Raw genomic sequence first — 72089 nt, forward strand, 5'->3', positions numbered from 1 at the left:
TGACCAAGAATAATGGGTGCAATATATATGGTATTGGTAATGATGATTTTGATAACATAAGAAATAATATTGGTGATATAGATTTATTTTTCTTTCAAATATACAAAATATGCTAACTCTTTCTGCTTAAGAAGATGAACTTGCTTTCCACTATGTTACCATTAATAACTTCCTTATTTTCCAAGCTGTCATTGGAATCACCACAAACACCTTCCTCCTTCTGCTCCACATTGTCACACTCCTGGTTCATGCACCTACGCTCACCAACCTGATCCCGAGTCACTTGGCCCTCGTCCACATACTGACGCTCCTCAGTGTTCTGTTCTTGGTGACTCCAGGTCTTCTTGAATCACCGGATTTTGGGGATGACTTCAAATGTCAGGCCTTGGTCTACATGAGCAGGGTCATGAGGGGCCTTTCCATCTGCACCACCTGCCTCCTGCGCACCTCCAGGCCATCACCATCAGCCCCAGCACCTCCTGGTTGGCCAGGTTTAAATAGAAATCCACTAGTTTTGTTTTCCATTCCTTCTTCTTCTTATGGATTCTCAGTTTGTCTTTTAGTCATCACCTTATCTACACTGTGGCTTCTTCAAATGTGACGATTATCAAACATCTGGGGCTCAGTAAATACTGCTCACTTTCACCCGTTAGCTACATCTTTAAGGGCTTGTTTTTCATGCTATCATTATTTAGAGATGTCTTCTTTGTAGGAATCATACTGCTTTCCAGTGCCTACATAGTGATTCTCTTGTCCAGCCATTGGAGGCAATCCCAGTACCTTCACAGCACCAGCCTCTCCACAAGAACCTCCCCAGAGAAAAGGGCCACCCAGACCATCCTGCTGCTGGTGAGCTTCTTTGTGCTCATGTACTGGGTGGACTTCATCCTCTCTTTCTCCTTAATCCTGTTGTGGGCCTATGACCCACTCATCGGAGCTGTCCACAGGCTTGTACTCAGTGTCTATGCCACTGTCAGTCCTTTGGTAGTAATCAGATCTGATAAAAAGGTAATCTATATTCGGTAAAATATGTGGCAAAAGGCCTATTAAATTATATCAAATTATTGATTAATATAATTGCCTTAATAATAGATTCTTCTGCCATCAGTCAAATTATGCAAGTAGCACAGGCTCTCCTGATTTAGGTAAAATGTATAAACTCATATGTTTTAATATATTTAAATATTGTTGAATCCTTGTGCTGCAATTATGGTTTCTTTATTTCAATTATACACCATAATTCAAACATGGTTAAAAGTCCCTCACCATTCATTTTTTCTTTTCAGATCTTACACAGAATAACTTTTCCTCCTGAATTGTATATTTTAGAACACCTTATTGGGTATGAACTTGAATTTTAATATCTCTCAGCACTGTTAATTGTGTATTTCTCTGATTTCTCATTTCTAATGAGAACATGGATATTTTGTTATCACCTTTGTAAGATACCAGTCTTTTCTTTTTCATTGCTTTAAGTTTTCTTCATCTTTGGTTTTACACCACTTTGACTATTGTATTTTTTAATTTATCTATTGTGTGACATTATGAATTTTGCAATTAAAGAATTGACTTCTGGATTTCAATTTTAGACACTTATAAATCATTATTTCCTTGATTTATTTACATTGTTCTTACATGTTCTCATTTGAGTAATACAAGTTATATGTTTTATTTCTACTTCTAGTCTTCATACATCTACAACATACATCTATATTTATATTTTGTATCATATTGTTTCTCTCTAACACACCTGGTATCTCAATCTACCAGATTCCAAATTCTCTTCATATTTGTCTAATTTAAAGTTAAACTCCCATATTGTATACTCACTTTGTTCACTCCTGAGTATCCATCCAAAGAAATCCAAAACACTAATTTGAAAAAATATATGAAACCTTACGTTTATTGCAGCACTATTTACAACAGCCAACATATAGAAACAATTGAAATGCCCATCAATAGATAATTTGATAAAGAAACTGTGGTACGTTTATATAATGGAGTATTACTCGGCAATAAAAAAGAATGAAATCTTACCATTTGCAATGGCATGGGTGGACCTAGAAAATATTATGCTAAGTGAAATAAGTCAGACAGAGAAACACAAATACCATATGATCTCACTTATGTGTGGAATCTAAAGAACAGAATAAATGAGCAAACAAAACAGAAATAGACTCAGAGATATAGAGAAAAAATAGTGATGGTTGCTAGATGGGAGGGGGTGGGGATGGAGGAAAAGGTGAAGGGATTGGACAATACAAATTAGTCATCGAAATATAGTCACAGGGATCTGAAATACAGTACAGGAAATATAATCAATAATGTTGTAAAGATTATGTAGGGTACCAGATAAGCACTAGATTTATCAGGGGATTCACTTTGTGGACTGTGTAGATGCCTGACCACTGTGCTATACACCTGAGGCTGAAATAGAATAGTATTGAATGTCAACTATAGTTATATATATATATATACATATATATACATATATATGTGCATATATATGTATATACATGTATATATATGTATATACACATATATATGTATATATATGTGTGTGTATATATATGTATATATATATTCACAGGATGTAAAATACAGCATGGGGAATGTAGTCAATAGTACTGTAACAGCTATATACAATGTCAGAGAGGCAGTAGATTGGGCGGGGGGGTTATCCCTTTGTGGGGGGTGTAAATGTCTAACTATTACATTGCTTTGTATGCCAGAAACTAATAAAAAATAAAAGAAAAATACTCATTATATTTTAATTGATTACTTTCCAAATGATTATTTTGAAAATATGGTTTACCAAAATTATAATTTCTTGCTATTTCACATTATTTTGATTTCTTAATATTCTCCAGTATTTATTAAAACATTTTAAACATGATTCCATATCTGATGTTTTTGTAATGTCTAAAGTGCTCGGACCCTTCGTCCTTACATCTTATTTCCTGTGTGCTTCATAATTTCTAATTTGTTGTTCACATTTGGAAGATATTAATCAAGGGTGTCTCAAGTAAGTATATTTCTTTGTTTATTCTGTGATTTTGGGGAAAATTTGCCAATCCACAAGTGTTTAGGATTCTTGTAAACAGCCCACACACTAAGGAGTACTTTCTCCTTTATTTGGTTATACCTTGTTCTCTTGATTTACTCTTTTCCTGAAAAGATCCATATTTTCCTTTCAAATTTATTTGAAGTTCTAAGAATTATTGTAACTTCTTGATTTTTGTTGACCAAATTAGAAGAATTTGTGAATATATAATATTTTTACCCAAAGCATAAATTCTACATTATATATATGAGGAAATTAATTAACACAGATATTTGTGGCAGATATCAGTGTCTGCTAAAATATCCCAATTTCCAGGATTTTAATTACTCCCCATCCTGCAATATATTATGTGGTAATATACTATATGTAGGTTGGGATGTTTTTTAATTGAAATGCAATTTAATGTTTTGCACAAATCTATGACCTGATAATTCTCCACTTTGGTGAAGAGTATAATATAATGATGCAGAATTCCTGGTGTTCTGGAACAGTAAGCTAAGACTGGCAGAATTAGTGATCTGTACTAAGTCCTTTGACTCCAGTCACCATTCTTCCTACTTAGCATTTTCCTGAATGCTTAAAAGTAATTTCAGTTTGGGTTTTACATATAATCCAAAAGTTTTTAAAGTAATTTAAATTAAATATATATATATATGTAATAAGTAATTATATTCATTATATAATAATTTATTATATAATAAGTAATTTATTACTTAAATACTTAAGTAAGTATTTTACTTAGTAAGTATTTACTTACTTAAGTAAGTATTTACTTACTTAAGTAAGTATTTAAGTAATAAATAAGTTATATATATACATATATATATATTTATATATATATATATATATATTACTTATTGGTTACAGAAACTTATTAGTGTCTTGTTATTTCAGTCTCTAGAAAATATGACCTGTTGAATTGCGCTTTCATAGGATTAAGGACAAATTTTGAGGTGTAAAATGTTTCCATTAAAAATTTTTTGGTATTTGAAAGTAATGTGCTTAACCTGTTTATTTGTTAAACATGTTGTCCATTTAACTATGTATATAACTATCCAATCTAAATAGTCAGTAAAGTTTATTTAACACTATTTAAGTTCATTTATTTGTTGTATACTAAAACAACTGATTTCTGTGATTGTTTTAATGTTATGTCATAAGATTGTGTGTCATTATTATTCTCTTCCATTAATTTTTGTGTTATGTATTATAAATTATTTCATGTTATGGTATAAGTGTAAATAGCTTAGAATTGTGACTAATACATTTTGTGTGCTATACTAACTGTAAATTAAGCACTGTATTTATCAAATTTTCATGTTGATACCATTCTTTATTCAAACATGATTTTGTATGTGCTCTTATTAAAATTTATCTTACTTTTCTTTTTTTTTAAATTAAAGTTTATTGGGGTGACAATTGTTAGTAAAGTTCCATAGATTTCAGGTATACAATTTTGTATTACATCATTTATAAATCACATTGTGTGTTCACCACCCAGAGTCAGTTCTCCTTCCATCACCATATATTTGATCCTCTTTACCCTCTGGTAACCAGTAAAATATTGTCTGTGTCTGTGAGTTTTTGTTTCTCATTTGTTTGTCCTGTTCTTTTGTTGTTTTTGGTTCATATACCACAAATTAGTGAAATCATATGGTTCTCTGCTTTTTCTGTCTAACTTATTTCGCTTAGCATTATAATCTCAAGATCCATCCATGTTGTCACAAATGCTCCTATTTCATCTTTTCTTACTGCCAAATAGTATTCCATTGTGTATATATACCACAACTTCTTTATCCATTCATCTATCGAAGGACATTTTGGTTGTTTCCATGTCTTGGCCACTGTAAACAAAGCTGCAATGAACATTGGAGCACACTTGTCTTTATGCGTAAATGTTTCCAGATTTTTTTAGTAGATACCCAGGAAAGGGATTGCTGGGTCATATGATAATTCTATTCGTAAATTTTTGAGGAACCTCCACACTGCCTTCCATAACGGCTGCAGCAGTCTGCATTCCCACCAGCAGTGTATGAGGGTTCCTTTTTCTCCATAGCCTCTCCAATACTTGTTATTATTTGTCTTGTGGATGATAGCCATTCTAACTGGGGTGAGATGATATCTCATTGTGGTTTTTATTTGCATTTCTCTGATGATTAGTGATGTTGAGCATTTTTTCATATGTCTATTTGCCATTTGTATGAACTCTTTGTAGAAATGTCTCTTCAGGTCCTCTACCTATTTTTCAATTGGGTTGTTTGTTTTTTGGTTGTTGAGTTGTATGAGTTCAATTGTATATTTTGGATATTAGTCCCTTATCCTAGGCACTGTTTGCAAAAATCTTCTCCGATTCAGTTGGTTGTCTCTTTATTATGTCGATGGTTCCTTTTGCTGTGCAGAAGCTTTTAAGTTTGATACAGCCCCATTCATTTCTTTCAGCTTTTACTTCCCTTGCCTTTGGAGTCAAATTCATGAAATGCTTTTTGAACCCAAGGTCCACAAGTTCAGCATCTATGTTTTCTTCTATGCAATTTATTGTTTCAGGTCTTATGCTTAAGTCTTTGATCCATTTTGAATTAATTTTGATACATGGTGACAGATAGCAGTCCAATTTCATTCTTTTGCACGTGGCTTTCCAATTCTGCCAGCACCATTTATTGAAGAGGCTGTCTTTTCTCCATTGTATGTTTTGTGCTTCTTTGTCAAAAATTATCTGTCCAGACACATGCAAAAAAATGAAGCTGGACCACCTTCTTACACCATATACAAAAATAAATTCAAAATGGCTTAAAGACTTAAATGTAAGATCTGAAACCATAAAATATCTAGAAGAAAATATAGGAAGAAACTTCACAGACGTTACCCGGAGTAAGATTTTTACAGATGTATTCCCTCACGCGAGGGAAGTAAGAGAAAAAATAAACATGTGGGATTACATCAAACTAAAAAGTTTTTTCACAGCAAAGGAAACCATCAATAAAACAAAAAGGGATCCTACTGAATGTGAAAAGATACTTGACAATGATATATCTGATAAGGGGTTAATATCACAAATTTATAAAAAAACTCACTCAACTCAACTCCAAAAAAACAAACGACCCAATTAAAAAATGGGCAGAGGACTTGAAGAGACATTTTTCTAAAAAGGACATACAGATGACAAACAGACATATGAAGAAATGCTCAACCTCACTAACCATGAGAGAAATGCAAATAAAAACCACAATGAGATACCACCTCACCCCAGTCAAAATGGCTATCATCAATAAATCAACAAACAACAAGTGCTGGCGAGGATGTGGAGAAAAGGGAACCCTTGTGCACTGTTGGTGGGATTGCAAAACCAACATAGTGCAGCAACTATGGAAAACAGTATGGAGGTATCTCAAAAATCTGAAAATGGAACTACCCTATGACCCAGTAATTCCACTCCTAGGTATCTATCCGGAGAAATCCAAAACTCCAATTCAAAAATCTTTATGCACTCCTATGTTTATTGCAGCACTATACACAACAGCTAAGACATGGAAACAACCAAAATGCCCATCAGTAGATGACTGGATTAAGAAACTGTGGTACATTTATACAATGGAGTACTACGCAGCCATAAAGAAGAAAGAAATCTTACCATTTGCAACAACATGGATGGACCTAGAGAACATTATGTTAAGTGAAATAAGTCAGACAGAGAAAACAAATACCACATGATCTCACTTATATGCGGAATCTAAAGAAAAGAATAAGTGAATGAACTAATCAGAAACAGTTTTGGAGACAAAGAGGAAAAACTGAGGGTTGCTAGATGGGCGGGGGGGTGGGAGTAAGGGAGAAGGTGAGGGGATTAGAAAACAATCAGTAGCCACAAGATGGCCACGGGGTTTTGAAAATTAATCTGGGGAACGTAATTTAGTGGTTACCAGAGGGTAAGGGGGTTAGGGGGTGGGAGATGAGGGTAAGGGGGATCAAATATATGGTGGTGGAAGGAGAACTGACTCTGGGTGGTGAACACATAATGTAATTTATAGATGATGTAATACAGAATTGTACACCTGAAATCTATGTAATTTTACTAACAATTGTCACCCCAATAAATTAAAAAAAAATTATCTGTCCATATTTTTGTGGTTTTATTTCTGGGTTCTCAATTCTATTCCATTGGTCTATGTGTCTGTTTTTCTGGCAATACCATGCTGTTTTGATTATTGTTGCCCTGTAGTACAAGCTAAAGTCAGGGAGTATGATACCTCCACCATGGTTCTTTTTTCTTGATTGCTTAGGCTATTCGGGGTCTTTTGTGGTTCCAAACAAATATGATGATTTTTTGTTCTATTTCTTTAAAAAGTACCATTGGGATTTTGATGGGGATTGCATTAAATCTGTATATTGCTTGGGTAATATGGCCATTTTAACTATGTTGATTCTTCCAATCCATGAGCACAGAATGTCTTTCCATTTCTTTGTGTCTTCTTCAATTTCTTTTTAAAAAGTCTTGTAGTTTTTAGTATATAGGTCTTTCACATCCTTGGTTAAGTTTATTCGTAGGTATTTTGTTCTTTTTCATGTAATTTCAGAAAGAATTTTTTTTTATTTCTTTTTCTGAAATTTCATTGTTAGAATATAGGAATGCAATGGACTTTTGTATGTTGATTTTGTAGCCGGCAACTTTACTGTATTCGTTGATTGTTTCTAATAGCTTTTTGGTGGAGTCTTTAGGGTTTTCTATATATAACATCATGTCATCTGCAAAGAGTGACAATTCAACTTCTTCATTCTCAATTTGGATGCCTTTTATTTCTTTGTCTTGCCTGATTGCTCTGGTGAGGACTTCCAACACTATGTTGAAAAGCAGAGTCCTGTTCCCCTTCCCCAATAAAAATCTAAAAAAAAAAAAAAAGAAGAAGAAGAAGAAAAGCAAAGCAGAGGTGATAGGGGACAGCCCTGTCGTGTTCCTAAATGTAGAGCAAAGGGCTTTAGTTTTTCACCGTTAATTATGAGATTAGCTGAAGGTTTGTCATATATGGCCTTTATTATGTTAAGGTATTTTTCTTCTATACCTATTTTATTAAGTGTTTTAATCATAAATGGATGTTGTATCCTGTCAAATGCTTTTTCTGCATCAATTGATACAATCATACGGTTTTTGTCCTTTATTTTGTTTATGTGATATATCACATTGATGGATTTGGGTATGTTGAACAATCCTTGTGTCCCTTGGTAGGATGTATTTTCATTCTCATTTGTTTCTATGTATCTTTTGATCTCTCCTCTAAATTCTTCTTTGACACTGTCGTTCTTTAAAAGTATGTTGTTTAATCTCCATGTATTTGTGGTTTTTCCCGCTTTCTTTTTGCAGTTGATATCCAATTTCAAAGCCTTGTGATCAGAGAATATGCTTGGTATGATTTCAATCTTTTTAAATTTGCTGAGGCTAGTTTTATGTCCCAATATATGGTCTATTCTTGAAAATGTTCCATGTACACTAGAAAAAAATGTATAGTCTGATGTTTTAGGATGAATTGCTATTTAAATGTCAATTATGTCCATTTCATCTAATGTGTCATTTAGGGCTGCTATTTCGTTATTTATTTTCTGTTTGGATGATCCATCCATAGCTGTCAATGATGTATTTAGGTCCCCTAGTATAATTGTGTTTTGGTCAATTTCTCCCTTTAGTTCTGTTAGTAGTTGGTTGGTATATTTTGGTGCTCTAATTGGGGGCATAAATATTGATGACTGCTATGTCTTCTTATTGTATAGTCCCCTTTACCATTATGAAATGTCCATCTTTGTCTCTTGTTACCTTTTTCACCCTGAAGTCTGTTTCATCTGATATCATTATGGCTACACCTGATTTTCTCTGGATATCATTTGCTTGGAGTGTCAATTTACACTCTTTCACTTTGAGTCTATGCTTGTCCTTGTAGCTGAGATGTGTCTCTTGGAGACAGCATATGGTTGGGCTTAGTTTTTTTATCCAATCTGCTACTCTGTGCCTTTTTATAGGTGAGTTCAGTCCATTTACATTTAGGGTGATTATTGATATGTGAGGATTTCCTATCATTCTATCTTTAGTTTTCTGTAAGACTGTGTCTCCATTGTTTCTTTGCCTTTTGGTTGTTGTATTACTTCTGTGTGGTGGTAGTCTATGATTTTCCCCTCTGTTAATTCTTTTATTACAGTATATATTTCAGTTCTGGATTTTTTTTTTTGAGTGGTTACCATTATGTTTATGTAAAAGAAAGTTTGATATTTAGAATATTCCATTTTCATCAGCATGTTTACTTTCTCCATTCCATATTCCGGTTCAGGCCTTTACTCTCCCCCTTTTTATGTTTTGGTTTCCACAAATTGTCCCTGTTGATGGTGGTCGAATAGCCTCCTTTAGTATTTCTTGTAGTGCAGGTCGTGTATTAGACAATTCCCTCAGCTTCTGTATGCCTGAAAAAGTCTTTATTCCTCAATAAACTTTAATTTAAAACAAAAGAAAAGTTGAAATAGGAAAATAGGAGCATATGTGACAACATGGATGGATCTTGAGAGTATAATGCTAAACGAAATTAGTCAGACAGACAAAGCAGAGAACCATATGATTTCACTGATATGTGGTATATAAACCAAAAACAACAAAAGAACAAGACAAACAAATGAGAAACAAAAACTCATAGACACAGACAATAGTTTAGTGGTTACCAGAGGGTAACGGGAGTGGGGGGGTGGGAGATGAGGGTAAGGGGGATCCAATATATGGTGACAGAAGGAGAACTGACTCTGGGTGGTGAACACGCAATGTGATTTATAGATGATGTAATACAGAATTATACACCTGAAATCTGTGTAACTTTACTAACAATTGTCACCTCAATAAACTTTAATTAAAAATAAATAAATAAAAATAAATGAAAAAAGAAAATCAATTATCTATGTGATTTAAAATAGTGTTGTATATTTATTATTATTTAAAAAGTGTGTGACTCACATCCTTTATATCAGTAAAATTTATAATAAACTAATGTTAAATAAAAAAACATATATTCACAAACAGTGAAAAGTAAATTTCAATCGAGTTGTTGAAATTCACAAGACAACAGTGTATGCATTCATAGGGATTGTATCTTCTAGTGTATATAGAAAGGAAGGCAGGGGGATGGAAAAGGGATAAGTTAAAACAGAAAGAAACAAAACAGTGACAGACAAATATTGTGTATTTGTGGCCCACAAGGACATCAAAACCTCAAGAAACTTAATCAGTGGAAAATGACCATGTCTATGAACATTGGTGAATTTTAAGCTTGTTTAAAATAATTCATGTTATAAAGCCCCTGTATTTCATGCGTGAGAGGGAAATTTCATGCATGTCTGAGAAAATGGGCTTTGACTGATCCTGAACAAAACACCTGCAACAGAGAGGACACCTTCACTTCCTTCCGATCTCAATAATTTTAATGACTGGTATGACTTTCTTCTTGTTACTGTGAGTCAAAAGGACAAGTAAAAGACCTTGCAAGACATTAGAATAAAGAGTGGTGCAATTTGTTTACATTTTCTTGGTTCTGGTGCTCAGGAAAACATACCACCAGTCAGGACTTTTCGTTTCCAGAAATGAGTAGCACATGGCTGTGATCAAGCCCCTGCAGTATTTTCTGTCTCCTAACTCTGGGGTGAAACTTCTGCCTGTGTTTTTCCTCAGGCAAGCTCATAATTAAATGAGTTAAAATTATAAATTTCATTGTCAGCAAGCATTGTGTTTCCAGCTGCACGCTACACTAAGTTTCATAGCCACAAATTAATACAAGCATTTCAGTGGTATCTCATCATGATCATAATTATTCTTTGGAGATCAGTATATGCAAATAGATCTTTTCATGACAAGTGGAAACATGTTTGCTTTCTGCAGCTGTCAGCACTGTTTCCCAGGGTGCCAACTATTGCCCCTCAACCAACCAACCTACCCTGACATTGTCACCTGAAGATCCCATGACTTTATGCTGCCTAGGGCCAGTCATAGGTTTTACAATGCTGTTCAGTGAATATGGTGAAGTTGATGAGAAAAATAGCATAATTATTTAATATCATAATAAAACAAAAGATAATATTATTTTATGATCTAGATTATATCATATATAGGTCATTCATAAAATAACCTAGAAATTAAATATTTTAAAATGAAGAGATAAATTTTTATTTTATTTAAAAAATCATATAGTCTAAAGCAAAATAGCTCTGAATGCCTATAAATTAATTCTTCCTTGCATTATATTCCTTCTCTTTTCTTCAGATATCTGAACTAAGCCCACAGACTTCCTGCTCAGTCTTTTGTCCCTGGTCCATCTAGTGGTGCTATTTTCCCCACTACTGTTCATAATTATGTCTATGCTTTAGGGTTTACAGTATAGCAGATAGCATAAGATGAAAGCCGTAGAATGAGGATGAACTGAGCTACATTGTCTTGTCTTCTGAAAGTGCTCAGGACCTTCCCCCTCAGCTGGAGGACAACCTGATTGTCACTTTTCACAGTGAGTGCCAAGATGTGCATTCAGGTTTATAAGTGTTTAAGGTTTTAGGTAGCATCCAATTCTCCTCTTCTCTCAGACCAAACTATATGACCTTTATGGATTTTTCTTCTATTCTCTTTCTCCAAGGTCTGTAATATGTTATTCCAAATCCATAGTATTTTCATGGTGGAGTTGCCCGATTCACCAAATCAAAATATAGGACACAAAGTAGGGTTTAAAATTTGAATAAGCAAAAACAATCTTTTAGTATAGCTTTGTAATATTTGCATATTTGCATGCAAAGTTTGTAACACATACTGGGGAAGTATATACACTAAAATAATTGTTCATTGTATACCAGAAATTTAAATATAACTGAGTGTCTTATACTTTACCCTAATCCATGGGAATTCTGGCCATTTTCTTTTCAGACTCAGCACCCATGCCTTCAAGACCCTCACAGAAGACACCATTTGATGATCCAGGTGATATATATATATATATATATATATATATATATATATATATATATATATATATATATATATTTAGTATTAGATAGTCACTTACAGACTATGGGACATGTTTTAGAGCAGGTGAGTTCAGATATTCCTTGGGACTACAAATGAAATTTTAAAAATTATTATCTTTGTTACTTTGTCTATAATTTTATCTATGTTGGTATATGGCTTACAATGTATTCAGTATCATTAATAAAATGATTCAGATATACTACTTCTAAATAATTATACATATAGTAGTAGTTCATGTCCAACTATCCTTTACTGGTATATAATAGTGATCCTTAAAACATGGAGATATTGTGCCTTTACATCAATATTACTCTTCTCTAGGTCCAACATCACAGCAGAACCCATCTGTGCTGAAGTACAAATGTATGTTGGTAACTATCAGTTTTTTGTTTCTAGCTGATAAGGCAAATACTTCCCTTTACTCGATTAAGCTTTCAGAGGAAAAGTGATAATGACTTAATCCACTGTAAAAGTTCTCCTTTGTCTACTGGGCATATTATGTAGCTCTACAGCAATGTTCTACCTCAGCCATGACTTTCTGAGTATGAGCCAAGAACATTAAGTGTCACATTACCCTGCATTGCCTTTTACATTTCTATTTATGGGCCAATGCAGTATTAAGTCACCTTGAAAACACTCTTGCAATTCCGATGAAGAATCTGAGTGAATGTTTTATTTTTTTCATAATTTGGTATCATAGAGCTGAATTGTTCTATTTCTCAGATTGAATTAACTGGATGAAATAATGATGCCTGTATCCAGAACACATATATGAGAAAGTAATTGGAAAATATTCAGTAATAGTGACTGTTACAACTATACCTTTATTAAAACATGAAGAGAAATGCCTTTACTATTGAATACCTAAGGATATTTTAAGCGTGGAAGGGTATCCCTGTAGTAAGTGAAGTCTCAGAAAGAATCAGTACGTGATCATGTTGATACATTCTCATGGATGTCATAAAGTGGACAAATGTCTTGTTTATTCCCTTGGTCACTGAGAGCTGCACTTCAGAAATACCCTCCTGAGATGAAGAGCATTTGCATGAGATGTCTCTGGGATGAAAACTCAACGGGGACAGAGCCAGGATCATTTTGAGGAGATACAGTTAGTAGCACTTGTGGTGAGTGGAAAAATCCCCCCAAAATGTCCACATCCTAATGCCCAAACCTGTGAATATATTAGGTTTTACAACAATAGAGAATTAAGGCGCAGATGGTACCGAGTGTGATAATAAGCAGCATTTAAGACAAGGAGATTATCCTACAGTCTCACGAGTGATCCCATGTACCACCAGGATCAATGTATGAGAAAGAGGGAAGAAGAAGAGTGTCATGTCCAGCGCAACATGGGCAGTAAGGGAGCGAGAAGGGGCGGCGTTAGGTTAAGATTTAAGAAAGAAACAGACTTAATGCAGTTAAATCTCAGAGGGCCAAGGGGCCTCACAGCCTGACAAGAGACTGGAGCGCAGAATCAGGCCAACTGGTGGCTTTTATTGATAATCATTCAAGGAAGTGGTATTGTTTTTACACGGCCTGTGGGACTCAGCCATCATGTCACAGAAGTGAATCAAACCAATGACCCCTGTCCACCAATTAGCAGCCAGAGCAGAAAGCCCTATGATGACGTAGGTGAGGCACGCACCTCCCCGGGGACAAGTCTTTCATGTTGAAACTGTTCCGTTGAGCTAAGCGGAGAGAGCTGATCTTTGTCCCTCTCATGACTTCTCACAATCAGGTGAGAGAGGAAAGCCAGAGTCAGCAGTGGCTTTTCCCAGGAGGGGGCGTGGGGAGGCAAGGCCCCTTCCCAGATCTTCCAAGGCAGCTCATTGGGGGGCCCCACAGGGTTCCACCTGGCTTGAGTTGTCCCCCCTGTGGGGAATCTTACTCATCATTGGCTGCAAACCCTCTTTTGGGGACCAGACAGAGAGACATGAGGTATAAAATATCAAGATAAAACAAAGTCCCAGAAAGGCACAGTCTCACAGACCCTCCTTTCCTCAAGGAAAGACATGGGTGGACAGTTGGCTAGGCTGCTGTGTGACAACAGAAGAGAAAGTATTACAGTGATGTGACATGTAGAAGGCTCAACTGGGCTTTACAAGTTATATTTTGAGGTGATTCTTTTTTCATTTGCATAACACTTACTTAGGTTCAGGTGTTCAAACACCCATGAGTTACTTTTATAGGCCCATCACTGTTCTGGGTGGTGCATATTAAGTAATAAAATGCAGAACAGCAAAGAAACACTTTCTAAGGAGTGAGCTTTTGGTGCTGTAGGCGTATAGGTGATGGGCTCTCTATGAAGACATCACATTAAATGTGTTAGAGTTTGATACATATTAATTAGTTGGTATGCGAAAGAATACTTAGGCTGTACTTTTAAGAATTTATATGAACTAGTCAGAATTAATCAAGAATAATTAGGTGAAACAAAAATAATGATGGTGGTGATTTTTACTGTGCAGTAAATAACATAGATAAGTCCATGTTTTTTGTTTCAGATATACAAAAAAATGCTTCTCTTTGCCATTAAGATCATCAGTTTCCACTTATGTTACCATTAAAAAGTGCCTTTTGTTTCCAAGCTGGCACTGGGCTGTCAGCCAACACTTTCTTCTTTTTCTCCCATATCCTCACATGCCCGGATCTTAGGCCTAAGCCCTCATCCACTTACTGACGCTCCTCACTGTTCTGTTCTTGGTGACTCCAGGTCTCCTTGAATCACTGGATTTTGGGGATGACTTCAAATGTCAGGCCTTGGTCTACATGGGCAGGGTCATGAGGGGCCTTTCCATCTGCACCACCTGCCTCCTGAGCACCTCCAGGCCATCACCATCAGCCCCAGCAGCTCCTGGTTGGCCAGGTGAGTTTTCTATTTCAATACCCACCATTATTCGATAGCCTTATGATTACAAGTTACTTGTCTTTGGTTTTAGTCTCAGAACTTTATATGAGAAATATTTTTTTATTCTTAAGAAGCTCCTCTTTGTGGTTAAATATCTCAATTTATTACTTTAGAAATTACTTAAACTTACTTTTTAAAAATATATAAAAAGGTATTTTAGCTAAGCATTCAATTCTAGCTTGAACAGTAATTCCTCTCAGAATTCTTCATAATTATTTTTCTGTGTTCTAGCTTTTTTTTAAGGCTGTGGGAAGTTTTCTCTCTCTCTCTCTCTCTCTCTCTCTCTCTCTCTCTCTCTCTCTCTCTCTCTCTCTCTCTCTCCTTCAAAGTTTATCCTTCTGTTTGGTTTTATGCACTTTCACTATTATCTCTGTGGAATATTTTTTCGTATTTATTTCTTTTGGCACAATGTGCTAGGGAATTCATTTTTGTATGTGTCTGGTTTTCATTTTCAGAAATTTATAAATTGTTGTTTTCTAATGATTCTGATTCATTTTTATATTTTCTAGTGGAACAATTATATTTTATTACTTTTCATTCTAATCTGTATATAAGGGTGGCTGAATGGATAAGAAAACAAGACCCATATATATGCTGTCTACAAGAGATGCATTTCAGATTGAAAGGCACTCACAGACTGAAACTAAGGGGGTAGAAAAAGATATTTCATACAAATGGAATTTTTTTTAAAAAGCTGTGATAACAATACTTACATCAGACAAAATAAACTTTAAAACAAAGGCTATAACAAAAGAAAAATGACACTACATAATGATAAAAGGATTAATCCAAAAAGAGGATATCACCCTTATAAACATTTATGCACCCAACAAAGCAGCCACTAAACTCATAAAGCAAATATTGACAGACATAAAGGGAGAGATTGACAGTGATACAGTAATTGTAGGGGAACTTTAACGTAGCACTGCCATCAATGGTTAGATCTTTCAGACAGAAAATCAACAAGGAAACAATGGCCTTAAGTGACACATTAGAAAGATGGACTTAATTGATATTTTTAGAGCATTTCACCCCAAAGCAGCAGAATATATATATTCTTTTCAGGTACATTGGAACATTTTCCAGAATAGACCACAAGTTATGCCACAAAATGTTTCAATAAATCAAAGAAGATTGAAATCACATCAAGCATCTTCTGCAACCACAATGTTATGAAACTAGAAATCAATTACAAGAAGAAAACTGAAAATGCACAAACATATTGAGGCTAAGTGACATACTACTAAATAATGAATGTGTTAATATGAGATCAAGAAAGAAATCAAAGGATACCTTGAGACAAATGAAAATGAGAACACAATGACCCATAATCTATAAGATACAGTGAAAGTAGTTCTAAGAGGGAAATTCATAGCAATAAAGGTCTACCTCAAGAACAAGAAAAATGTCAAATAAACAATCTAACCTTACACTTAAAGGAACTAGAAAAACACAACAAGCACAGCCCAAAGAGACCTAAGGAAGAAAATAAGAAAAATCAGTGTGGAAATAAAATGGAGTCTAAAAAAAATACAAAAGATCAATGAAACCAAGAGCTGGTTCATTGAAAAGATAAACATAATCGATAAACTTTTAATCAGACTCATCAATAAAAAAGACAGGACCCAAATAAATAAAACCATAAGTGAAAGAGGAGAAGTGACAACTGACACCACAGAAATACAAAGGATTATAAGAAACTACTATAAACAATTACATGCTAACAACTTGGACAACCTGGAAGAAATGGATAAATTCCTAAAAGCATATAATTTTCCAAGACAGAATAAAAAGAAACAGAAAATCTAAACAGACCAATTACTACTAACAAAATTGAATCTGTGATCAAAAAACTCACAAGTAAAAGTCCTGGACTGGCTGGCCTAACAAGTGAATTTTACCAAATATTCAAAGAAAAATTAACACCTATTCTTTTTAAACTTTTCCAAATAATTCAAGAGGATGGAAGTCTCCAAAGCTCATTTTATGAGGCCACCATTACCCTAATTCAAAAACCAGGGAAAGACATTACAAAAAAGGAAAATTATAGGCCAATATCCCTGATGAACATAGATGCAAAAATCCTCAACAAAATATTAGCAAATTGAATTCAGCAATACATTAAAAATATTATACACCATGATCAAGTGGGATTTATTGCTGGGATGCAAGGTGGTTCAATATCTGTAAATCAATTAATGTAATATACCACATAAACAAAATGAAGGATAAAACTCATATGATCATATCAATAGATGCAGAAAAAGTTTTGATAAAATCCAGCATCTATTTATGATAGAAATTCTCAGCAAAGTGGGAATAAAGGGAGTACAGCTCAACATAATAAAGGCCATATACAACAAACCCATAGCAAACATTACGTTCACTAGGAAAAAGCTAGAAGCATTTTCCTTATGATCCGGAGCAAGATAAGAACGTTCACTTTCACTTTTATTCAACATAGTATTAGAAGTTCTAGCCACAACATTCAGGAAAAAAAAAAAGAAAGAAAGAAAGAGAGAGAGAGAAAGAGAGAGAGAGAAAGAAAGAAAAGAAAAGGCATCCAAATTGGAAAGGAAGAAGTAAAATGTCATTATTTGCAGATGACATGACGCTATAAATAGAGAACTCTAAAGATTCCACCAAAAAAAACTATTAGAATTGGTCTATAAATTAAAGTAGCAGGATACAAAATCAATATGCAAAAATCAGTTGTATTTTATACACTAATAATGAGCTATCACAAAGATAAATTAAGAAAACAATCCTATTTACAACTGCATCAAAAAAATGAAATACCTAGGAAAAAACTAACCAAGGAGGTAAATGGCCTGTACTCAGAAAATTATAAGACATTGAAGAAAGAAATGGAAAAAGATACAAATAAATGGAAGAATATACCATGCTCATGTATAGAAAGAATTAACATCGTTAAAATATCGATTCTGCCCAAAGCAATCAATAGATTTAATTCCTATTAAAATACTAATGGCATTTTTCATAGAATTAGAACAAATAATCCTAAAATTTATATGAAACAAAAAATAGCCACAATAATTTTGAGAAAAAAGAACAAATTTGGAGATATCATGCTACCTGCTTTCATATTATATTACAAAGCCATAGTAATCAAAACAGTATGGTACTGGCATAAAACAGACACATAGATGAAAAGAACAGAATAGAGAGACTGGAAATAAATCTATGCTTATATTGTCAAGTAATCAATGACAAAAGAGACAAGAATATTTAATGGGATAAAGATAGTCTGTTCAATAAATGGTGTTGGAGAAATTGGGCAAATACATGCAAAAGAAAGAAAGAAAGAAAGGGAGAAAGAGAGAGAGAGAAGCTAGACCATTGTATTATGCGCTATACCAGGATAAAAGTGGATTAAAGACTTAAAAGTAAGACACAGAACTATAAAACTCTCAGAAGAAAACATAGGCAGTAAGCTCTCTGACATTGTTCTTAATAATATTTTTGCTGGTATATCTCTTTGGGCAAGTGAAAGAAAAGAAGAAATAAACAAATGGGACTACAACAAACCAAAAAGGTTTTGCACAGAAAAGAAAACCACCAACAAAATGAAAAGATAAACTACTGAATGGGAGAAGATATTCATCAATGATACATCCAATAAGGGGTTAATATCAACAATTTTTAAAGAACTCATACAACTTAACAGAGAGAGCTAGAGAGAGAGAGAGAGAGACAGAGAGAGACAGAGAGAGACAGAGAGAGACAGAGAGAGAGAGAGAGAGGGGAACAATCCAATTAAAAAAAGGGCAGAAGACTGAATAAACATTTCTCCAAAGAGGACATCCAGATGGCCAACAGACATATGAAAAGATGCTCAGTGTCACTAATCATCGGAGAAATGCAAATTAAAATCCTCACTCCTGTCAGAATGGCCATCATCAATAAAAAACATCAACAAAAACCAACAAGTGTTGGTGAGGATGTGGAGAAAAGAGAACTCTTGTGCACTGTTGGGTGAATTGAAAACTGGTGCAGCCACTATGGAAAACAGTTTAGAGTCTCCTCAAAAAATTAAAAATAGGACTACCATGTGACCCAACAATTCCACTTCTGGGTATTTATCCCGAGATATCCAAAACACTAATTCCAAAAAATATGTACATACCCATGTTCATTGCAGTGTTATTTACAATAGCCAAGATATGGAAGTGATCTAAGTGCCCATTAACAGACAATTAGATAAAGAAGAAGTGGTAAAAATATATAATGGAATATTACTTGGCAAAAAAAAAAGAATGAAATCTTACCATTTGCAACAATATGGATGGACTTAGAGGGTACTATGCTAAGTGAAATTAATCAGAGAAAGACAAATACCATATGATCTCACTTATCTGTGGAATCTAAAAAACAAGATAAAGGAACAAACAGAACAGAAACAGACTCATAGATACAGAAAACTAACTGATGTTTACCAGATGGGAGGGAGGTTGGGAGGGCTGGGTGAAAATGATAAAAGAATTAAGAAGTACAAATTGGTAGTTACAAAATAGTCACTGGAATATAAAGTGCAGCATAGGGAATATAGTGAATATACATTGTAATAACTATGAATAGTGCCAGGTGGGTACTGGACTAATCTGGGAGATCACTTCAAAAATTATATAAATGTCTAACCAATATGCTGTACATCTAAAAATAATATAAAATAATATTGAATTCAACTGTAATTGAAAAAAATAATCAATGTACAAAAATCCATTGTGTTCCTATATACTAACAATGAAATTTCAGAAAAAGAGAAATGAAAAAAATTCCTTTTGCAATGCAACAAAAAGAATAAAATACCTAGGAACAAACTTAGCAAGCAATGTAAAGGACCTATACACTGAAAACTATAAGACCTTATTAAAAGATACTTAAGAAGACACAAAGAAATAGAAAGACATTCCGCGTTCATGGATTAGAAGAATCAACATAGTTAAAATGGCCATATTACCCAAAGCAATATACAGATTTAACGCAATCCTCATCAAAATCCCTACGGCATTTTTCAAAGAAATAGAACAAAAAATCATCAGAGTTGTATGGAACCACAAAAGACCCTGAATAGCCAAAGCAATTCTAAGAAAAGAGAATAAGGCTGGAGGTATCACCCTTCCTGACTTTAGCTTGTACTACAAGGCAACAATAATCAAAACAGTATGGTGTTGGCAGAAAAACAGACACACAGACCAATAGAACAGAATTGAGAGCCCAGAAATAAACCCACATATATGTGGGCAGATAATTTTCAACAAAGGAGTCAAAAACACGAAAAGAGAAAAGAAAACCTCTTCAATGGATGGTGCTGTGAGAATTGGAAAGCCACATGCAAAAGAATGAAGTTAGACTCCTAGCTTTCACCATCCACTAAAATTAATTCAAAATGGATCAAACACCTGAAACGACAAACTGCATAGAAGACAGCATAGGTACTAAACTTACAGACCTTGGGTTCAGAGAGGATTTTATGAATTTGACCTCAAAGGCAAGAGAAGTAAAAGCAAAAATAAATGAATGGTAGTATATCAAACTAAAAAGCTTCTGCACAACAAATGAAATCATCAACAAAACAAAGGGTCAACCAACCAAATGGAAGAAAATATTTCCCCTTTGATAAGGGGTTAATATCCAAAATATATAAAGAACTCATACAACTCAACAACAAAAAAACAAGCAATCCAATTTAAAAATTGTCAGAAGACTAGAACAGACACTTCTCCCAAGAAGACATACAAATGGCCAGCAAATATATAAAAAGGTGCTCAACTTCACTAGCTATTAGGGAAATGCAAATCAAAACCACAATGAGATACCACCTCATATCTGTTAGAATGGCTATTATTCACAAGAAAAGTAATAACAAGTGTTGGAGAGGTTGTGGAAAAAAAGGAACCCTCATACATAGTTGGTGGGAATGTAAACTAGTAGAGTCACTATTGAAAACAATATGAAAGTTCTTCAAAAAATTAAGAATACAGTTACCATATGACCCAGTAATCCCTCCCCTGGGTATCTACCCAAAATATCTGAAAACATTTATTCGTAAAGATGTGTGTACTATGCTGTCATGTGGGGCGGCCTGCGGGGTCTGCGGGGGATCCTGCCGACTACGCCAAGTGTCATGCAGGGCAGCCTGCGGGGTCTCTGCTCCCGGTCCCCACATAAGACCGCAGGATATGGTGAGGCCAAAAAGGAACACCCACGGGGCCATAGGTAGGGGAGTCACACCACTATACTCTCGCTGGCGGCTGGGTTGGAGACACAGGAAACAGGAGCCACACAATTCTCAACCCTCACTGCGCCGCTTGCAGGCTCAGCCACCATCTTCTTGCTAGCCCCCATTTTTTTGCTAGCCTAGCCACGGCAGTTATATTAGTGCCCAATGGCTCACTGGTTACAGCTGAGGGCCAACTAGCCACAGCTGATGGCCATTTCATCACAGTCGATGGCCATTTATTACCAGAGCCAGCACCTTTCTATGTGAGGCCGAGAGCCTGGAAACTGCTTTTTGGGGCTCTGTCCCACACTCCACCCCTACAGGGTCTCACCTCACAATCTATGTGACAAGCATCTTCCGCGAGGGGCTCTGTGCGAGGAGCCTGGAGGTGAATGCTATTTCCTGGACACAGCCAAGCTCTCTGGTCACAGCCAGGGTTTCTCAGGGCACCACCAGTACTTCTGGGCACAGCCAGATTTCCTGGACTTCTTAGGGTACCACTAGTCTCCCCGGGCACAATGAGGGCCTCTCAGGGCATTGCCACTCTCTCTGGACACAGCCAGACTTCCTGGACTCAGCCAGGGCTCTCAGGGCACTGCCAGTACTTCTGGGCACAGCCAGACTTCCTGGACACAGCCAGGGCTCTCAGGGCACTGCCACTCTCTCTGGACACAGCCAGACTTCCTGGGCTCAGCCAGGGCTCTCAGGGCACTGCCACTCTCTCTGGGCCTCTCGGTACCATGGTGGAACAACAGCGGCTCACAGTCAAGGTGCTTACATATTCTCGATGGCGGCCGGTCAAGACACAAAAGCAAACATCCGCCAGTTCTACTACATGGTGGTATGTTCCCAAACAGTCAAGTGGTCCATTAAATTAGGGATGGAAGGCAATTCCCCATAGTCCATAGTCATTTGCCAGGGCTGTCCTGGGGGTGAGGGATGACCTTGACCTCACCCTCAGCTCCCACAGAGGACTCAGCAAGCCTTTCCTCCTGGGACTACAAGTCCTGCATCCGGCTGCCTCAGCAAGCACTTCCCAGCTCACAGGGCCGCAACAACTTTCGCTTTCTCCGGCCTCTGCTGGTTGGGGAACCGTCCACGTCTTCCCACCCTTCCACGGGGGTCCAGCTCTCAGGCAGCTGCTCCTCCTGGTCTTCCTGCAACTGAATGTTCATATGCACAAACTGCTTCACCGCCCTTTGGAGAGCTATGGCCGGCACCGTACCCTGCTGGCTGCGCCATTTGTCATGCGGGAGACCCTGCTCTCTGCGCCATGTGTCACGCGGGGATCCTGCCGACTACGCCAAGTGTCGTGCAGGGCAGCCTGCGGGGTCTCTGCTCCCGCTCCCCACATAAGAACGCAGGACATGGTGAGGCCAAAAAGGAACACCCACGGAGCCATAGGTAGGGGAGTCAGACCACTATACTCTCACTGGCAGCTGGGTTGGAGACACAGGAAGCAGGAGCCACACAATTCTCAACCCTCACTGTGCCGCTTGCAGGCTCAGCCACCATCTTCTTGCCAGCCCTCATTTTTTTGCTAGCCTAGCCACGGCGGTTATATTAGTGCCCAATGGCTCACTGGTTACAGCTGACGGCCAACTAGCCACAGCTGATGGCCATTTGATCACAGTCAATGGCCATTTACTACCTGAGCCAGCACCTTTCTATGTGAGGCCGAGAGCCTGGAAACTGCTTTTTGGGGCTCTGTCCCCACATATGCTCACTGAAGCATTATTCACAGTGGCCAATACATGGAAACAACCAAAGTGTCCTTTGATAAATGATTGGAAAAAAAGATGTGGGTATATATATGCAATGGAATATTACTCGGCCACAAGAAAAAATGAAACACTGCCATTTGTGACAAAATGAATGGATCTTGAGATCATTATGCTAAGTGAAATAAGTAAGACAGAAGAAAAGTTGAGAACCGTATGATTTCACTCATATATGGGATATAAAACTGAAAGCAAGAAAGGAACAAGACAAACAAAGAAACAAATCCCATAGACACAGACAACAGTTTAGTGGTTACCAGAAGGGAAGGGAGGAAGAAGGGATGGTAGAATAGGGAAAAAGGGGTCAAATATGTGGTGATGGAAGGTGAACTGACTTTAGGTGGTGAAGACACAATGCAATATATAGATGATGTATTATAGAAATGAACACCTGAAACCTATATAATTTTACTAACCAATATCACCCTCAATAAATTTAATTAAAAACTATTGGCAAAAAAAAAAAAGAAAAAAACAAGGAAGAGAAAAAATAAAATTATTTTTTTCATTTTTTAAAAAAGATATATAATACTAATGCTAATTTTCAAAACGCAGAAGTGGTAATATTAAAACCAAAGAAAGCAAGTTTTAGCAGAAAGAAATTTCTAGGGATATTACATAATGATAAAAACATCAAACTACAAAGAATACATAGAGCTTCTAAATGTGGATGAGCCAATCAACAGAGCTTCAAAATACATGACAAACAACAAAGGCAAGACTTCTGATTTCCAGTCTCCCACATAAAGAGCTTGATGGTTATCACTGAATCTCAACAAGGAAAAAGCTGAGAAATTGAAAATTAGCAACTTTTCTTAGATCTGTCAAAGTGAGGCCACAGGGTACCCACAGCTCTAACAATTGGAGAGAGACAGGCAGATACAGAGAAACACGAGTTACTGGAGCAGAATCTCAGTAGCAGAATCTGCTGTGGGAACCAGTGCAGGATAGAAATACCTGAACTATAATTGACAAATGGGTGGAGTTCAGTGTGGGCCACTCTGAGAGTTAAACTCTCTGGGGGCCCCAGATATTGGGGGTGCTGCATTTTTGTTTGTGTGTGTGTGTGTTACCTCCAGGAGCCCCACCAGGTTGTCACAGTGAAGTTCTAAGAAAAATCCCGTTGTGCCTTTTGCAGGATGAGGAGGGAAAGGAACAGTTTTGAGATTTCCCAAAGCCCTCTGTTCTTAACAACCCCTTCCCTCAGGGGACAATAGTTAGCCAGAGCTTAATCTACTGGGGATTCATCAGAGTATAACTGACCTGGGGAAGGAAAATACCCAACTCCAGTCTCCTCTAGCAAGCCCTTCTGACTTAAGTGGGGGAGGGAAATACCCGAGAAACACTTAGGAAGCTCTCAGCCCTGAGACACAAGCTCACTAGAGACTAGTATAAGGGCAAAAGAACACTCCCCTTCCCCCAAATCTCAACACCACATCACAAAAGGCCTTTGTAACAGTTCCTTTTACCCAGTACATCATGTCAGGCTTGCAACAAAAATCACAAGGCATGCTAACACGCAAAAAACAGAACTTGAAAAAACAGAACAAGCACGAGAACCAGTCTTAAACGTGGCAGGAATGTTGAAATTTTCAGACCAGAAATCTAATACATCTATGACTAATATGCTAAGGTCTCTAGTGGATAAAGTAGACAGCATGCAAAAACATATGGGCAGTGTTAGCTGAGAAATGGAAATTCTAAGAAAGAAAAAAAAGTAAATGCTAGAGATAGATGAGATAGATAGATGATAGATCATAGATAGATAGATAGATCATAGATAGATAGATAGATAGATAGATAGATAGATAGATAGATAGATAGATAGATAGATAGATAGACAGACGTGCAGCAGAGCCCCTTGTGACTTTAATGCCCCTAATATTTTTGGCAGCTAGAAATAATTAATTTAGTTCTTAATTAAGGTATAGGTATAGGCTTTAACTAAATGTTTCAATTGGTTTGGTTGTCACACAGCTTATAGTGAAAGATTAAGAAAGTATGTTAGTCATGTCCTGAAGGCCTGCCTGTAAAACAAATCCTAGGAGAAATACGTAAAAGTACACTTTGCTTGAGATAATAGAAAACTATAGCTAGTTAAAGCACAAAACAGTAATAGCTTAAATAGCAATTGTCACAAGATGTCTAGTTTCTGCTTTTTCCTTTAAAGAAAATGTCACTGATGTACAATTATGAGACATTCTGCAGAATGTTGGTTCTTCAATCTAGCACCCCTTATTCTTACAATATAATTTTGTGTTGCTGATGTCCTGTTTCTCTGTCAAGCAGGAGGTGATAACTTCAGGGTTGCGAGGAGAATTTATAAATTTGTCTTGAAGGAGGAAAGAGTATATTCAAGGTAGCTGCATTTAGCTGTTGATGCCTAGGAGTCTGATACAAAAAAGTGTCATCTATGATTAAAGAAACACAGACTTCCCTCTCAGTTCCCTGGAACGCCCCACCACCTCCCCTACTTCTTGGAAGCATAAAAACTCCCTTCTTCTGCTTTTTGGAGGGATGGATTTGAGAGATCTTGCTCTCCTATCCTCTCATTTTGGACAAATTGAATAAACATTTCTCTATCTCCAAGCAATGGTGTCTCAGTGTTTTGGCTTACTAGTGCATCTGGCACTGAACCTGCATTTTGGGAGGTGATTCTGTAATATAGATAGATAGATGATAGATAGATAGATAGATAGATAGATAGATAGATAGATAGATAGATAGATAGATAGATAGATAAATGATAGATAGATAGATAGATAGATAGATAGATAGATAGATAGATAGATAGAGAATGCCTTTGATGGATTCATTGGTAGACTGAACATGGCTGAGAATAGAATTATGGAGCTTGAGGATATGTCAAAAGAAATTTCTCAAATGAAAAGGAAAGAGAAAAACGAAACAAAATGAAACAAAACAGAATATCTAAGAATAACATATGTGTAATAGGAATACCAAGAGAAGCAAGAGTAAAAAAAAAAAAACCAAACCTGGGGCCAGTCCGATGGCTCAGGGTGTTGGAGCTCTGTGCTCCTAACTCCGAAGGCTGCCGGTTGGATTCCCACGTGGGCCAGTGGGCTCTCAACAACAAGGTTGCCGATTTGACTCCTCGACTCCCACAAGGGATGGTGGGCTCTGCCCCCTGCAGCTAAGATTGAACACTACACTTTGAGCTGAGCTGCCACTAAGCTCCCTGATGGCTCAGCTGGTTGGAGGCGTCCTCCAGATGGTGGGTTACGCCCCTGCAACTAACAGGCAACTGGACCTGGAGCTGAGCTGCGCCCTCCACAACTACGATTGAAAGGACAACAACTTGACTTGGAAAAAATCCTGGAAATACACCCTGTTCCCCAATAAAGTCCTGTTTTCCTTCTCCAATAAAATCTAAAAAAAAAAAAAAAAAATGTAAATCTTAAAAAACACACACACACACACAAAAACCAAGCAGGATAAATACTAAAATATCTCCACCTAAGCATATCATATTCAAACTGCAGAAATTTTTTTAAAGACAAAATTGCATATAAATCCAACAGGAAAGAAATACCTTATCTACAAGGAACGAAAATGAAAATTAGAACTGACTTCTATTCTGAAGCCATGCAACCAAAGGATGAATAAAATATTTAACCTATTGAAACAAAATAACTATCAAACTAGAATTTTGTATCTTGTAAAGTTTTCCCTGAAAAGTGAAGAGAAAAAAAGACTTTCTCAGACAAAATATGAAGTAATTTGTTGTTGGTACACTGCATTGCGAGAATTGTAAAATAACTTCTCCAGAATGAAAGAAACGATAGAGGTCACCCCTATAGGAGATTCACCCACTTTGGGGAACACTTGGATTGACCAGGGAAAACTGGTTCCACTGACAATCCTTGATATTTTGAGACCCTGACAGTTTCACTGATTTCTCCTGAGTTATTATGATTAGAACTAGTTTTCTAGATAATATGTTTGAGAAGATCTTTCAGCCCAGTGTCCCCGGCCTGCCAGTATTGACCTAATACAAGGACAGAGGACCTCTCAGAGGCAGAGATCCCTGGGACCTTTGTAGCAGGACCAGGCTTCTCTGCACACACACAAAGCTGGAAATGAGAAGCGTTAACCTCACACAAGGGTGAGTCCACCATGCCCTGACATCCTCATGCAGAGAAGGGAAAAGGCATGGTGGGACATTGATCTGCCAGGTGTGCTGCAGGTCCAGGTGGGCTGAGAGAGGCCCGAGTTACAGTCTGCAATCAGACCATTCCACGTCCCCCATGCACTGTGAAAGCAATGTCACTTTCTACATGTGCAGTGAGCAGAGCAAAGGAAGGCAGCAGTGTTTTCTAGAATCAGGCTGCCTTCCTGTCCCCCAGCCCAACTCTTGTTAGCCCTGGTTGCTGTGCAGTTGTTTGCTTTGGACACAGAACCCTTTATGGGGTTCTGAGTGGTCAGTTGTGGCCCATAAGACACTGGCAGTTGAAGGAAGAAGAGCTGCTGCCAGGCCCTTCAGATACATGGGGGACTGGCTGGCGGCCACAGAAATGTGTCCCCAGCTTGTCCTGGAGCAGCTCTGGGTTGCCCTGCTGGTGACGTAGGAAAGTTTGAGATACATGGGAGGTGTTTTGGGGTTTTTCTAGGAGATCTTGGTGTGTACTGCTGTAGAGGTATTTACATAGTTTAAGAGAAGGAAAAGAGCTGCCAGAAGGCATGCTGCCCAGGGTGAAGCCTATGGAACTGGCATTCAGAAGATTGGACTGGTGACACCCCCATGTCACCTGTAGAGAAGCCAGTCCTCCCCCATTACAAACCGTCTCTCTGGCCACACCGAATGGAAATCTGAGCTGGTCTCTTCAGCACACTGTAGAATTTCTTAAAGAAAGATGGAAAAGCCAGCTTCCTACACTTTCCCAGGTGACTGATAAAACACCCGTTTTAGGGGTGTTGACTTTTTGCAACCATTTGTTTTTTCCTTGTGTTTTTTTATACTTTATTGTTTTGTTAAAATAGTATTTATTGCTTAGAATTTTTTTAATATTATACAATCAAAATAAGTTTTCCTATGATGAAAAAACACATACACACACCCACACACTCACACACAACCACACATACATAAGAACAATGCCCATTCAAGACACTTAGTGTTATGTCAGGATCTGAGGATAATATAAAATTACAGACACCTGTAATTTTGGGGGGAAATTATATAAACAAATAAAGGAAGAAAAATATGCTATTTGTACATGCTTTAAAATTTCTAACTCATAAGCACACAAAGAGAGTTGTGTGATGTATCAGTTTCCACCCAGAAACACTTCTTACAACTGGTTTAGATGAAGAAACTCATGGAAGCACAGCTCCCAACGTGTGGGTGGGGATATGGGAGTGGACAAGGGATGCTAAGGACCCCAAACATCAGCAATGGGGAAACTGTTCCCACCCTGGGCCTGAGGTGCCACCTGTGCCCAAGGAAGAGCTGTCCAGGGCCCATGGAAATCTGCCCCAGCCTCTCTCCTGCCCTCCCACGCACTGCTGGGCACTGGGCAGTCGGCCACAGAAGAGCCTGGGTGTGGAGCCCAGAGGGGAGATCCTCCTGGGACAGAGCAGGCCAGACAGGGGGCAGAACCCATGGAGAGTGACCAGCCACTTGACTCTATCCTATCTAAAGTGTGTGAGTGTTTCTTTACCTCATTGACATCCATTTATCTCTTGAGCTTCTGTGATGTTTGGTACTGTGCAAGGGGCTTGGGAGGCAGTGATGGAAACACAACCCAAAGAGACCTGTGGACCCCCAGAGCTAAGATGCTAGTGAGGGGCAAGGTCAGACAATAAGGAACAAATAAACAAATGGTGGTAATCCGTGTCCTGCAGACAATCACAGTACAGTGACGGGGTATCCGGTGGTGGGCCAACACCCACAAGGGGACATTTAGCTGAGATTAAAAGTAAGAAGAGACAGTTGAGGGGTCAGGAGCAGACACTCTAGGAAGAGAGAACGGGCAGTTGAACCACTGCCGTTTCTGCATACTGATCAGTGAGAGACGTGTCCTACAAATGTGTGTGTGCGCACGTGTGTGTGGGGGGGGCACACCAAGGTGCCAGTGTTCTTTATAAATTCATGAGTGCCTCTCCCTTTCCTCCAGGCACAGAGACCTGTGGAACCTGTTTCTCACAGAAGCACTGGCACAGGTGAGAGGGCTGCATTATCGCAGCAGAGAGCAGGATCAGTGTGGCCCGTCCTTCCTCACATCACAACCAGACACTAGCCTTCGAGCCCCAGGGAGTACTCCACTGTGCTCAACACTCAGAGGCCCTGAAGCCAGCCCCGCAGGCCACACAGCCAGGCGTTCTGGATATCAGGAGCCACTCTATCATCTCCAGCAGAGTGGACTCCCAGGACCATATTATGATTCCTCCAAGGGACCAGAGCCAGGAAGGTCATCTGTTGCTTACTGACCCCAAACCAAGCCAATAGTGGAATGAACTCAAGTGGACAAGGCACTGAATCTCAGCGCTGGGACTGGCCTTGGGCAGTTCTTAGGAAAATGTGACACTCTGTGCCCCAGTCTGCTGCTTCTCAGCCCAGGGCTTCCCTTTAATTTTCTGCTATTTCATATTGTCTCACTAAATACCACATTATAGCTACTGTGCTTTCAGTCACATAGAGTCGTGTGCAGGGCAATGCTGGAAACAGAATGTGCTAGAAGTCTGAACTTATATTTCAGAAAGCCAACCTTGTATTAAATCCTAACCAGGACTTTCCTTAAGTAAATAAAAAGATCAGACCTTCCAAACTTCAAATCACACAGGAGAAAACCTGCTGAGAATGTGAAGATCTTCCCATCATAGAAGCCTTGGTTATAAACTGGAATCTCCTTATCTATAGAAAACAAAAGTTACTTCTCTAATTCATATTTTTTCTATAAATTCTTTTCCTTTATTTAAAAATTTTTATTATATAAGATTTCAAACATTCCTAAAAATTGAATAATAAAATGAATCTTCATGTTATCACCTAGTCCCCACCCCCAAATTATTAACTTTTTTTCCAATCGTATTTTATCTACCTCACTTTTTTTTTCTCTTCTGATTTTCCTTTTTACTTGCTGTGGGTTTTGAAAACAAGCTCCAGATGTCAGGTCATTTTTTTATAACATAACTGAAGTGTGCTTCTAACAAAAGTAATATCATCCAATTTCAGTTCATATTTAAATTTCCCCAGTTGTCTCAGGATTTCTTTCTTATAGTTGATTGGTTTGGTTAGGATCTGAACAAGGTCCTCAAGCTGCATTGGGTTGGCATGTCTCAAGTTTCTTTGCATCCACAGGAGTTGCATCCCCCATTTATTTGTTGAAGAAACCAGGTCCTTTGCCCCATAGAAAGACCCCCAAACTGGGCTATGTTGACTGCGTTCACCTTGTTCCTCTGTCCCCACGCTTCCTGCAAACCAGGTGAATAGATTCACACGACTGTGCAGGTGCTGCGCACTTTCTGTTGCAGGAGGCACTGATGTCCCATTGTTGGGAGTTTGTCAGTGGTCAGCTTAATTCAGCCATTGTTTTGCGCCAGTCTCAGCCTATTGATAGTAATGCTATTGGCAAAAATGCCTGGGGCTCTGGCCTGGGCCCAGTGAGGTTCCCACAGACATCTCCCATTTTCAACCAATGTCACCACTGGACTCACCTTTGTGGTTTTGTTATGATTGCAAGATGCCCTTCAGTGATAACCATCAGGAAACTTTGAAGAAAAGAAGTTTATTACTATTAATGAACAAAAATTCAGCTGAGGAAATTCAAAGATCTAGTTGGCTTTATTCAACAAGTTATGAATCAGGCAGCATCCCATCTAGTAAACAGAAAGGTGCTCCAAGGAGCTGTATTATGGGAGGTTTTCATGGGCAGAAACTGGGCAGGATAGAAAGTTATTAGCCAAAGTAAAGAAAGGATTGTTTCAGGCAGGGTCATCTTTCTTTGGGGGAAGGAGAGCAGGGGTCTAATCAGGCAAATTACCTTACTAAAGTTTATCAGGAAATTGCAGACCCATTGGTTTAAGGCCACATTCATGGGAGGAGTTAAACTGCAATTAAGTCTTGGTTTTCATACCGAGGGCAAGAGACACCATCTTGGATCTGTTGTTTCTTTTTTTTTGTTTTTCTTTTTTCTTGTCTTTTCTTTCTTTTCTTTTCTTCTTTTTTCTTCCTTCCTTCTTTCCTTCCTTCCTTCCTTCCTTCCTTCCTTCCTTCCTTCCTTCCTTCCTTCTTCCTTTCTTTCTTTTTTTAACACTAACAATACATGAAAAAGGAGTGCGTAATAAATCCCAATTTCCTAAGGTCTTGGTGGACAGTAATGCCCCAGGCCTGTGACTTCTTTAGTGAAAGGTTTAAACCAGCCCTGACCACTCTTGTTGTGCATCTAGGTTATCATGCCTATGAAATGCCAGAAATAATCCCCCTGGAAGTTGTAACCACACTCAGGAGAGCACATAATCTTAAGTATGCCATAATATAACCCCTACTGTGCTCTCTCCCACCTTCATGTAATCTTCCTTATGTTCCCTCCTTAGTTTCAAATACATAAAATAAACTACAAAACTGTCATTCTCCGGAGCATTTGAGATCTTGCTCCCCAGCAATTGTTGTCAGCTTTGGCTCAAATAAACTCATAAAAATTATCTATAGGTTTGGACATTTCTTACATTGACACAAGAAATATACATTTGGTCTTCTTCCCCCTGCCCGGCACAGAGTTCATAAAACACTTGGAATTTCCTAAGTGATGAGAATCACAAAAGTGTAATAACTCACTTGCATTCATTCCCCAGATCCTCTTACCTGTACATATACCATATGTCCATTCCTAATCATTAAGCCCTTAGGACATTAGGTTCTGGTCAACACCAAATTCATTTAAGCATAGTGCTTCAGATCTATTAACCATGACCAGGATATAATAACTAAATTTCAAACAATGAGTAAGGATTTAAAAAAAACAAAGGTAACACCTTGGCCTTAGTTATGTTTCAGCTCCCGACCCGTGAGAGCAGACAAGTCCCACGAACCACATCCCTTGGAACTGGACCAAACAATGCTATGACTGACATTAGGACCTGAAGCCATGATCAACTGCCCTCTGTGTTAGCCCCGAGCTCGTCAGTAGAGCCCAGGACCCCAACTCCCATAGCAACCATGATTAATGATATTTCCCTTATATGACCGAGCCACTAGAGGCCATCAGAAAGCCATGTGTGTTTTTTTTTTGTGTGTGTGTGTTTTGTTTTTGTTTTTGTTTTTGTTTTAATTTATTGGGGTGACAATTGTTAGTAAAATTACATAGATTTCAGGTGTACAATTCTGTATCACATCATCTATAAATTACGTTGTGTGTTCACCACCCAGAGTCAGTTCTCCTTCCATCACCATATATTTGATCCCCCTTACCATCATCTCCCACCCCCCAACCCCCTTACCCTCTGGTAACCACTAAATTACGTTCCCCAGATTAATTTTCAAAACCCCGTCAGAAAGCCATGTTTTTGAGAGCACTAGCTCACCTGTGTCTCAGGCTTGGCATGAACTCCTTAAATAAACTTACTTTCTTTGCTGCAAATTCCTGCTCCTGTTTTCTTTTGGTTTGGATGCAAGCAGGCAAGCGGACCCTTTTTGAGTCTGTGGTAACACTGTGAATGAAAAAAGGGGGGGCTCTATAATAAAGCTAATATGTTCAGTGTCTAACAGGAACCTCACAGGGTGATCATGACCGAGCAGGTCATGGTGGGTAGTCACACCCCAAGTTTATGACTGCCTTAGTAAAGGGCTCATCTTTCCCTTAAGTTAGCCCTGTCCACTGTTCTTGTGCCTCTAGATTAACACACTTTGAAATCCGAGTAATCCTCTTTTTCAGACCTCTCTGATGTGTAACCACCCTCAAGAGAGCACATAATTTGTTAACTATCCTGTAATCTAATCCCTGCCTTGCTTTCTCCCACCTTCATGCAATTGCAACAGAGTGAAATGCTTGTTCTCTCTGACTCTCTCTTAATTCTAGTCTGTGTTTCTCCCAGGGCCTTCAGGGACTAGTTCCTGCTATAGACATGCTAATCATTAGAGTAATTCTGCTTGGGCATCAAGTTTTTGGAAAAGCAGCCTCTAGCCAGAAAGTGGGGAAATATGTACAAAAATAATGATTGTTGAGTGAATTCTACAAAACCTTCAAAGAGGATCTAATACCTGTCCTACTCAATCTCTTACAAAAAATTGAAGATGAGACAATACTCCCTAACACATTTTATGAGGCCAACGTTACCCTGATACCAAAACCTGGTAAGGATAACACAAAAAAAAGAAAACTACCGACCAATATATCTGATGAATACAGATGAAAAAATCCTAAACAAAATTCTAGCAAATGGAATGCAACAATGCATTAAAAAGATTATTCATCACGAACAAGAGGGGTTCATCTCAGGGACTCAAGGATGGTTCGAAATATGCAAATCCGGATGACATCATAGGAATGGCGGCAGCGGGGCGCACTTTCTGAGTTCTCCTCCAGATCTTATTACAAACGGGACCTATAACCCATCAAAGAACTCTTTGCTCATCACACAGAACAGCTAAGAGACTCGTGGAAGGATTACTTGAAGGGCCCAGCTTAAGACGCACAAGATACAACATATTCAGAGGCCAACTCCAGACCAAACCAGAGTAACACCGGGTTTGACCTACAAGTCACACACCCAGAGGGAATTCTCTGCAGGCACAAGAGCCCATAGAGGCCAAACCACATTTAAGTGGTCAACCCTCACGCAGCAGAACACCCTGCAGTGGGCAGAGCCAATTCTCACAACGAGTCAGCCTAGGAGTTAACCCCACTTACTCACAAGCAGAAAGCAATTAAAAATCTTCTTGAACAGGACAATATACACAACACAAGAGTCACCTTTGGAGCACACTCAGAGGAGAAGAACGAAGTAGTGCAAGTCAAATATAAAGGACACATACTACATAAGATAACCTAGCAAGAACTAAGAACTCTGGGGGATCTACCTAATACATCAAAGCAAACACAGAGAGTCAGCCAGAATGGGGAAACAAAGATACACGTCCCAAATAAAAGAACAGAAGAAACCTCCACAACTGGAACCAAATGAAGCAGAGGTAACCAACCTTTCAGAGAAAGAGTTCAGAACACTGGTGATAAGAATGTTTAAGGAGCTTAGAGAAGACATAAAGAAGGATATAGAAATCATAACGAACAACCAGTTAGAACTAAAGAACACAATTACTGAAATTAAGAACTCACTTGAAGGAATTACCAGCAGGTTACATGAAGCAGAGGATCGAATCAGCGACTTAGAAGACAAGGTAGCAGATTTAAAGACTTAAAAGCCCCTCACTAAAAGACAAGGTAGTAGAGATCACCAAAACAGAACAACAGAAAGAAAAAAGAATAAAAAACAATGAGGATGGCTTAAGAGACCACTGGGATAACATCAAGCGCAACAACATGCGCATCATAGGAATACCAGAAGGTGAAGAGAGGAAGCAAAGGATTGAGAACATATTTGAAGTGATAATGTCCGAAAACTTCTCCAACCTGATGAAGGAAACCAACATACAAGCCCAGGAAGTACAGAGAGTTCCAACCAGGATAAACCCAAACAGGTCCACACCAAGACACATTATAGTTAAAACGGCAAAGCTTAAAGACAAAGAGAGAATCCTAAAAGCAGCAAGAGAAAGACAGAGGGTTACATACAAGGGAACTCCCATAAGACTATCAAATAACTTTTCTACAGAAACATTGAAGGCCAGGTGGGAGTGGCAGGAGATACTCAAAGTGATGGAAAACAAAGGTCTACAACCTAGATTGCTTTATCCAGCAAGGCTATCATTTAAAGTTGATGGAGAGATAAAGAGCTTTCCAGAAAAAAATAAACTAAAGGAATTTATTACCACCAAGCCAGCATTGCAAGAAATACTAAGACTAAGGACTTCTCTGTAAATAGAAGAAAGATCAAAACAACCTAACTACAAATTTAAAAATGGCAATAACTATGTACCTATCAATAATCACTTTAAATGTAAACGGATTAAATGTTCCAATCAAGAGACATAGGGTGGCTGACTGGATAAGAAAGCAAGACCCTTGTATACGCTGTATACAAGAGACTCACCTCAGAACAAAAGACACACACAGGCTGAAAGTGAAGGGTTGGAGTAAGATATTTCATGCAAATGGAAATGAGAAAAAAGTTGGAGTTGCAATACTTATATCTGACAAAATAGACTTTAAAATGAAGAACATATTAAAAGATAAAGATGGGCACTATATAATAATAAAGGGATCGATCCAACAAGAGGATATAACCCTAGTAAACATCTATGCATCCAACATAGGAGCACCTAAATATATAAAACAGGTACTGACTGACATAAAGACAGAGATCAACAGTAACACTATCATAGTAGGGGACTTCAACACACCTCTGACAACAAGGGACAGGTCTTCCAGACAGAAAATCAATATAAAGTAAAAACAACAGCCTTAAATGATACATTGGACCACTTGGATTTAATCGATATTTTCAGAACATTTCACCCCAATGCTGCAAAATACACGTTTTTCTCAAGCGGACATGGAACATTTTCCAAGATAGACAATATGTTAGGCCACAAAACAAGTCTTGATAAATTTAGAAATTTGAAATCATACCAATTGTCTTCTCTGATCACAATGCTATGAAATTAGAAATGAACTACAGGAAAAAAACTGGAAGACACACCAATTCATGGAGGCTGAATAACTTATTACTAAATAATGAATGGGTCAAGCAGGAGATCAAGGAAGAAATCAAAAGATGTCTCCAGACAAACGAAAATGAAAACACGACGATCCAAAATCTATGGGATGTCGCGAAAGCATTCCTAAGAGGGAAATTCATAGCATTGCAGGCCTACCTAAAGAAACAAGAAACATCACTAATCAACAGTTTATCTTCACACTTAAGGGATGTGGAAAAAGAACAGCAAAATAAGCCCAAAGGGAGCACAAGGAAGGAGATAATAAAGATCAGAGCGGAAATAAATGAAATAGAAACCAGAAAAACAATACAAAAGATCAATGAATCCAAGAGTTGGTTCTTAGAGAAGATAAACAAAATTGACAAACCTTTAGCCAGACTCATTAAAAAAAAGAAAGAGAGGACCCAAATTAATAAAATCAGAAATGAAAGAGGAGAAGTGACAACAGACACTGCAGAAATACAAAAAATTTTAAGAAATTACTATGAACAACTATATGCCAACAAATTTGACAATCTGGAAGAAATGGACAATTTTCTAGAGGCGTACAACCTTCCAAGGCTAACTCAAGAAGAAACAGAAAACCTGAATAGACTGATTACCACCAAGATATTGAATCAGTAATCAACAATCTCCCAACAAACAAAAGCCCTGGACCAGATGGCTTTACAGGTGAATTTTACAAAACGTTCAAAAAAGAATTATCACCTATTCTCCTCAAGCTCTTCCAAAAATCCAGAAGGAGGGAAGACTCCCAAACACTTTCTACGAAGCCACTATCACCCTGATTCCAAAATCAGACAAAGACACCACAAAAAAAGAAAACCACAGGCCGATATCTCTGATGAACATAGATGCAAAAATCCTCAACAAAATATTAGCGAACAGAATTCAGCAATACATTAAAAAGTTCATACACCATGATCAAGTGGGATTCATCCCTGGTATGCAAGGGTGGTTCAACATCTGCAAATCAATTAATGTGATACACCACATTAACAAAATGTAAAATAAAAATCACATGATCATATCAATAGATGCAGAAAAAGCATTTGATAAAATCCAACAGCCATTTATGATAAAAACCCTTAAGAAAGTGGGAATAGAGGGATCATATCTCAACATAATAAAGGCCATATATGACAAACCCACAGCTAACATCATACTCAATGGGGAAAAGCGAAAACCATTCCCCCTAAGATCAGGAACAAGGCAAGGTTGCCCACTATCTCCGCTTCTATTCAGCATAGTGCTGGAAGTTCTAGCCACAGCAATCAGACAAGAAAAAGAAATAAAAGGCATCCAAATTGGTAAGGAGGAAGTAAAATTATCATTATATGCAGATGATATGATACTATATATAGAGAACCCTAAAGACTCCACCAAGAAGCTATTAGAGCTGATAGATGAATTTAGTAAAGTAGCAAGACACAAAATTAATATTCAGAAATCAGTTGCATTTGTATATACCAATAACAAAACATCAGAAGGAGAAATTAAAAAAACAATCCCATTTACAATTGCTCCAAAGACTATAAAATACCTGGGAATAAATTTAACCAAAGAAGTAAAAGATCTGTACTCAGAAAATTATAAGACACTGAAGAAAGAAATGAAAGAAGATATAAATAGATGGAAACACATATCATGTTCATGGATAGGAAGAATTAATATAGTTAAAATGTCCATACTGCCTAAGGCAATATACATATTCAACGCAATTCCTATCAAACTACGTTTTTCACAGAAATAGAACATATAAACCTAAAATTCATATGGGACCATAAAAGACCCCGTATAGCCTCAGCAATCTTGAGAAATAAGAACAAAGTGGGAGGTATAACAATACCTGACTTCAAATTATACTACAAGGCTACAGTAATCAAAACAGCATGGTACTGGCATAAAAACAGACACATAGATCATTGGAATAGAATAGAGAGTCCAGAAATAAATCCACGCCTATATGGCCATTTAATCTACGACAATGGAAGCAAGAATGTACGATGGGGTAAAGACAGTCTATTCAATAAATGGTGCTGGGAAACCTGGACAGACACATGCAAAAAAATGAAGCTGGACCGCCTCCTTACACCATATACAAAAATAAATTCAAAATGGCTTAAAGACTTAAATGTAAGATCTGAAACCATAAAATACCTAGAAGAAAATATAGGAAGAAACTTCACAGACATTACCCAGAGTAAGATTTTTACTGATATATCTCCTCGCGCAAGGGAAGTAAGAGAAAAAATAAACATGTGGGATTATATCAAACTAAAAAGTTGTTTCACAGCAAAGGAAACCATCAATAAAACAAAAATATCTTTTCCTACTGAATGGGAAAAGATATTTGCCAATGACATATCTGATAAGGGATTAATATCACAAATCTATAAAATACTCACTCAACTCAACTCCAAAAAAACAAACGACCCAATTAAAAATGGGCAGAGGACTTGAAGAGACATTTTTCAAAAAGGACATACAGATGGCAAACAGACATATGAAGAAATGCTCAACCTCACTAACCATGAGAGAAATGCAAATAAAAACCACAATGAGATACCACCTCACCCCAGTCAAAATGGCTATCATCAATAAATCAACAAACAACAAGTGCTGGCGCGGATGTGGAGAAAAAGGAACGCTTGTGCACTGTTGGTGGGATTGCAGATTGGTGCAGCCACTATGGAAAACAGTATAGAGGTATCTCAAAAATCTGAAAATGGAACTACCCTATGATCCAGTAATTCCACTCCTAGGTATCTATCCGGAGAAATCCAAAACTCCAATTCAAAAATCTTTATGCACTCCTATGTTTATTGCAGCACTATACACAATAGCCAAGACATGGAAACAACCGAAATGCCCATCGGCAGATGACTGGATTAAGAAACTGTGGTACATTTATACAATGGAGTATTACGGAGCCATAAAGAAGAAAGAAATCTTACCATTTGCAACAACAAGGATGGACCTAGAGAACATTATGTTAAGTGAAATAAGTCAGACAGAGAAAGATAAGTACCATATGATCTCACTTATATGCGGAATCTAAAGAAAAGAATAAGTGAATGAACTAATCAGAAACAGTTTTGGAGACAAAGAGGAAAAACTGAGGGTTGCTAGATGGGCGGGGTGGGTGGGGGTAAGGGGGAAGGTGAGGGATTAGAAAACAATCAGTAACCAAAAAAAAATTAAAAAAAATAATGATTGTTTATCAAAGATTTGCTGGACCATCAAGACTGGACTAAGATCAATGGACCTGGAACAAAGAGATTTAGAGATTTTCATGCTCTTCCTTGGATCCCTGTTGGCACCCAGATGCCTGCAGTCGTCAGTCATCTCTTGCCCCACCCATTCTCCCTCCCCTTGACAGAAAAGAATCCTGAATTCTAGATTCTCTTAAGATGGACCACAAGATTGCCACGGGGTTATGAAAGTCGATTTGGGGAATGTAATCAATAATGTTGTAAAGATTTTGTAGGGTATCCGATGGACACTTGTTTCAGGGAGACCACCTCAGGGATGATGTAGATGCCTGATCACTGCACTGTACACCTGAAGCTGAAGTTGAACAATAATGAATATCAAATATATATATATATATATATATAGCATATATATATATATATATACATATATATACATATAGTTACAAGAAGTGGAGTACAGCGTTAGGAATAGAGACAGTGAAAATGTAATGGCTGTGTGCGATGTCAGAGGGGTAGTAGATTGGGGGAGGGGGGTTATCACTGTGTGAGGGATATAAATGATAAATGTCTAACTATTACATTGTTTTGTGCACCTGAAACTAATAAAATAAATAAATAATAAAAAATTTAAAAAAAATAAAAGATGGATTTGAGGAAGCTCTAAGGCCCCCATCTTCTCGAGCTGGCACCTTCTTGATCAATGAATATTTCCTTACTCCAAATTCTGACGTTTTGAATACTGGCCTTTCAAATCATCAGACATACGGTCTTTGAACTGGAAACAGAATCTTCCTTACATTCCCTCCTTAAAGAACTGCAAAACTGTAATTCTCCAGAGCATTTTCTCATTCTGTTGAGATTGCTTCCAACCATATCCTCTGCTTGGCTCAAATAAACTCTAATAAACTCATAAAAATTGTCTGCAGAATTGAACATTCTTATGTTGACAATATGTTAGCTTATCTGCACCTATAGAAATGCCTTCCTTCCCTTTCTCATGAATACTCCTTGCCTTTGTCTCCAAATCAGAATACTATTCTGGGTTTCTGTCTGAATCAGTGCTTCCCACGTAGCTATGCTCTTTAAATCTCAAATAAATGCTTGTTGCCTCTCACTTTGGCCTTTTATTTTTAGGTTAACGGTATACTAAAATGTTGATATTACTAACTTCCATGCTTTAGAAGGTGAATCAATTTGAATTTCCACCACCAGCATCTGTAAGTGCTGTTCCCCACACTCATGACAATACAATGTGTCATTTAACTTTCTGATTCTTCCACTTGCATTTCTCTTATTATGAGCTAATTGAGCATATTCCATATGTTTGGAAAAGCCAAGAATGTTTCTTTTTTTATGAACTGTTGGTTTTTATTTTTTCTCATTTTTCATAGGCTGTTAGTGTTTCATATAGACTTGTAAGAGTACTTTTTCTTTCTTTTATTACATGTATTCTGGTTATTAGTCTGATGTCTGTTGTTAATTTTTTCAAACTTGTTGTTTGTCTTCTAATTATGAGTACTTGAACACACCATTTTTTGTTCTTGGTCTTCTTTTCATAACATGCAGTTCATTTTTATTGTTATTTAGGAATATTTGATAGATAGATGATGATAGATAGATAGATAGATAGATAGATAGATAGATAGATAGATAGATAGATGGGATATGAAATGAAATAAATGTAGATAAAAGTAGATAATTGACATTCAATTCTGAACTTCTGGTGAGTGTAAATTTTGAGTGTTTATCTATGGTTTGGGGCAGAACCGGGACTTTTTACTTCCCATAGAAAACTTATTTTCCATCAAAAGCCCCAAATTGACACCAAACTTCCTACTTCCCAAAGGAGAGGAAAGAACTTTTTCTGATCACCTTCTCATTGAATGGCAGCCCATCCCTGGTCTAACATTTGTGGAAGGTCTGATTTCTAGTTTTCTGCCTCATTTCAGCCCAGTACTACAGCTCAGCCTAGTGTAAACTAAACCTGTCTCAGCTTTATGCTACTACTTGAAATTTGTGTTTCCGCCTGAGTCTTCACACTTATGGACTCCTCTTTCTTTCTTTTAATCTAATTATACATTTTTCGGTTGTTTGAGTATTTTTCCTGTAATTCAGCAAATTTGACCTATTGTGGAAAAACACAGCTAGTTTTCCATGTTTTTGTCATGCTTGAAGATCTCTACTTAAGTATTCTAAACCTCATTATCCACATCTGAAAATGAGGATAATAATATGCATGCTTCAGAGGGCCATTGACTATTTAAGGAGAAAGTGCATGTAAAATACTTAGCCTCATAGCCAGCATGTCATCAACTCTCTATTAGGAATGGGATGATGGTGGTGATGGTGATGGTGATGATGATGGTGGTGATGGTGATGGTGGTGATGGTGATGGTGATGGTGATGATGATGCTGATGATAATAGTGATGGTGATGGTGGTGATGGCGATGGTGGTGGTGGTGATGGTGATGGTGATGGTGATGGTGATGGTGGTGATGGTGATGGTGGTGATGGTGATGGTGATGGTGATGATGATGCTGATGATAATAGTGATGGTGATGGTGGTGATGGTGATGGTGGTGATGGTGATGGTGATGGTGATGGTGGTGATGGTGATGGTGGTGATGGTGATGGTGATGGTGATGGTGATGGTGATGGTGGTGATGGTGATGGTGATGGTGATGGTGATGGTGGTGATGGTGATGGTGATGGTGGTGATGGTGATGGTGGTGATGGTGATGGTGATGGTGGTGATGGTGATGGTGATGATGATCCTCGTGCTGTGATGGTGCTGCTGTGTGCTGGTGGTGGTGATGGTGCTGGTGGTGCTGTGCTGGTGCTGCTGCTGCTGCTGCTCCTCGTGCTGGTGCTGGTGGTGCTGGTGCTGGTGGTGCTGGTGCTGGGTGCTGGTGGTGCTGGTGCTGGTGCTGGTGGTGGATGGTGCTGGTGCTGCTGCTGGTGCTGGTGGTGCTGGTGGTGCTGGTGCTGGTGCTGGTGCTGCTGCTCCTCGTGCTGGTGCTGTGCTGGTGCTGGTGCTGGTGCTGGTGGTGCTGGTGCTGGTGTGCTGGTGCTGGTGCTGGTGTGCTGGTGCTGGTTCTGCTGCTCTCGTGCTGGTGATGGTGCTGGTGCTGGTGCTGGTGGTGCTGGTGATGGTGATGGTGATGGTGATGGTGATGGTGATGGTGATGGTGATGTGATGGTGATGGTGGTGATGGTGATGGTGGTGATGGTGATGGTGATGGTGGTGATGGTGATGGTGATGATGATAATAGTGATGGTGATGGTGATGGTGATGGTGATGGTGGTGATGGTGATGGTGATGGTGGTGGTGGTGATGGTGATGGTGATGGTGATGGTGACTCCTACCCCACTAGGCTGCCTCCTCAATTTCTACCTAACAGACACCTACTTATCTTTCAGGGGTGTCTGTATGAAATAGTCCTGAATACATTTTATTCCTTGCTCCCTAACATGAATAATTACTTTTCCTGTAATACCTTCTATAAGCCTGGGTTATAGAACTTTAAACATTCCTGTAAAAACTAGTTGAGATGCAACTCTCCCAATTAGACAATTTACTTCATATTTATAGACACTCTAATAATCATCTTTTTTGCCACAAGTCCTCATGTTTTTGCCACATGTTCTCATATCAGAGAGAGAGACCTGCCTTGATATAAGTGTAATGATCATTGTTCTTTTGAAGGCGAGAATGACTGCCTTTTAACTCAGTGATCCTTTCTGTATGTTAAACCTTACCTCTCTCTCTCTAGATGTTTTTCTACTTCTGACCTCACCCTGTATCTAGGTATCCTTTTATTTTTTATATTTTCCCTCTCTCCACCACTCTCTTACACTCCATCTTTCCCTGTTATTCTGTGTTCTCTCCTTATTTTCACCTCTTAATTCAAAAGCTATGTTCCTTACAGTGGGTTATTGTCTTTCATTGTGCTCTAAGGACTGATACAATGAAAGCATTTTAATAACTAATAAAATTGGAGCTTACCTTTCCTATTTTAATAGTTAAGACTTAATATATCTAAAATAGTTTTATGAAGGGAATAATAAAACTAAACAAATTTCTATTTTGAAAAGTCCCTGAAATATACTCTTATCATTCTCATTTCAAAATATTTTTACCTAAGTTACACCTAGTTCCTACAGAATATACTGAAATATACACTATTTCAACTTTCTTCATTTTATTGGCCCCATGAAGATTAAAATATATATGTCAAATTGTATTCATATTTCTTTTATTGTAACTGAGTCTGGATTAATGCTAATGCATTGTTTTTGTCTCCAAAAAAACCGGAAATATATTTTATAGTTAATTTGGCAAGGGCAAATATCTTGGCCAAAAGAAAAAAAATTGAAATTCAATTGGATTTGGCCATTTGATTAAAAGTTATCTTCATGTCACATGTAAAGTTCTGTGTGAGGCAGCAAGGACGTGCAAGGTTAACGCTGCTCACACCAGGGGGATTTTTCAGGGAACCATTGAATTAAACAAGTTATTTACAATGCATCCCAAGCAGTTGTAACAAGAAGACCTAAAGTAGAGTGGATTAAAATAGACAGAAGTTTACTTCTCTCTCTTAATGACAATCCAGGGTGAGTAATCCAGGCCTGGTGCTCTTATTTCCAAAATGCAACAACTTGCGGGTCCAAGGTGATGAGACTAGTAAAGAGTCAACTGGAGCGGGCTTGTGAGCTGGCAGGATGGGACAGGCAGAGTTAAAGAAGTGAGCTTGTAAGCTGGCAGGAACGAGCTTAAACATTAACTGCTTGGCTCTGAAGCCCCTGGCTAGCACTGCACCTGCAGGCTGACACGCACCTTATATCCATCATAGACGGGAACAGACCAGTTCCAAATCGCAAGAGCAAACCCCTGCAAGCTAACAAACACCCATCATAGATGGGAACAGGACAGTTCTCATGAGAAGACAATTGTAACAGCAGCCCCCTGCAAGCTAACAAGCACCCTACATCCCACTTAGAAAAATATAAAACCCCAGTTCTCCTGTCCATTGGCGCATTGGTCCCTATTGGACTCTACTCTGGCAAATCTCCGTTTGCCAGTATTTCTCTTCCAGACAGAACTTTCTCTCTCTCGCTGCTTGACTTTCAATAAAACTTTTCTTGCTCTCTCACTTTGTAAAGTCTCATGAATTCTTTCACATTCTGTGAATGACCAGGGGTTAATTCTACACCAGGACACAAGGCAGCCAGTTTAGTTCTTGGCATCACCCAGGGGAAAGAGGAAAAATGTCAGCATTCATGAAAAACATCAGTGGAAGTCAGAAAACACTGGAAAAATATACCTTCAACATGCTGAGGAAAACTAACAACAATGTGGCCAAAACTGGCTCATTTTGTCTCCCACCCATGTGTCAATGTAAGAAACATCCAAACCTGTAGGAAAGTTTAATGAGTTTATTTGAGCCAAACTGATGACAATTGCTGAGAAGCAAAATTTTGACAGATTAAGAAAAGAGGCTCAGATGGTTGGAGAGCCTGTGCTCCTAACACTGCAGTCCCAGGTTCGATTCCCACATGGGCCAGTGAGCTGCGCCCTCTACAGCTAAGACTGTGAACAACAGCTCTCCCTGCAGCTGGGCTGCCATGAGCTGCCGGAGGTTGGCGTGAGCTGCCGGTGGCTGCTGTGCGCCGCCATGAATGGCCGGTGGCCCCCGTGAGTGGCTGGCAGCCATCATGAGCGGCAGCAGCCGAAGAGAGCTTCTCTGAGTGGCTGACCAACAACTGGTGACCGACTGCCTCAGCCGGGGAAAGCACAAGGCTCCTAATACCAGCCTGGGCCAGGGAGCCGTGTCCTACACAACTAGACTGAGAAACAACGGCTTGAACCAGAGTGGGGTGGGGGGAGGCGATAGAAGGAGGGGGAAGAGGAAGAGAGGGGAAGGGAGAAGAAGAAAGAAGAGGGGAGGAGGAAGACTGTAACTCCTGAGGTAAGTGGTATTGTGTTCATTTTATTCACTGGTGCTTTCCAAGAGGTCTAGACAACTGACACAAAGGTGTTTTGAATGAATAAGTACTATCCGGCACAAAATGACCCAACCTTCACTGATTATGATGTAGGATATTTTCTTTGTGAGTCCCCAAATGATGTAGGGGACTTTTGAGTGAGTGCCGGGATCGTGTCTCATGAGACTGAAGAATGGAAACACGGACCCAGGAGAGGCAAAGAATTTTAAAAGGAGGATAGTTTATTGAAAGCAAAGGGTCAGAACTCCCGAGAGGGAGGGGTCCCGAGTGGGGCTGCCCGCGACTGAGGCAAAGGTTCTTACTTACTTTTATACCTGCCCTTGGGGAAGGGGGCTGGAGCCTCCTAATGGAATTCGTCTATCAGGTTTGTCCTGTTTGCCCATCCTGAAGGGATTTACGAAATAACCCACTCCTATCTATCAGATCTGCTCCTTTGTCTGGCCAGAAGGGATTTATGACATAATTTATTAACCTCAAGGTATGTTCTCATATCTTTGTCCTGGAGTGAAGGAGACATTCCAGAACCTGGAGTTTCAGGACATGTTTGCCTTTTGCTTATTTCACCAGGGATCTTTCCTGTCTGCCTTACAACATGTTAACTAACCTGTCTCAGTTATACTTATTTTTATGTCCCAAACGTCTCATTGTTTCCTTCTCCCCTCGTGCCATCAAGCATCAAGCCCTATGTCTCCCTCTCCTGCTGAATTCCTCCCTCATCCTAAATGACACTGATTCCCCCACCCCAGGAGTCCCTTCCTCTCAGGAACCATTACCCAAAGCTCTTATTCCTTCATTGCGTTCATCCACTGTTCATTTGACAGTTTCTGAGGCACAAGAGACAAGGCAAACAGATATTTGACAGACCTGGTTCAAAGGAGGCTCTTGCAGCTGTATCCAAAGTAGTTTGCCTAATATAGAGAATAGGGATCAGTGCCCATCAAAGGCAGGCAAGTGACAAAGTAGAAGGCGAAGATCCAGCAAGCTACCCCTGGGCTCAGGCAGGCAACCTGAATATGGAATCTGTAAGCCTTGGGAGTTAGGTCCCAGACAGAGCTGAGCCAAAGTACCCATGATTTGGAGGATAGCACTTGAAATGCTTAGAGCAGGGGTGTCCAAACTGCAGCCCGCGATCCATTGTTAATTGGCCCGCAGCAAATTCCAAAAATATATTTAGTTTACTGTCGTGCGGGGTGCCCTGCTGGGTCTCTGGTCCCACTCCCCACACAAAAACGCAGGACATGGTGAGGCCAAAAAGGAACACCCACGGAGCCATAGGTAGGGGAGTCATACCACTATACTCTCACTGGCGGCTGGTTTGGAGACACAGGGACCAGGAGCAACACAATTCTCAACCCTCACTGTGCCGCTTGCAGACTCAGCCACCATCTTCTTGCTAGCTCCCCCTTTTTCTTTTTTTGCTACTAGCCCAGCCACGGCAGTTATATTCATGGCTAATGGCTCACTGGTTACAGCTGACGGCCAACTAGCCACAGCTGCTGGCCATTTGATCACAGTCGATGGCCATTTACTACCTGAGCCAGCACCTTTCTATGTGAGGCCGAGAGCCTGGAAACTGCTTTTTGGGGCTCTGTCCCCACATTTACTTAAATAAACCAGGTGAGGCAATACGTACCTCACCTCGAGTGAGTGGCCCGGCTGTGTGTGTATTTTACCGCATATGGCCCTTGGTGAAAACCGTTGAAAAAAATTTGGACACCCCTGGCTTAGAGCATCTGAGACCACTATGTGCACTGTCCAGGGGAGCAAGGAGCAGGAGCTGTGTGGGGAAGGAGGAGAGAGGGCAACAATGTCCTCCAAGTCATCCAGGGACCAGGTCCACCTGTAGGATGGCGGGGGCTGCCGGGGACCCTGGCAGGGCTAGGAAACTGGAAGGAGGGGATGGTGGGTTGGCACAAATGTTCCTACAAGGGGTGCCAATGAGCCAGCAAAATTCAATTTTTAATAAAGTTGATGAGACTAGTTCTAGCTTTAAAAAAAAAAATCCATCTGCAAGGGGGTAAGAAAACTCTTTTTCTTTTTTTCTTCTCTTTTAATATTTTTTTTGGTTTTTTTCTTTTCTCTTATTTTTAAATTGAGATGAAATTCATATAACACAAAATTAACTGTATTAAACAACTCAGTGACATTTAGTACATTCACAATGTTGTGCAAACACCATTTCTACCTAGTTCCAAAATATTTGCATTACTCTAAAATAAAACCCTCAAATCACTATGCAGTTACACCCCATGTCCCCTCATCTCCCCAGTGCCTGACAGCCACCAATCTGCCATCTGTATCTCTGATTCAGTTCTTGTGCACATTTCATATTGACGGAGTCTTACACTATGTGGCATGCGTCTGCTTCTCCACATTCTCCTCCCTTTGCACTTTTAGGGAACTTGTCCCCCATCTCAGTTTCAATGCTGTACCTGATGAGGTTGGGTGAATGTCTCTGGTATCTTTCACTTCCCAGAAACAAGGCTCTGGGCCACTCATGAACTCATGCCCTGTAAGGACCATTCATCCAGGTGACCACCTGTTAGGGGGGAGCCCCACACCTCCTCCAGGACTCACTCGGCCCTTCCTTCTCCTAGGCAAGCATCACATTCTGCTTTCATCACAGTTGGAACCACTTCTCTAACTGTTAGAGCTTTAGTCCTCCTTCCTGTCACACCTAAGCTGCGGTTTAGGTGATGTCATTACCTGTTTAAAGCAATACAGGAAGATGAAAATGAGGGGCAGGGAGAATCCTGCTTATAATCCATGTTTACATATAAGAGGGGGAACAACTGGCTTACCACAAGCTCATTCTCCCGAGGAGGAATGCAGGGGAGAATTGGGGGTGCATTTGGGCAGCATCAGTCCCTGTGTGACTCAAGGTTCTGCCAAATTAAAACATAACATTCTGCCAAATTAAATTAAACACCCCACCTTGAAGAAGACAATGAGGCCCTTCCCTGTGGCTCTTTTCCCACCAAAACCCTTCCGGGAAATGTCCAGACTTCTGAGTCAACAAGAGGGAAGGGACATGGTTCAGCCAAGCATGTCACTCGGATGCAGGTATACAGGTGTTCTGAGCTCAGCCCGAGTCAGGCTCCCCATGAGGACAGACAGCCAAGGCCATGGGATGCAGAAGGGTGTGACCTGAATTTCAGCACAGGAGTCTGCAGGGAAAACATAAAAATTTGGCCAATTTCAACCCAATTATCAAAAACTTTCCTGAAGGATCCAGACTCAGCTTGGCTAGGACTAGAGGTCTTCTGATAATAGAGAAACTTTATCTGAAGCCCCCAGCTTCTGCCCTTGGCCTTGATCCTGGTTCTCGATAGCCACATCTCCTCCTTGGGGCTCCTGGCACTGGCCCCAAGAGCCATCCCTCCATGGGCCACTTTGCTTGGTCTCCATCTCTCCCCCTATCTCCTTCTACCAGGGTCTTCAACCCTCGATATGCTCAGTTATGTTGACCACACCCTTTAGGAAACCTTCTTATTTTTTCTGTTGCAACTGCCAAAAAGGCACAGTTGCTTATTTTTTGCAAAAAGGTAGTAGGAAGATTCCACAGAAACTGGGGGACTCAGCTGTTTACACTGGGTTTCTGGGTTCTGGGCCCGTATCACCACCTGTGGATGGTGTGGTTCATTTGTTTTATACCTGAGACTTGCAGAGCACTAAGTGGATTTCCTCCACACCAACAGAATTTCTCTGGGAAGCCTGCACGTGGACTCGGGTTTGGTGAGTGTTTTCCGTTTTTGAGCATTCATCTGCATCTTTGCTTTCTCCACTTCCTTCCCATCGTCAAGTACCAGGGAGACCTCGGGGCCTTTCCTACAAGGCAAGCTCCAAACTGAATGAGAGCATTTGCTAACATAACTCTTGATTCGTTCACATAAACACCGACCCTGCAAGGCTGTGCTGGGTGGGATTGCCCTGGCCAGCAGACGAGTTTCAGAACACTTGCTCTCTACACTGAGTTCACTGTAAGTAATGGAGATTCTGACGGAGTGTTTTGACCTCAGGGTTTGTGTTCCCTTCCTCCAGGTACAGAAGTCCTCTTGTGGAAAATAGAAAACAGAAGGCTTTTAGATAGATTTTTGACCTTGGGTTCTCAGAATCAGAATTTGAGTTTTCTCTCCCAGCGTGCTTGTGTTTCACTACTGAACATGCTTAGATATCGGGCAATAACCTTACAGGAGCAGATGAGGAAATGAAACCCCTTCACACTGGAGGATGTCACCATGGAATTCTGGGGATGGATGACGATAAGAGGGATGTTATCCATGAGTAGGTGAATACAAGAATAGATGGCAGTTATTGTTTCTCTATTTGTAGAATTAATAACTTGTTAGGGAGTAGAAGTGACTAAGATGGTGAAAAACAGCCTTTCTTTTCCAAGGTCATTTTTTTCTTCACTCCTGTTAGCCAGTTGGTGGTTCCTTATCTCCCATCAAGACAGAAAGGGAAAGACAGAGACAGACGGGGAGCTAGAGAGACAGATGGAGAGAGACAGACAAGACAGACAGAGAGAAAGGGACAGAGAGACAAAAAGACAAAGACAGAGGAACAGAGACAGGCAGAGAAATTATTTCCGCCCCAATAAGAAATTATATTGTCTCCAATACCTGGGGTGTGGGTCTCTCTCCCCAGCAAGGATGAAAAAGACCTGTAGTTCAGACACCTTTCCGCCCAGGCTCTCCGTCCTCCTCGTCCTCCTGCAGCTCCTGTCCAGCTCCGCCACTGCACATGGTAAGAGCTGCTCCCTCCCAACCTCAGGAGAATGGCCCACGTCAGCTCAGGGTCCAAGGCATGGCGGGAGAGCCCCTAGTCTCCTCGGCCCTGGCCTACCCTGTCCTTTTGGTCTGTCCCTAAGGGAAGGCTGACTTCACCGTCTCTGGGCCTGGCGAGCCCATCTGGGCCATGGTGGGGGCAGACGCAGACCTGCCGTGTCATCTATCCCCTAACATCAGTGTTGAGGATATGGAGATGCGGTGGTACAGAGACCAGCCTTCCCAGGCGGTGCACGTGCACAAGAAAGGCAAGGACATGCAGGAAGAGCAAATGGTGAGGTATCGCGGAAGGACATCCTTGGCGAGGGCTGGGCTGGCCCAGGGTCAAGCCACAGTGAGGATATACAATATCAGCGCTTTGGATAATGGGACGTTCCACTGCCACTTCAAAGATGGCACCACGTTCCAGGAGGCCACGCTGCAGCTGAGGGTGGCAGGTGAGGCAGGGCCCCATATTTCCCCAAGAGCTTCTCCCCCAAGGTTTTGTCCCCACTCCAGACCGTCCACTTGTGGCCCAAAGTGCCTAAGCTTGAGGACTCCCACAGCATGTGCTTCCAGGCATATCCATTCCCAGGTGCTTCTGCAGGGGCAGATTTCTCAGGAAATGTGTGGCTTTGTTTTCTAATTCTCCTTATCTCCATTTTCCCCATTGACCTGGAAACAGGAAAAGAGGGAGAAGGGGGCGGGGAGTGTGTATGAGGTGTGGGAGCAGTCTCCCTGGTGATCCACAGCTCGTGTTTGAAGCCAGCAAACCTTGTGTTCAATCCCACACTTACCATGTTGTGACACAGCAAAGGTATTTAATTTTAGTGAACCTTTTCTGTTTTGTCCTGTGTTTTTTTTTTATTTATGGGAATGAGGATAACATATTTGGGATGTAGCTATTACACAGAGTAGGTAGTTCGGGAAAAATCCCCAACCCCAATAGAAAATTCTCAAGATTTTCATCTTTCTGGTGGAAGCGGGGTGGCTGCAAAGGTGGGAATGGCTATCTATTTCCGCAGGGCTCGGCTCGGAGCCCACAGTCTCCGTACGAGTTGACCAGGACAAAGGTGTGCGGGCAGAGTGCACCTCAGCAGACTGGTACCCAGAGCCCCAAGTCGAGTGGACAGACTTCAAGGGACAGATCCTGCCTTCCGTGACCAATCTCTCGGCCTCGCCAATGACTGGCCTCTGGACTGTGGCATCCAGTGTGACCGTCCAGCAGGACAGCGTTGTGGAGGACCTCTTGTGCTCCATCTCCAACCCCCTCCTCTCGAAGAGGAAGGTGGCCAAGATCCTGCGGTCCGGTAGTGTTCTCTTCACTTCTGGTCTCTAAAGCTCTGAGTGCAGGCACTCATGTCCCCAGATGCCAGGTCATTAGGAGGGAGAGGAAGCTGTTAGCTGTTAGCCTGAGGGGACTGCTGGCAGCTCCCTGTCCATTGCCTGGGGAGATGCACACTTTTGGGTACTGATCACTGAGATGGAGCAGAGATGAGGTGCAGAGGGAGCCCCAAAAGGACTTTACCTTCCAGGGGAAAGAGAAAAGTTTACTGCAATATTAACTTTTTAAAGGTTTTTTTAAATAGACTAAGTTTTAGAGTTCTAGGTTTGCATTAAAATTGAGGGGAAGGTGCACAGATTTCCCACACACACGTGGGCTCCCACCATCGGCTTCCCCACCAGGTTTGTTACAATAGTAAACCTCCATGGACACATCATCACCCAGAGTCCATGGTTTGCATTAGGTTTACTCGTGGAGTTGGACCTGCTGCGGGTTTGGGCAAATGGACAATGACATGGATCCACCATTGCAGTCTCATGCAGAGTAGTTTCACTGCTCCCAAATCCTCTGTGCTCTGCCTGTTCATCCCTCCCAATTCCCCAGCCCCTGGAAATCTTGGTCTTTGTACTGTCTCCGTAGTGTTTACCTTTTCCAGAATGTCAGGTCGTTGGAATCGTACAGTATGTGGCCTCCTCCATTTGGCACCTGTCACTCAGTAATACACATTTAAGGTTCCTCCATGTCTTTTCCTGGCTTGATAGCGGGTTTCTTTGTAGTGCTGAGTAATACTCCACCGAATGGATGCAGCAGTGTGTTTTTCCATCCACCTGCTGAAGGACATCTTCGGGGCCCCCAAGTTTAACTTTGTATAAAATTTTCATTTCTGAATGATTCCAAACTCAGAGCAAATTTGCAACAATAATACCCAGAACTCTGTGCACCCTCCACCCAGATTCATGGCTTGTTCAGCTCTCTGCCACTTGCATTTTCCCATCTGCCCCCGGCGTTTTCCCATCTGCCCCCGTGTACACTAGTACTGTGTGTCTGTCTACATCTACGTACACAAACGCACACATATGCTTTTCTGAATCTCAGAGCAATCTATTAAGACTGGCCCCCAACCCACGAACCCTGTAATGTCCACATGTTAAGAACACAGAAGCGCTCTCACCCTGTAATTTTGCTCTCACCCTGGAATCTCTGTTAGCTTCCTTTTCTAGAAGGTTCTGGTCCACAGCGGAGTGGAGAATAGCCCTGCCTCTGACCCTCGCTGCAGTGGCGCTCAAAGTAGCCACAGTCATCTGCATCTTCTGGAAGCTGCAAAGGGAAAAGAATGGGAAGCGGCTGGAAGAAGAGAGACTGCGTGCAGCAAAGGCGCAGGATTCGCAAGCCAGCAGGAACGGGGACTCGCCACTCCACGGTGCGCAGGGAGCCCAGAGGCCCAGCTCTGGCACCACCCAGTCACCATATACCAGAAACCCTGATTCTGAGGACCCAGTGAATTCCAGAAAGCTGGAAGGTTTCCCTCTCAGAAGCACTCAATCAGCTTGACCCCAAGTGTGTCTGTCCCTTGAGGCTGATGACACCTTCTCAAAATATTGCAAAAGCGATTAGATACAGCTGGTGGAGGGAGTCTGTTGTTGTCAGGGTTCTCATCAATACTGAGGCGTTCACTCCACTCCCTGCCTCCTGTGTCATTTCAGGAGCTGGGGCTTTCCCTATGCCGAAAGCAGACAGTCCCTGGGCTGGGTCGAAAGCCGGTGCTATGACTTGGGAAAAATGAAGGGCAGTTATGGGGACAGCGGGTTCTGCTCTGTACACAATGCTCTGTAGGAATAAGATGGCCTCTCTGTGGTTGTTTTGGGCAGTAAAGAACATACATTTGCTCTTTTTTACAGAGAGATGGCAAGAGGAGCTTGGTATGTCCTCACTTGACTCAGCTTCCACACGAGCTTTGGCCCCATTTGATAGCTGGCCCACCGTGTCACATCTTTGTGTTTTGTTGCAGGCTGGAGAGACAACGGCCTCGTCTACGGTGAGGGCCATGTATGGAGACTCAGAGCCTCTTCTCCCACAGGCCACCCCAAGTCCCATACCTGACCCGATCCCCAGAGACAAAGGCAGCCAGAAGCACAGACCTAATTCCCTGAAGCAGCAGGGAGGGTGGTCTTGGGAAAACAGGAAAGGGCAGAGGGGCCCTCCTTCATTGACATATGGGTCCTGGTTTCTCTCCCTCAAACACTCAGCCCTGATGCAAATAAGGGTGGGAAGTTCAGAGTTACTCACGAGGCTGGGGAGGGAGGTGGATGAAGGCCACCAGGAGGCAAGTCCAGACCATTTCTGGCTTCGATCTGCATTCTGATGCTCATTCCTGTATGTGTGCATATGTGTGTTTACACGCACACACACGTGTGCACGTGGGAGAGTGCACTGTGTTGTGCATATTGTGTGTGTTTACACTCACGCACGTGTGTGCGTATGGGTGAGTGCACATGTGCATATGCGTGCGTCTGTTCCCTTCTATTCCGAGATACAGGAATGCAGTGCTAAATGCTGGTGAGTGACAGCCACATCCTTGTAAAAGTCAAGATTTCGCGGCCCTGAGAGAACTTGGCTCCTTCTTTTATTTTCTGAGGCCCTGGGACAGACAGGCCTGGAGAACCTGTAGCAGTGAGAGTCCTGCCTGTGGGAGATGCAGGAGAGTCGGCTGTTCTGAGGCAGGGCACTGGGGGCACTGCTACGGAGGAGGGAGCAGCCAGTGACTGTCCATCAGAGGGCATGATCTCACTCAGCAGGAGGCATGGGATTTAGAGGATGAGGGTCTGACTGGGGCAGGGGGGCACCCAGGGCCGGGAGACAGAAACTGGCCGGCAGAAGATGGGGCAGCTAGGAGACTAAGGGAGGCCGAGGAGACCCAGTCCAACATGGCCACTGGTGGAAGGGCTGAGGTGGACACAGAGCCCATTCATTCATTCAGTCATTCATTCACTTAAACTAGTGCTTCACGTGGCAGCACCTGGGTGTTTGTAGTGAAGGAAGTGACTTCTTCCTGTCATCATGGGGCAATGAAAACTTTTAACTGAAACTGGAATAAATTGGGGTAAATATAGGAATAAAATGGATGCAGTGGTGAAGTTGGCCAGGAGAGCATTCACTTAGGATCACCAGGCCCTGCAGAGGGACCGCAATGTCTAAATGGAGGACTGGGTGACGGGGAGGACAGACCGCAGCTATGCAAGAAGGAGGAGTGAATCCCCCACGGCAGGGAGAGTGAGCACTGGTGTCCGTGGAGTGTGGACAACACGCCAGTGGGGCTGGGAAGGGTGCTGGACACCCGGTCACGCGGAACCTGGGAAGCCATGGCAGGGAGTTGGGACTTTGCGCAGTGCGTGGCATAACGAGTGAGGGGAGGAGTTTAACAAAGCAGGGGAGATGAACTGTTGGATGAAGAGAGGGAGCAGACAGGAGCTGGGTCCTGGTGCTCAGGCAGCAGAGTCCAGAGGGAAAGGGAAGAATGTAGGATGACCCTCCGCAGGATGACTGACTGAGTCGCAATAGCTCAATGTACTGACCAGGGAAAGGCTTGGGGACAAACAAGACACATTTAGGCCAAAGAACTGAAAATTGTCTTGGAACTCTTAAGACTGAGATATTTTCAGGCTTCCAAAAGGAGACGTTAAAGAAAGCACGGGCTATGTAAGTCTAGAGCTCCCAGAGGTTTGGACTGGAGACAGGAATTGGAAGTCAACTGCCTATATCTGGCATTTAAAATAATGACTGTGAATAAAATCTGGGAAGTCTGCTCAAATTACCTGTAAACTTAAAATTATTCTTTAAAGAACACCTACTAATTTAAAAAGGAATTAAATTTAAGGAAAAAAAAGAAAGATACAGGACAAAGAAAATCCAAGATCTAGTCTCGGAGAACCCCAATGCTTAAAGGTTTGGATAAGCAGGATGACTCCTGGAGTCAAAAAATGGGCTTGTGAGAGGGACCAGGAGATACTTCACTGAAATCACAACAGGAAGTGTGTTGAGGGAACAGCTGCTTGTGTTCGATGCAGCTGAGAAGAGGAGTGAGATGAGGACAGAAAAATGACCCTGACGAACATGACAAGTGTGGTCAATGAAGAAAGGTGCCCCATGGAGAGAACTGAGTAGAAAATTATTGTCTATTAGGCAGAGCTGAAAATTGAAGAGTGTGGAATCAAGGAAAAGTTTGGTTTGCTTTTCATTTAAGGTGGAAGATAATGGAGCATGTTTGTTGCCTAAAAGGAACGATCAGTGTGAAGAGAGACGAAGGCTGCAGGGACAAAGAAAATGAGCAAAGGGGACGGTTGTGCAGGGGAGGCAGGCATTGGGCTGTGAGTGGGATGGGCGCAGGTCTGTGTGAGATCACACAGGCTCCTCCAGCTTTCAGATCTCATAAGGGACAACATTGAGAATGCTTGCTAGAGAAGGGTTGTCACGATCCATAACAAAAAAGGAAAATTAAGATGGGGAGGGCCAGTGTGACGGTCATAGGGTGCTTGAGAGCTGGTGATGAAGAAGTGACATCCTTATGGGTGCCAGCTTGGCAGGGATGACCCTGAAAATACACAATGGCATGGCCATACTGGGAGATGCTGTATCAGTTAACTCTGGAGTGGAACGTTCAGTCACCCCATAAACCCAGCAATTTCATTCCTAGGCATAGACCCTAGAAAATGAACAGAAAGACCAGGACAAGAATGTTCTCAGCAGCATCGTTCACAATTGCTAAAAACTGAACACAATCCTGCTATTTGCCCAGTGTTTACCCAGGACAAGCAACAGAATGCTATTTAGCAATAAAAAAAACAAAAACCTAACGAATTAGAGAAGGGTGTGATGGGGGTAGTTGGCAAATTTTGAATAGGGTCTGGAGATTTTGTCATAGTTATTGAATAGTTTTGTACCGATGTTTACTTTCTGGTTTTGATGTTTTACTGTGCTTGTGCAAGATGTTGTCCTGTACATATTCTTTATGCTATTTTGCAACTTTTTTGAAAGTCTGGAAGTCTTTCTTTTCCTAATGTGAATAATCTTTTTTAATGATGAGAGGCTTTGGTATAGAAGGAGCTGGGCTAGGTGTTTCACTTAATAGAGATGGATCGTGGGTGAGCTCCAAGTCCATTGCCCAGACTTTCCAGAGAAGGGATTTGAGTGGGAAGACAGGGAATACAGGATGCAGCACAGAGACTTTGGGGAAAAACAAGCAGTCTTGTCTAGAAAGCCAGAGGGAGTGAGGTTCCACGCTAGAAGGACGTAAGCAGCTGTCTAGGGCAAAGGTGCAATTTGCTAGTTGAGCATGGATCCCCTCAGGCCAAGGGGGACTCAGTTCAGGAAGCATGACTGTCTGGGATGCCCAGATGAGACCCCGCAAATAATGGCTTGTGGACTCCAGAAGGCAGGTCTGGCTCTAGTGCCAGGCCCAAAGTCTCTCTTGTTGAAAAGGTGGCTTCTGGGACATCTGGGTGCCCAGCTGGTCCCCAAACACCCTCCCGCCTCTCAATGGGGAGCCTAGTTGCACAGACCCTATCCCCGGAGGTCTTATGCTGGAGGCCTGGGAGCTCCTAGAGGGACAGCAGGCAGAGAGTAGGGTGCGAGAGAAGGTGGCTGTTTGGGAAGATGTTCATCCTGGCACAGGGGCTGTTAAGACGCCTCTCGGGGGTTTGGACAGGACTTCTCAGTGGTTGACACCACAGCTGCCCAGCAGCACCTGCCTCAGTGCACGTGCGGTGCCGTCTTGTATCCTCCTACGTCCTTCATGTACCCCCATGTCCTCCTGTCTCCCTCTGGCTGTCTCTCTAGAGGTCTGTCTTTCTCTCTGTTTCCCTCTCTGTCTCTCTGTATCTCTCTGTCCCTCTCTCTCCCTCTGTCTCTTGTCTCTCTGTGTCACACACACACACACACACACACACACACACACACACACTGTGAGGTGGCGCACTGAGTGATAAGCAGACCTTGAAACGCACCAGCTGTACCTCTTCGTCCCCAGGAGTCACCTAGCCCCCAGTTTGTTGCTGCACTGCCTGCTGTGTTGGGGGGAGGGGCTGTTTTCAGTATCCTGGGAAGAAAATGGGGACATAAAAGGAATTTACAGGGCGGCTGTGCCTCTACGTCCCTCAGAGACATGGAGAGAAACCGTGGGGTCCCGTCCATGGAGGTGTGTGGGTGGAGGCCAGAACCCCCAAACCTGACTCTCTCTTCTTCCCACAGTGAGCCCATCCCTGGACCCCGACACTGCAAGCCCCAAACTCGCCCTGTCTGAGGATGGGAAGAGTGTGAGGCGCCAGCCCTTGGAGCAAGAGCTGCCGGACGACCCTGGCCGATTTGACCTGGACCCCTGCGTGCTGGGCCAGGAGCAGCTCTCCGCCGGGAGGTACTACTGGGAAGTCCAGGTGGGGCGCAGGAAGGCCTGGACCCTGGGCGTGTGTCTGGAGAGTGTGGGTCGGAAGGGAAGGGTCCCCAAGTCCCCCCAGCACGGGATCTGGGCCTTGGAGTTGTATAAGAAAGTGCTCTGGGCCCTGGCCTTCCCGAGGGTCCGCCTCCACCCTCCCGAGCTCCTGTGCCAGGTGGGCATTCTCCTAGACTGTGATGCCGGCAGGGTGTCCTTCCACCACGTAGCAGATGGATCCCTGGTCTACGTGTTCACTGGGCTCCCTATCTCAGCCCCCCTGCGGCCATTCTTCTGCCTCTGGACACACGACCCCAGCCCCCTGACTGTCTGCTCAGGACACCAACCCCCAGAGGCCTCAGACCCACAGGGTCAGGGACAGGAGAGGGCCAGAGACCTGCCTCCAATGGGAGAGACCCTCTCCAGCCCAGTCCATCCCAGCGTGGTGTGAGACTCATCCTGTCCCCTAAAACCCAGCTGGACCTCGCACAGGGCTGCAGCTTTGTGAATTATCCCACTTTACCTTCAGTTTTCTCCTCTGCAGAATGATAACAATATATTATGGGCTGCATTGTGCCCCTGCCCCAAACTCATATGTTGGAGCCCAGGCCCCAGGACCTCAGAATGGGGCTGTATTTGGAGATGGGGTCTTTAAAGAGGTAATTAAGATGAAATGAGATCACGAGGGTGGGTCCTTATTCCATATGACTAATGTCCTTATAAGAAGAGGAGATCAGGACTCAGGTACACAAAGGGGGACAACCATGTGAAGACACAGGGAGGAGACCACCATCCACACACCAAGGGGAGATTCCTCAGGAGAACTAGTCCTGCTGCTCCAGGACTGTTTAAGCCCCAAGTCTATGATATTTGTTACACAGCCTGAGCTGACGGAGACACCATATTATACACCATTGGGTGATTTGGAAATACTGACCCCAGCTTTGGACTTACAGTAGTTGCTCCATAAACACCAGCCTTCCTCCTCCCACCCCTCCTCCTTCTCGCCCCACTTACAAACCCAGACATCTGGTTTACCTTGGGTCCCTCTCCCTTCCTCCTTCACCATGACAGGTTAGCTTAGGGCCACATGGAGGCCAAGTCAAAGATTCCAGGGGCCCTAGGCTTGCCCAGAGCATTGCTCAGGGTCCAGGTGGGACCACATGGGCAGTTTGGCAGAGAACAGACCAGAAGTAAATATTAACTGGGAATCGAAGAGCTCAGAACACAGGGAGAGAACACTGAGGGAGGCAGAGCTGGTGCTGCCAGCCACTTCCACCCTGTGTCTGGGGAGAGGAGGAAGCTGGGAGGAGCCAGGAGCTTGCTGCTTAGAGCGCCCAGTGTGTCTGGTTCTGTGAGTGCTGGCAGAACGGAAACTGGGGTCTGGCGCTGTGAACCGGTGGCCCTGACAGGGACAGGATTGGGACTGGCCTGGCCTGCATGCTCCCCTTGCCACCCGTGCCACATCTCACAGAGTAGAGTCAGGGCCCCACCCCAGAGCAGAGCACAGGGGACCTTGTGGTCGTGTCCTGGTAGTGCCCCTAACAACACACCATGCACTGGGGCCTCAACAGCGCAGGGATTTGTTCTCTCACAGTCTGGAGACCAGACGTCAGAAATCAAAATGTTGGCAGTGGTGGCTGCTTCTGGAGGCTCCAGGGAAGGGACCTTCCTGCCTCTTTCTGGGCTTGTGGCCGCATCACTACATGGCTGGCTTCATTATCACATGGCTAGCTAACCGTGTCTGTGTCTCAAATCTCCCCTTCCTTTCTCCATAAAGACTTGTCATTGGATTCAGGGCCCATCTCCACGGTACTTCTTTTGTCTAAATTGTATCAGCAAAGACACCACTTCCAAAAAACGGTCCCATCCACAGGTACCAGGGCTTAGGACATGGGCACATCTTTTGGGGGGCCTGTTAAGCCCACCATGGTGGGGGTACAGTTGAGACACAAGGGCTCAGACACACATACCTTCCTGCACAGCAGTGCCCTCTCAGAGCAGGACGGACATGGGAAATGACGATCCCTGCAAAATCTATAAATGCTTTGCAGAGTCAAGTTCCTCGTACAAAAATGAGGTCAGTTTTATAGAATTGCTCTCCATACCCACTGTTTCAGGAGTTCAGAGTCAGGCGCACTAACCTGGTCAGTGAGTGGAGTTGCCAGGAAGTGCCTCTGCTTTGTTCATTATGGCCGTATTTATAATATATACTGAAATCCCCCAGTTTTTAGAGTGCAGTTCCTGAGCTTTGCTGGTTGCATACAATCATGTAAGCACAGCACCATCAGGAGAAGGAATATTTCCTCACTGAAAGTCCCCCAAACCTGTTCCAGTTTGACCCTTCTCCCCACCCCTGTCCCAGGCAAACTCTAGTCTTACCTGTTCTAAAACTTCAAATAGGTGGAATCATTCTACACAGTCTTTGGTGTCTTATTTTTCACTTAGCATGAAAGATTTGAGGTTTGCCACTGTGGTTGCCTGTAATTATATCTCATCCACTTTGTACTGAATAGTATTCCACATGCAAGCTATTTACTCCCCAACGCAGGGACATCCAGATTGCTTTCAGCTGTTACCTAGGCCAGTGAGGCCTCCACGAGCATTCACATATGTGTTTTGGTGCGGGCATGTACTTTCATTTCTCTTGGATAAATATTTAGCAGTGAGTGTCAAGTTTATGTTTAACTTCCTCAGAAACAGCTGCAGGTTTTGCAGGGTGGCTGCACCGTGTTGCTCCTACAGAGAGAGTTCTGAGTGCCACCTCCCTACCCACGGTGGGGTGGTCATGCGGCATCAGTGCTTTCTTCTATTTTAGCCATTACAGTGTGTATTTTGGAATTGCGTTTTGGTTGTAATTTATAGCTTTTTGCTGATAAGTGAGACCGGGCATCTCTTCAAGTGCTTATGGATCTGCCATATACCTTCTTTTGTGATCGTCTGTTCCAAGGTTTTGTCTATTTCTTAAATTGGGTTGTTTGTCTTCTTATGACTGAATTGTAAGTTTCTTTAATACTCTGGGTGGTTCCGAATATACTCCTATACGGCCTTAGTTAAATATATGTGGCTTGCCTTTTTCTTCTCATTTTTGATTTACACTTTGTTGAAGAATAATTAACAAATAAAAGCATAAGCGATTTAAAGTATACATTGTGGTGATTTGATATACGTATACATAGTGATTTTTTTCTTTATATTTATAAGGGCAAAATCTATTTCTAAAAATTTTTTTTGTTAGGACTGTGCTTATCGTGTCCTGTTTAAAAATAATATATTGGACTTATTAGCCATATGCTTTAATTTGATTTTTTAAAATGACTTTTACCTTTTTAAATAAATAAGTTAAATATATACATTTTTAATTGTATTATTTCTTTTACAATTTTTGACCTATTCATTAGAGTCCTGGAATGTGTCTACTCACATTTTTGTTTTGTTCCCTCGATGCCTAATAATTTAATAATGTAAATTTACTAAACAATCATTATTTTAAAAACACTCAACAGTCAACTTGCCAGTATTTGCACAAGTATAAAGTTAAAATTTTCAATCTTACAAACTATATTTCCCAAACTTTAAATCCCGGTTATAAAATTAATCGAAAATTTGTAAAATCTAATTAAAATTATATGTAATCTATCTTAAGATCTAAATTTGTCAAACTCCTAGCAAGTCACCAAAACACTATGAATCAATAAGACAGTGATTTAAAAATTGCTCAGGACTTTCACACAAACAACAACCAAAGTACTGAGACCCTGAGCTTACTTGTTTTTTCAGTAAAACGTCATAGACTAATCTAATATTGCAAAGACATTTTTTCTAGAAGTGTAACATATTAGATCTTACATGATTCATTTTGAGTGGATTTTTGTGTAGCGTGTGAAGGTAAGGTTGGAGTTCACATTTTGCCACAGATATCCCATTCTTCCAGCACTTTGTTGAAAAGACTGTCTTTTCCCCATTACAGTGGTGGTGATACTTTAAACTTACAAATCCAAGAGTGTCCGTCTGCTGGCACCTACCTCTCCGCCTCCAGGTTCTGCGCTGTACAGTGAGACCACAGTACTTGCTGGAGGCCAAGTCAAAGATCCCAGGGCCCCACAATGCGGACACCACACATGCCGTTTTGGGACACAGAGTCGAAGGTAAAGGCTGCAGAACACATCATATTAATAATGATTAACAACTTGGAATAGGTAAATATAAAAGTTCAAGTGCGAAGTGTGAACTGTGGGTTGTGAAAGATGTAGGGATGGAAAAGAGAGGGGAGGGTGGGGGCCTCACCTCGCAAGGTGGAAATCCAAGAAGTGGATACTGATGGGTGTGTAAGTCAGGGCTCTCCAGAGAAACACAGCCAGTAGGACATACGTGCAGACATAAAACAAGATTTATGATGACGACTGTGGAGGCTATGAAGTCCCAGGACCTGCCATCTGCAAGCTGGAGACCTAGGAGAGCCAGTAGTGCAAGCCAGCTCAAATCGGAAGGCCTGAATCCAGGGAGCTGTGGTGTAAAGCCCAGTGGAGGGCAGGAGGACATGCAATGAGAGGTCCCAGCTCAGCAGTGAGGCAGGGAAAAAGGGCCAAATTCCTTCTTCCTCCACTTTCTTTTCTGTTCAGCAGGACATCAACCCACATTGAGGAGGGCCATATACTTTCCTTTGTCCACCAATTCAAAGGCTGACCCCCTCACAGACACACCCAGAAATACTATGTTTCATGTGGGAACCCTGTGGTTAGTCAAACGGACATGGAATGAACCATCGAAGAGAAATAAGAAAGAGGCGCAATCATGTAACTTGAAGATAAGATGTGTTAATTGGTGGTTTTAATCAAACATTTAGGATTGTTTCAGCCACAAGTGAGACGTCGATGTCTATGAGTCCACAGGGAACAGTGAAACGAGTCAGTTTAAAAGCAGCAAAACAAACCTCTTATTCAGAAATAGGAGCATAATTGGTAGAAACCCCAAACGGAAAAGCTTCCCCCAGGAACAATGACTTCATAGAGCCCCTTGGGGAATAATCTTGGGTTTGGACAGTAATACTCTACTCACTTTTCTGCTTAATACCTAATACAGTAATAGTGTGAATTTACTAAACAATCATCATTTAAAAACTAGTCAGCAGTCAACTTTGCCTAAGTACTCACAGACTATGTGCACAAGTATAAAATTAAAACTTTTCAATCTTATGAACTATGTTTCCCAAACTTTAAACCCTGGTTATAAACTTAACCAAAAAGTTGTAAAATCTAATAAAAATCTTATGTAATCTATCCTAAGATCTAAATGTTTTAAACTCCTAACAAGCCACCAAAATACTACCAATTAATGAGGGAGTGATAAAAACTAACCAGGACCATTACATAAACAATAATCAAAGTACTGATACCTTGGGCTTAATTGTTTTCAATTAATTTTTGCTACTTTTATATTTTGTTTGTTTGTTCCTTATTCCCATTTGGATCATCTTCCCAAGTCTTCCTAGGTTTTTCTGTTTTGTCTTCTTGGGTTTCAGTAACCCTGCTAGATCCACACAAAGGTTTCTGCATTGAGCTGTCCCCCATCAGGGGACATCGTATGTGGAAGCTCTGGCTGTGTGAGAGTAAGTGTATGAGTGTGCATGCATGTGCATGAGTGAGTGTGTGTGACAGCACTCACATGTGTGCGTGTGAGTGTGCACAGATCTCTGAATGTGGTAGCATGACCGTGTGAGGACAGACCTGGTGTGAAAGGGAAGGAAAAGACCTATTGTGTCCAGGACCCTCAGCCATCTGGCTGCCTGCACACATCCCCCAAATGAGCAGTGTCACCAGAGTTCAGTGTCTGTCACCACAGGACCCACGCAAAGTGGCTCCCAGGCCTTCGAGTCACTCAGAGAGAGTTTTAAATTACTGGGAAGGTGGAACCTTATAATGAAGGGTGACCGTATACTTTGCAAAATTTAACAATCTAGTTTATTTTCCTTTTTGCTTCTTTTCTTTGTTTCCGTCCCCTCCTCCCTGATTCAACTGCTCGGTTTTCCCGAGGTTACATGCATACCTCATTAATCTGGTTAATTGTCAAAACCCTGACTTGAAAGAAACTGTTTCAGCCCTTAGACCTCTGGATGCTGATAACTAGGCTGCAACTCTCTTGCAATTTTCCACCAGATGACACATGAATGGCCCCTACTACTGTCTGAGATAGCATTATCTTGAAGCAAACCAGACCCCCAAGAGGCATTTTTCTGGATGTCAGCACAGGGGGTGGACGGGGGGTGACGGGGGGCGGGGGGTTTGCCTGACTAACTCCCCTTTCTTTTGTTCTGCTTCTTTTTAAGTACCTATAAAAGCTTCTGGCTATTCTAGGAATGGGGAAGATGGCCTTTAAGACAGGAGTCTGTCATCTCCCCATAATACCAGTATTTTGAATAAAACCTCTTTTCTTTCCACCAACCCTTGTCTCTCAATCATTGGTTCATGAGTGGCAAGCAGCTGAACCTGAGTTCAGTAACAATAAGGTACTTAGAAACGATGAATACACCCAAAGGAAAGGCAAAGCATTTGTGAGCCCATCAGAACGACTAAGCAACAGCCACTGCTGGCATTTTCAGGAGTGGTGAAGTTTTCTACAGACCTGTAGATCACTTTTACAGAAACAGGGACCATGCCCAGAGCTGCTGTGATCTCCAAAACCCTCTCAACGACGTCCTGTGGCCCACACTGCTGTCACGGAGTGCTGCTCGGCAACTCTCCCATGTGCCTCCCTTGCCTGAGTGGCCAGGCTCTGTGTAAACTCACCTTGTCACTTGGATTGTGTCCATTTTCTGCTGTTATAAGCACTGCTATAACAAACAGCCAGTCACTGCATTTTTGCTTAACTCCAAAGTGACTTCGTTGGTAGAAACTCTCAGATAGATTTTTCTGGAAAAACAGTTGCATGGTTTTTAATTTTGTGTGTTCACTACCAGTTTGCCCTGCTGGAAATGGTACAAGCAGGGCAATACAAAAGCACGCTGCATGCGCACACCAGCAGGATACTTGTTGTTGAAGCCTTGAAAATTTGATCATTGAAAAAGTTAGGTATCAAAGGTAAACTAGTATTTCTTTAATTTCTAATGAGACCATAGCGTGTGCTTATCACCTATCTCGACTGAGTGTGTCTCTCTGTGTCTCATTGTGTCTGCGTGTGTTTCTGTATCTGTGTTTATGTGTGTGTGTGTCTGTGTACATCTGTGTATGTCTATTTGTCTGTATTTGCATGTTTGTATGTGTGTCTATGCATATCTGTGTGTTTGTGTATCTATATGTGTGCGGATGTGTTCTAGATGTGTCAGTGTGTCTTTGCGTGTTGGGGTCTGTGTGTGTCAATGTGTGTCTGTGTGTGTCAGTGTGTGTCTGTGTCTGCATGTGTTGTTGTGTGTCTGTGTATGTCTACATGTGTCGCTGTGTGTGTGTGTTTATGTGTCTGCAGTGTTGGTATGTGTATGCATCTCTGTGTGTCTGCGTATGTCAGTGTGTGTGTGTGTGTGTGTGTGTGTGTGAGAGTGTGTGTGTGTGCTTGTGTGTGTTGGTGTGTGTCCAGAATGCCCTCCAACTCCCTTGCCTGCTGGTTAGGAAAGGACCACAGTGCCCCTGTGCCACGGGGCACAGACCTGAGGATGCTGGTCTCAGGGGCCGTGGGTTCAGAGAGCCACCCACAGAGGAGGGGTCACAGAGAGGAGAGACAGCCAGGACGGTCACCAGCTCTTCAGTTCATTGCCTGGACTCCCCCCAGCTCCTCCGCTTACCCCAGCTGACCACTGCACTCAAAGGACATCACATAATCAAAGGTTAATGTCACATTTTAGGGACAATGCCTGTCGGGAAGGAGTAATTGAATTGTGGAGAAATGCTTGGGAATAGAAGCAGAGCAAATGTCCAGGTAAGCACTACCCCCTCCTGAGATACTAGAGTCAGTTGGATTGTGGCCCCCAAAAGACATTCCCACTTGGGACCTCAGAGTGTGGCCTCATCTGGAATAAGGTTCTTTGCAGATGGAATAAGCTGAGGATCTCGAAATGAGATGACCCTTGGTTAGGCGGGCCCTGAATCCAATGACAAAGGTCCTTACAGAGCAAGGAAGGGGAGATTTGATACATAGACATGGGGAGATGAGGATGGAGACAGAGATGGGGTGACATGGCCACAAGCACAGGGACACCTGGAGCACCAGGAGCTGGAAGGGGCAGGAAGGACTGTCCCCTGGAGCCTCCAGAAGGAGCTCAGCTCTGTTGACACCTGCCTTCCATAACTGTGAGAAGATACAATCTGCCGTGAACCATGCAGTTTGTGGCAGTCAGCTGGGTGACCCCAGGAACCAAGTACACATGTCTTTGAGGCTGAGTTTGTGCAGGACGGATGGGCCTGTCCACAGCAGGGCACAAAGAGCAGGGGCACCTTTGGCCACATCTGTGCCAGAAGAATGAGATGTCGGGATTTGTTGGATCTGGGTCACAGCTGTGAAGCAAAGGCCCATAAGCATTTGTCCCCAGGGTCCCCACGAGGTCCTGGGTTTCCACCATTCTGAGAAGCAAGTGCTCAACAGCCCTTTCAAAGCTCTTATGTGTCCACCTGAGGGGGCCCCGGACCCCAGAGTTTGTGGGTGTCTGGAGGGGGTGATTCTGGATGAGATTCACGTTGAATCAGGGGACTGAGTAAAGCAGATCGTCCTCCACAGTGTGGTGGGCCTCGCCTAATCAGGTGAGAGCCCAGATAGAACAAAAGGGCTGTCCTCCCGCAGTGATAGGGGATTCTGATTGGCCAAAGAAAGCTTTCTTTCTGCCCTCGCACTTGAACTGAAACATCGGCTCTCTAGAGTCTCCAGCTGACCAACTCACCCTGCAGAATTCATGACTTCCAGCCTCCATAACTATGTGAGCCAAATATAATAAATACTTATATAAATATATAAATAATAAATTATTTATTTCGATGAATATAAATAATCTATAAATATTTTTACAAATATTTATATTAACATATAAATAATAAATATTTATATAAATACTTATAGATTACATTCATCGAAATAAATATAAATATTCATCTAGATATGTAAATATAAATGTTTATATACATATTTATAAAACATTTATATTTATACAAATACATTAAATTGTTTATGTTTATATAATTACATAAATATAAATAATAAATATTTATAAAATTAAGTATTTAAAAAATTAAAATATTTATAGGCATATAAATATAAATATTCCTCATAAATAACACATAGACATATCCTATTGGTTCTGTTTCTCTGGAGAACCCTAATCCAGCTATTTTGGGTTGAGTTGGCCAGAGTCTGTTTCTATTGGTTTCAAGTAGATTGGATACTAAAAAGAGAGACCCCTATACTCAGGAATAGAAACCAGGTTTGTGCCTCCTCCCTGCAATAACTTGCAGTTGACACAGGGCCCCCCAGGTGTGTCCTGTGAATAGAGGAACAATTGCTACTAGCTGGAGAGCACTTCCTTGAATTCAGTAATGACTGAAGTCTACAACATTTATCATGGCTCCGTGCCAGGCAGACTGTGGATGAAGACAGGACAGACCTGTGTGTGTGTGTGTGTGTGTGTGTGTGTGTGTGTGTGTGTGTCTGCGTGTGTCACATTTTCTTTATTCATTCTCCCCCAGTGGACCTAGGTTGCTTCCTTATTTTGGCCATTGTGAATAATGCTGCAATGAACACAGTAGTGTATCTCTCTCTTCAGTATAGTGATTTTCTTTTCTTCGGATAAATATCCTAACTGGAAATATGCTGGGTCATAAGGTAGTTCTATTTTTAATTTTTTGAGGAAGCGCCGTACTATTTTCTACAGTGGCAGCACCAATTTACAATCCTACTAACAGTGCATGAGGGTTCCCTTTTCTCCACATCCTCACCAACACTTGTTGTTTGTTGATTTATTGATGATAGCTGTTCTACAATAGCAGGTGTGAGGTGATATGTCATTGTGACTTTTATTTGCATTTCTCTGATGATTAGTGACACTGAGCTCCTTTTTATATATCTGTTGGCCATCTGTATGACCTCTTTGAAGAAATATCTACTCAGGTCCTCTGCCCATTTTTAAATTGTTTTTAATTTTTTTGCTATTTAGTTGTTATTCAGTCTTTTTAAAAAAGGATACCCTGCCATTTGTAACAACAATGATGGACCTGGAGGACCCTATACTAAGTGAAATAAGCCAGACATAGAACAAATAACTGCATGATTCCTCTTACATGGGACATCTAAAATAGTCAGACATATAGATGTGAACAACAGAACAATGCTACCCCAGGACGGGGGTGGGGGTGTTATTCAATGTGCAGAAACATGAGTAAATTACAGAGTTCTGCTGTCCAGCACAGTGCATGGACTTAACTGTACCCTTAAAATCTGCTACTGTACCCTTAAAATCTGTTAAGAAGGTAGATCTTGGGGCGGCCAGGTGGCTCAGGTGGTTGGAGCGCAGTGCTCCTAACACCAAGGTCGCTGGTTCCATTCCATTCCCACATGGGCCACTGAGCTGCGCCCTCTACAGCTAGATTGAGAATAACAGCTCTCCCTGGAGTTGGGCTGCCATGTGCTGCCTGAGGGGCCTGCAGCCAGTGTGAGTGGCCGGCAGCCAGCGAGAGATGCCTTGACCAGCTGGCCTGCGGCCAGCGACCAACTGGCTCAGCTGGGTAGAGCGCAAGGCTCATAATACCAACAGGGGTCAGTGAGCTGCATCCTCCACAGCTAGACTGAGAACAACGGCTCAACTCAGAATTGGGGGGAGAGAAGCAGGGGGAGGGGGAAAAAAAGAAGGTAGATCTCATGTTATGTGTTCTTACCGTAATTCACACACACACACAACAAAGGAACACAGGAAACTTGAAGGTGATAGATATGGTTATTATCTTGATAGAGGTGATGGTTTCATGGGTGTATGCATCTGTCCAAACTCAGTAAGTTGTATACTTTAATTATGTGCAGCTTTTTGTATAGCAATTATACCTCAATAAAGCTGGGGGAAGAATGTATTTGACCTCATGCTCCTTTCCTCATGTGATACCTAATAAATATGTCTTGGACCCGATTTCTCAGAATCATCCCGTGGGAAACATGGCTTGAGCCAACAAAGAGGTCTTCTACTTTCTTGAACACAAAATGAAGGTCAGGGCTTAAAGAACACAGGGCAGAACCACTGAAGAGCTAGTACAGTCAGTCGGGAATGAGTCAATGGGAATGAGTCAGATCTGGTGATGACATTGATGAGAAAACAGGAAAAGAAAGATGAGAAGGTCTGTTTCAGATATTTCACTTCTGATGGCCAAGGTTCTAGGTCAACTGTCTTCCTAACTTTGTGATGCTGGACAAATCACGTAACCTCTCTGAGCTTTAGTGGTTTTGTCTGTAAAGAGGAGAAATTAGAAATTACTCATTGGGCATTTGTGAGAATCAAATGAGATAATCCAAGTAAAACTGTGCATGAAACGTAGTAAGAATTCCATCAATAAGAATTATTGTGATTTTGTTTACAATAATTATGATCACCTACATGGAATGTCCCTAACTATTGGATGTCTAAATCTGATACTTAGGGAAAGGGTGAGTTAGTTTTGCAAATCCTGATCATGCGCTTTTTCTGTGCATAGGCCCTATATGACCACCAGGTGGAGACAGTGTCCTCCTTAGTCCTTCATTTTGCACTATGGCTCCATCCCCATGAAATAAACCCAACACACATGTGGGCACAGAGAACCCTGTTTCTCTGAAGCCCATGACATTCTGTTTTTCACCATTCTGTTTTTGGTTCCTCATTACTGTCAACTGCTGGCCACCTCCTCATCCTGTTCACGTGTTGGGTATTTTGCCACCTGACTTATGGATCATTTAATCTACACATTCTTCCAAGCAACTTCATTCTGTTCATTTTCTACCTTGTTCAATCCTTTCTTCATCACCTAAAATCTTTTTACCTTGGGAGTGTATGTTAGGTTCCCCACCAAGCCTCACTCGCCTCAAATCAATCGCCTGGATTTACATCTCCGGTTTGGGGTCATTATCACCAACCCAATCACTCAAGCTAAAAAGCTTGGAGTCATTCTTCCTTCCTTTCTCTCCATCATTGATTCACCACATCAAACAAATGATTGACTCCTCCCATTTTATTTCCAATGTGCACAAGTGAATATAAATATTAAATGCACCATTTGTAAAACAATGTGGACACATGTGTAAAGGTGATGTTTAATTACACAAGTAAATTATATGCTTGAATTCTCCTTCCCACTGTCACAGTTGAAGTCTCATCTTTCCTCAAGCAAACTTCTTAAACAGTCTTCCAGCTCACCTCCCTGTCCCAGCCATATCCCCTTTCAGTCCCCCTTCCATGAATCTAAAGCCCAAATCTGAGCCATCACTTTCTCACTTGACACATCCAGACACCCCCCCACTGACTCTGGACATGACCCTGAGCACCTTCCCTGCCGCCCTGGGTACATCTCCTGCCACCTCGTCCTTCACGCTTCACTACTGGGCTCTCGAGTCCATGGGCCCATGACCGTGGAGGAGGAAAGAGTAAACTTTTCATTCCCACTACCCTGCAATAAAAAGTTAGCATTTCTTTGGTTATGATTGTAAACAACAAAGTGCAGTAGGATTAGCAGTGCCTGTGACTCTGTCACCCACCAACACCACAGACATCTCCATACAGGATTTAAAATATAGTTATTGCAGAGCTATAAAAATAGCATTTGCACACCTGGCTACTGAAACTCATATGACAACCAGGCCTGGCATATGCCTCCAGGGACCGCATCTTTTTGTCTGTGGGCAGCACCCAGGCAGAGCTATGCCACCAGATATGGAGTTCCGTGCTCTCCACAGATGGTAGGTCTACGCCTTCCGATGCTCTCTGTCTATAAGTTCTCCATTTGTTAATTTGAAAAGGGAGTTTTGTGAATACTTGAAACTCCTCAAAACTCTTTGAAAAGCCATTTCTGTCTTGAGGGCATCAGTGGCACCAGTAACCTGCAGCACTTTTCTTTCTCACAAGGTATGGATGACGTTGCCTGGGTCAGAAATGAACGCCTCGACCTCAAGGTAGAATATTTACTGCAACTGAAGTGCAATATCTGTGGCCATCACATCACAGCATGAAAATAATGGGTGGCCAACGTGACGTGACTCCACACAGCTTGATGCTTTCATTCAAGCTAAGCACCAATAGTTTTCACACTCTCTTTTAACATATAGATTTTAAATTGCCTATATTTTAAATGTGTCATCTTGTTATGTCATGAGTTAACAAAAAACACATACATGATATTACAAAAGCTGTTAAACTATATTACTGGTGAGGATATATTTCAATACAATTGGGTTTTTTTGAAAGCTCATGTATTTCACTTTTGTCACCTGAACGTCAAAGGACCTGTTAACACAGATAGATCACACTGCCACCTGTGGCCATAATCCCACACCTTCCCCCACCTGGCTCTCTCTAGAGTGGGGACTGTCTATTCTAGAGGGTTCGTGGATCCTCATCCTCACCTGAAATGAGGTACTACTTATCTGTTCCTGTGACATCCTGTCACACCCTCCTGCTGTTGCACCTAAAACAATATTTTCCAATAGTCACTTTGTCAACCTGTCATCTACATCAGGAGAGCTGAGACCAGCTATTCTTTCTTCTTCATCTTTGAGCACCCAACACCCATATCCAACCTGTCATATCATAGGTGCTACATATGGTGACAAAAGGGCGCTTTGCTCCAACAGAGACACAGAGCAGAGCAGACCACAGGTTCCTAGAAATGTACAAAGTATCAACAGTAATAGAAGGACCCCAAAGTCTCAGACGGTGAAGGAAGGCCTGACTGAATCAGAGATTCAGGGTTAAATTTTTTGGGGGGGTTTCCTTAGTCCCTTCAGGTTGCTATAACAAAATCCTACAGACTGTATAACTTATCAATACTCATTCCATAAAATAACAATGAAGAAGACAGCTGAGTAAACACCAGTAAATGGCATAAAAAGAAGCTGAGAACGCCACAAGGACTCTGCATGTTGACTACTAACAACTCCTGGTCTGCGGATGATGGCCTTCAGAACTCAGACAACTTCTCCCTTTCCATAGCTCTCTTTTCCCTGTAAACAGCTTTTAGGACAGTGAAATGAGAATAGTGAAGCAAAGCCCGCTCCCCACAGTTGTGCATCCCAAGCTGGGGGTTCTAGGGCATGACACTGATGGGCTTGGAGGGTTTGACACACAGGTAGGTGTTGCGAGAGCCCCTGAGGTCAGCCTCACACTGATCCCAGCCAAATGCCTGAAGGTACCACGAATTTTCCGTAGGTCAGACGTATAGGTGTGCAAGCCGGAAGACATGAGACCCAGCCTGGATTAGAGGGTCCCTCTGAGGAAGGCGGACAAATGCTGAGATTGAGATTGGGTTACAGAGCCAGCTGTGAGTCCTCGCGTCCTCTGGGTATTCACTCATGTGTGACCAGGATCAGAGTCTAAAGCCATACTACCCAGGGCCGCTTACGAGCTGAGTGGCTTGGAATTCATCTTTC

The 72089-nt window shown here is 41.5% G+C and overlaps 1 protein-coding gene across 1 annotated transcript; it reads left to right on the top strand.

The window, feature by feature from the left end:
* Nucleotides 1-48542: 48542 nt before the first annotated feature.
* Nucleotides 48543-58442, top strand: BTNL10P (Butyrophilin-like protein 10). Its single transcript, XM_033095773.1, has 8 exons — nucleotides 48543-48778; nucleotides 49691-49789; nucleotides 49914-50267; nucleotides 50835-51119; nucleotides 52302-52514; nucleotides 52993-53013; nucleotides 53103-53129; nucleotides 57338-58442. The coding sequence occupies exons 1-8, from the start codon at nucleotides 48673-48675 to the stop codon at nucleotides 57964-57966; spliced, it is 1734 nt and encodes a 577-aa protein (XP_032951664.1). The 5' UTR covers nucleotides 48543-48672; the 3' UTR covers nucleotides 57967-58442.
* Nucleotides 58443-72089: the final 13647 nt, after the last annotated feature.

The sequence above is a fragment of the Rhinolophus ferrumequinum genome, chromosome 24 (assembly GCF_004115265.2).
Source record: "Rhinolophus ferrumequinum isolate MPI-CBG mRhiFer1 chromosome 24, mRhiFer1_v1.p, whole genome shotgun sequence".
Taxonomy (NCBI): Eukaryota; Metazoa; Chordata; class Mammalia; order Chiroptera; family Rhinolophidae; genus Rhinolophus; species Rhinolophus ferrumequinum.

What these genes read in the sequence shown, in the direction of transcription:
- BTNL10P (XM_033095773.1), top strand. Translation starts at nt 48,673, where the DNA reads ATGGTGTGGTTCATTTGTTTTATACCTGAGACTTGCAGAGCACTAAGT. An exon ending in GAGATGGCAAGAGGAGCTTG is followed by an intron (nt 53,014 to 53,102) that starts GTATGTCCTCAC and finishes GTTTTGTTGCAG; the next exon opens with GCTGGAGAGACAACGGCCTC. An exon ending in AGACAACGGCCTCGTCTACG is followed by an intron (nt 53,130 to 57,337) that starts GTGAGGGCCATG and finishes TTCTTCCCACAG; the next exon opens with TGAGCCCATCCCTGGACCCC.